We start from the raw sequence: 63,088 nt of genomic DNA, 5'->3' as shown, positions 1-63,088 counted from the left end.
ACAAAAAAATGTTTTAGTGTCTCCATAGTCTAAGAGCCATCGTTTTTTTCAGTTTTTGGGCGATTATCTTAAGTAGGGTCTCATTTTTTGCGGGATGAGATGACGGTTTGATTGGCACTATTTTGAGGTGCATATGACTTTTTGATCGCTTGCTATTACACTTTTTGTGATGTAAGATGACAAAAAAAGGCTTTTTTTACACAGTTTTTATTTTTATTTTTTTACGGTGGTCACCTGAGGGGTTAGGTCATGTGATATTTTTATAGAGCCGGTCGATACGGAGGCGTTGATACCTAATATGTATACTTTTTTTTCATTTATTTAAGTTTTACACAATGACTTCATTTTTGAAACAAAAAAAATCATGTTTTAGTGTTTCCATAGTCTAAGAGCCATAGTTTTTTTCAGTTTTTGGGCGATTATCTTCGGTAGGGTATGATTTTTGCGGGATGAGATAACGGTTTGATTGGTACTATTTTGGCGTACATGCGACATTTTTGTTTACTTTTATTACCTTTTTTGGGAAGTAAGGTGGGCAAAATTTCAATTTTCTCACAGTTTTTATTTTTTAATTTTTATGGCGTTCACCGTGCGGGGAAAGTAACATGACCGTTTTATAGATCAGGTCGTTACGGACGCGGCGATATGTAATATGTGATTTATTTATTTATTTTTTTATTCAGTGATAAATGTGTTTTTTTTATCCTAACTTTTTTCACTTTTTTTTACATTTCTTTGACCCAGACCCACTTGGTTCTTGAAGATCCAGTGGGTCTGATGTCTGTATAATACAGTACAGTACACTATATAGGGTACTGTACTGTATTTTACTTACACTTTGTCTGAACAGATCTATGCCTTTAGCATAGATCTGTTCAGCAACATGGACAGCAGGACGCCTGAGAAGGCGTCCTGTTGCCATGGGAACCTTCCCTGTCTGCTTAGTTGTAGCCATCACCGATGTCAGCCGTTTATACCAGGGTGTCAGCAATGACCCCCCCCCCCGGCGTTGTGACAGGATGCCGGCTGAATGATTTCAGCCGGCATCCCGTTCAGATTAACCCCCGGGTCACCGCAATCTTATTTTAAACTTATGACGTACCGGTACGTCATGGGTCCTTAAGGACTCGGGAGACATGCCGTACCGGTACGTCATGCATCCCTAAGGGGTTAAGTGGTGCAGGGGACTGGCTCTGGGTGACACTGGGTATGATTAAGGGGGCAGGGACTGGGTAAAGGTGACAGGGTATGATTAAGGGGGGCAGGGGCTGGCTCTGGGTGACACTGGGTATGATTGTACTTGTTTGCACTTGGACTTAAATTATCTGTAATTTAAACAAACTATTTGTTACAAAGATTGTTTTCCTCTTTGTGTAGGTTTAGGTGAACCGGGGGGGGAGACACAAGATTAGCTTGCACAGGGCGCCTGAACACCTAAGGCCAGCCCTGTTCACAGTAGGCGCCCTACAACCATGCCCCTTTTACATGTAGGCACCCACCTGGCTCTGTTCTGCCGCCTTAGTTTGTGTCTGGGCTCTGACGTTGCATATGGCACATCCCTGGTGCCACACACAATTAGGGATGCACATCTGAGAGGTGCCAGGAGGCTTCCCTGGTACCCAGAACATTTGTCAACTCCTCTGGAAGTCCAAGAGGTCTCTCCTTTTTTTCTGGGAGCTTCACAGATGTTCCAGGAGACCACACAGATACGTTTAGAAATAGTGCCAGCCAGGGTGGCATCAGCAGTGAGCCAGCCATATAAAATATATATAAAAGCCATAATGTGCCCCAGGGGCTTTGCTAGGGTCCTAAAAGATCAGGGGCACAAGCCCCAAGGCACATGAACACCTCCGGAAAACCATTATAATATACTGTAATATATACTGTATGTGCATATATAATCTTCAACACAGCATCTCCTCCGCTCACAGTATATACACAGATCCTCCGCTCACAGTATAAACACACGCTATATATAGGCTCCCCTAGCAGTATATACACAGCCTCCTCTAGCTATATATAGGCTCCCCTAGCAGTATATACACAGCCTTTACTAGCAGTATATATATAGGCTCCCCAGTAGTATATGTATATGCATATATATATATATATATATATATATATATATTTTTTTTTTTTTATACATACTATTTAACAAAGATACAGGTCCCATAAGCACACTGTTCTATACATGGATGTTGGTTAACTTTACATGAATCTGTCCTGCAGTGGTAACACACGTCTCTGCTGTTCCATATTGCCAGGTTGGTAGTGGCTGCTGCTGGGCTGGCAGAGGCCATTTTTTTTTCATAAGACATTTCCATCAGTGGTGACCTGGACAGCTGGAGCAGGACAGACTGCAGTAGCTCTGGAATCTGCTTGTTCTGTCTGAATCTTCTTTAGGGCTGGGTCTGGTCCTCTGCTGCCAGGCCTGAGTGAGGGGCGGGGCTGAGCACAAGCTCCGCTTCCTGCTCTGATACTGAGACCACCAGTGCGGGGCTGCTGGCCGGTCTCACTGCACTTCAGCCCGGCACACAATGGAGTTCCTTACAGGTTTAATGTGCGCCTGGCTGATGTCATTTGGGGCCCCACTGGAGCCCCGCACGGGTGGCTCAATATAACCATAAAAAGAAGCTGCCAGTGCAGTGAAAAATACAGCTATCGGCCAGAGATTTGGGGCAATGTGCTTGTAGTTCAGGGCCCAAGTCCCGAATCTACATGCCTAGTGATGCCGCTGCTATTCTCATAGCATATGTCTAAACAGAAGAGCTCCTGAGCTGTACAATATCATAATACTCATAATAATATCATTATACTGTACTCCCACCACTACTTATAGTAGTGTAGGGTTATTCACTGACTAATGTGAGGTCCATATCCTTCATCCCAAGAGATTAAAATCGAGTATACTGTACAAGCACTTGGAGATACCAGATAGAAAATGCATCCTTAGATACTGTGGTTGCTGTTGGTATACTGACACCAATCAGAGGAGGTATAAGTGCAGTAGTGGTAAGATACCACACCTGGACCCGAGCTGCTGTATCTAATCCTACTGTGGTACAAAAGTTGTCCTATAGATGAGTTGCCTCCAATATACATATTACAGCTTGTGCCCCTGATATTTTAAGACCCTAGGGAGAAATGTGAACTTAAGGACTGTTGAGCAGGCCATGTAGATGTCATTACAATTTAACCAGCCTGTTATGCCATACCCGATCCTTGCGAAATTGCCCCAGGCTTTCATAATTCTTTTACTGAGCATTTGTTCTTCTTCTGTGAAATTACTCCTTTTAATGAGTGTCTTTCCAAACATAAAAGGTAATATAGCAACGTGAAGGACTTCCATCCATTTGGGCCAAACTTCTTGTGAGGAGTGATGGTTAAATTCATAAAAATATATGTTCGTTTTATGTTTTGGCATCTCATCAGCAAAATTTTGGACAAATCATGTAGTAATTTCGTAAAATAAGCTCCATAGCTACCCGGTTCTTCTCCATGTTGTGTTCATCCTCCCAATCTTTATACTCAAATAGAATAAGTTCTCTTCCGATGTCACCGGCTGTTGGGAAGAACCTCATAATTCCTTGTATTAGTTGTGGTTATAAGACTGTCATGTTCTCTGTTAAAACCAGGGGTTCCCCTTATGGTAAAAGAATTTCCGTCATCCGTGGTTCCTCCCATTAAAATGTCAGTTTTCTTTAACATGTTATTTGGCATATCGCTAAGGAAGCCAAAATCAATAGTTGGTATAATACGTTTCAGAGCAAATGGGTGTATAGTCTCAACAAAAATTGCTTCTCAACTATTTTTGTAGGATCAGTATTTTGAAAACATGCCATCAGAGCATCATCATTGTCAACTGGACATCCCAAAAGCTCAGCTAGTTTCAAGGTCAATCTCTTAGCTCTTTGATGGGTATTTATTGCCCATCCTGCACTAACAGAACCACTTTGTATGATAACTCTTCTAAAATAATTTTGACTTTCAGGAGAAAGTAGATGAAAGCCAATGCATGCTGCCCCAAAACTGTGTCCAAACAAAGTAACACTGTCAGGATTTCCCTCAAAAATCTGCAATATTTTTGTGAACCCATTGAAGAGCTAACTGTTGGTCAAACATACCAGCATTTCCTAGGATGTCCTTACTTCCTGGTAATGCCAAAAAAAACAAGAGCCCCAACTCTGTAGTTCATTGACACCACAACAATGTCTTCAGAGAAAGCGAGAATACTTGGGTACTATGCCTCCAGGGATGATGTCCCAGCAAGGAAAGCTCCATCATAAATAAATACCATTACATGTGCAGACTTTGGAATAGTTGATGGAACCCAAACATTCAAGTAGAGACAGTCCTCACTCATTTCATTGTTGACTTGCCACATATTTGTACCGGGAAAACTAGCATAAGCTTCATCTCTTTTTTGATAACAGGATTTGCCAAAGGTGGAAGCATCGTAGACACCTTGCCATGGTTTTCGAGGCTCTGGCTTTTTGAACCTTTGTGTTCCTGTTGGGGTCTATCCATAAGGAATTCCTAGATAGGCAATGACTAATCCATAATTTATGGGCAGATGGAAACCTCTGACCTTCCCAAGCTTCGTTTCCACAATTGTTTCTTGCTCAGCACAGATATTTAAAGCTAAAGCCAGTATCAAAAGGGCATTGGCCACAAAAAAAATTGATTAGCTTGGATCTTTCTTGTCCCATTATTCCTGTAAGAGAAATAATTTTTCATTGCTTAAAATTATTTAATATATTTTGTGATAAACAACAAAGGCTTGAAGGCATCGGTCACTGGATAGGCAAGGTAAGAGCAGCTATGACACAACCTCAACCTTTCACTACAAATTAGAACATGATTCATTTCTGAACTGCCAAAAACTAAAAACAGTCCATATTTTCCATAGCAGCCTGTGACAAATACCACACCTCCTGCCCGCTTGACGTCAACTTTGTCAAGCTCATGAGACGCGGTATTGCCCCTAGTTACCAAAAATGCAACGTTACACCCTCCAGAGGAGCAGGTAAGATCCGCTTGGTACAGTTTACACACACACCTCCTGTCCACGTGCGCCCAGAGAGGCAACAAGCTGAGAGAAACTTTTCACTGCCGCAGTGAAAACAGCGCTGTCTCAGCCCGGGAAATCTGCCACCAGCTTCTCGTTTAATATAAGCCCGGTCCGCTAACGGGATTATATAGGGTGAGAAACCAACCCGCGGTAGCTTAGAACTAGGCCAAAACACGGACGTGGGGATTCGTGATCGAGATACAAGATAGCACAAGATTAAATTATATATTTAATCGCCGTAAGGGCACACTAGATCTTAACACAATATACACTGAGAATATTTACAGTGGTCTGAGGTTACAGATACAGATTATATAGGTACAACAGGGTTAAGCAGTGTAAAAGTCAGTTACCGGGTAGATGAAAGTTCCTTTTGGTGGTGAGGTGTTCTTTGCTGCAGTCCACATGAAGAACCGTGATCTGAGCTAGTTCCTGGGTCCCTCTAAACACATTACACGATGTGACCCTTCTTCAGAGAAAGACCCGCCCGCTTGCTGGCACAAGCCTTTTAACCTGTAGCCAGCCCCTCCCCTCCCGGCCTCAGGGAGGGGTCTACTCCCCTCTTCTGGGCTGGCAGCAAATGACCCACAAAAACCTTTAGGGTTCATAGCTCCAGACCAGAGGGTCACAGGAAGATGGTTCTGGGACCAACGGACCTGCCTGGGTTCCAGGATACAAGTAGAGTCCAAGCCTGGTACCGTTATGTGGTTTCTATGGGGAGATATGGATATCTTTCTTCCCTGACCTCGCCCCATTAAACAAAGACAATGGGCACGTACCTTATGGCCACCGGGACACAATATGTATACGGTTTGCACCTGCTATGGCCAGGTGATTCATAATTCCTTATGAAAGGTAGGTGCCAACAAATCTGGAAGGTATCATTGATTCTGGGCAAGGGCTGATCTTCCTGGGGATTTTCCTGCAGACTTTAGCTTGGTTCCAAACTGGTTGACTGAGGTGTGACCTTCTCCACCTGGGGCCTCCTTGAAGCCTGGACCCCTAAGGCTTGTTTCTTTGCCAGCTGACACTCAGATGGCTGGGGGGTGGAAACTTATTTTGCATGTACACTGATGAACAGGCCAAGAGGGGAATCAAATGACAGCCAGGGCTGGGGCTTTGAAGCAGGGCCCTCCTGTGGAGTTCAGTACCTCTGCTATCTGTCAGCAAATGGGGGTGTGAGGATATGGCTGACAGTAAATATTAATCCATATTCCTCACACAGCCAGTCACAGTGCAGCTTAGAAGCCACTAACCCCAATGGTGGTCCACCACCCAGCCACGGTACAGGAATGGTGAGGCTGGAGCAGGTGGAGTTTTTTTTTTTTTTTTTAATTGGGCACATATTAGGAGTGCTTGCAGAATTCATGAAACATACAGTTATGAGTTTGGTGTGTTCACAAGGAGAGCTCTCCTCAGACCTCTCTGCACTCTTCATGAATACACCAAACCGTCATTTGCTGGTATGGAGAATATGGACAGTGTTTGGTCACACAGCAATTCCTTTGTATCTGATGTATTCTTTTATCACTCCCGTTACATCATAATATTTTTTGTGTATTTTATATAATAGGATAGTAGGCCTGTCCCCATGCTATGCTTCCATTACAATTACGGCGGTGACAAAAGACTATAAGCTTTATTTGAACAATAAAGTATTTATTAAACAATTACAATACTACAGTTAATTATTTCTGCTATATCTATAAATATATTTATATGAATGGTTATATATATATATATATACATATATATATATATATATACATATAGACACACACAGTAATACACTAACAGCACTCTAAGGCCGAGTTCACACGAACGTGTGTGACCCGTGCTGCGGCCTGCAAATTGCGGGCCGCAATGCACGATCGCCGGCCGTAGGTCAGCCGCATCGGATCGCGGACCCATTCACTTTAATGGGTCCGCGATCCGTCCGGTCCACAAAAAGATAGGACATGTTCTATCTTTTTGCGGAACGGAATTACGGGACGTAACCCTATGGAAGCACTCCATAGTGCTTCTGAGGGGTCCCGTTCTGTGCGTCCGTTCCGCAATTCCGGATTTGCAGACCCATTGAAGAGAATGGGTCTGCATCCGTGATGTGGAGTGCACACGGAACTGTGGCCGTGTATTGCGGCCTGCACTTTGCGGGCCGCAATACGGCCACGGGTCACACACGTTCGTGTGAACTAGGCCTAATACACCTAATTACACTAACACTATACAATCTACAATTCCACCTCAAAATCTATCTAAATATACACTTGCACACCCACGTAATAGCAGCACCCACCCAACTGGTTATAAACTGTCCCAACGGGATAAAAACGGGTTAACTCAATACAGGCAATGCAGGGGTTAACAGTATGGCAGGGGCTAAAGGGATATGGTGTTGGTGGTGGAGGTATAGGATAATGCTGGGGTAGCTGTAGGATATTGTAGGAGTTAATGCAGGGATTCAAGGTAGGGGCAAATGCAGGGCAAGGTAGGGGTATTGATTGCAGTGGGAAAGTGTTAATGTAGAGGTAAATGTTGCAGGGAATGGTGGCAGTGGGAAACAGTTATTATTGCCAGGGTTAATGATACTCAGTCAGATGCTCGTCTCTAGGAGTTATTGCTTGTTCCAGGGATGGATTCTCGTTTGTATGCTCGTCATTGAGGGGATGGTTCCCGCTTCAGTGGGGCTACTTGGCTCAACTGAAGAGCGCTCTACCGCCGGACTATTTAAATCTGGCGGTGCTTGCTCCCAAGCAGCCCGCGCTGCAGGTGTGTGCGCACACTTGCAGGCAAGTACACATGGGCTGGCTCGGTGATATGACATCACCGCACCAGCCCACGCTTCCAGGCCGAGGATCAAAGTTATTTGAAGTGACCGCCTACCTCTGGCGCTGTAATTACGGCGCTGGAGGTACGTGGCATACAGGGGCAGGGGAGCCCTTTGTTACCCTGTCCTTTTTATGCAAAACTTCTCCGGCCCTGCCGGAGGTTTTTAGCAAAAGGCAGAGGATCTCTATGATCTACGAGACGCGTGCACCACAGAACTGCTAAAGTGAGTGCTGCCGGAATCTACATACTATATATATATATATATATATATATATATATATATACAGAAAAAAGATTCAGTGGCAGCACCGTCAATGGAGAGTGTGGTTGCAACTGGCCCAATGCGGATAAAAGCCAATCCAAATAGATAGAATAACAAAAAAAGGGCAGCACTCCATCAAGTAAAAAATGAAAAAATTCCTTTAATTACCCATATGGGACAAGCGACGTTTCGGCTCAATGTGTGAGCCTTTCTCAAGCGAGAAACGTCGCTTGTCCCATATGGGTAATTAAAGGAATTTTTTCATTTTTTACTTGATGGAGTGCTGCCCTTTTTTTGTTATTCTATATATATATATATATATATTTATATATATATATATATATATATATATAGCACTTCCCTCTACAACTCTCCTGTTGCTGAACCGGATTGCCTGACCTGACCTTTTGCCTGTCTGACTTCGCCTCTGCCTCATCCTTCGGTCCTGCACCTCTGTTACCTTTCTCAGGTACCTCCTGGTCCGCCTGGACCAGCTGCCTCATGTGCCTATCCTCCTCAAGAGGGAGCGACCTGGTGTTCCCCTAGGAAAGTCTATCCCCACCATCAGGGCTATTGTGAAGATCCAGAGGTTCACTAAGACAACGCCCTTAAAGGAGGTAGGACACTTGGCACAGTGGGTTCACACTCGCTGGTTCGTGACAGAGGGAAGCAAAGGGTATTCTTAGCTAGAAATGCCAACTGAACTCTGAACGGGCAGCTCCACAATCTAGCTTGTCTTGGAAATAATATGAGCAACAGCCCTTAAATACACATATTTTTTTTCCAATGGTTCACATTTGGTTGTAATAAATCTGGCAATTAGAGGAGTTATCCTGGATTTTTATATTGATGATCTATATTCAGCTGTATGAAAAGGCCTCTAAGCTTAGTGAGCGCTTGGCCTCTCCTAGGCCCTATGACATCATGTTCATTGGTCAGAGGTCCTAGGCACAGCTCACTTACATTAAAGTTACTGGGGCTGATCTACAATACCAAGTACAGCCGATATCCAATGGACAGCCATTTGCTTGGTGAGCAGTGAGGAGCTCCAATAAGCTCCACAGTTTCCTTAAACAGCTGATCGGAGGGGTTACCGATAATCATATCGATGACCTATTCTGAGGATAGACCATCAATATGAAAATCTAGGACAACACCTTTAAAATAAAGCATTTAGTTATGGTATATACAGTATAGTAGAATTGTCGGTTATTTTGAAAGCCATGTTTGAAAGAATCCATGAAGTGCCTTATTCAGTTTGCTGTTCATCTTTATAAGGACCAAGGGGATGAGTATGTTTTGGATGGTTGAGCATAAAAATGAAGCATACAGATAAATTTTATTGGTACATAAATTAAACCAGTAGAGACCAGCCACAAAATATAGAGTGTTAATGGCCAATAGAGAGAGAATGGTCCTAATAGCTCGAACATGGGCTTCAACATTGGGAGTGCTCCTGGGTACTTCGGTGTTATTTTTCATTTTTTTCATATGTTTATAAAGGAAAAAAATTGTGGTCAACGCTGAAGTATATAATATCAAAAATGAGAATAAAAATGCTATGCTATATATGTTAATGTGTGGAATATACCGTTCATACATCTTCAATGATTCTTCATGAACATAGTCAGTATAGGTGGCATTAGATGAAAGTGCTTTTGAATTGGTCCACACTGAGAGAAAACTGGATATAAAAGATGGTAGGACTGTTAAGATAAAAATCCATTTTGCCACTTTTGGAAACATTTTCTGTAGGTAAATGTAAAACCATTGGTTGATCTTCACAATTTTCAAACAGAAGTATAGGGAGAGCCAAGTGGAAAACCATATATTGCTGGGTAACATAGTTAGATACAAAACCACAAAGCATTTTTTGGCAGTGTCAGTAGATATCTTTATCGGCTGTAGTACTAAAAATACACTTTCAAAAACATTCAGAAGAAGATATGAAATATTGAGAGCGGAGATGTTACAAATTAGTTGATCACCTAAATAAAGTCTTCTTGACTTGAATACATCCAATGCAATGACCAAAAGGATGAACGTGTGTCCTGCAGAAGCAACCAGCGTCACAAACATATCAATGAAGGTGAGGACAATCTGTTCAATTGACAACATTTTGCTTGAAAGATCCAATACCACAGTCTACGAGCTTGCTGTTCGGGCAAATAGTGCCAGGTATTACTTTAGCTGCGAAGTTTACCTCACAGTGATTTGCATAAATCTAAAGCAACCTACTAATGTAGAAAGTGATATGTGCACAGAGATGACATACAATGTTCATCCAAGAAGATTTGCATTTGTTCTTTTAGAGCAAATCCTCACTGGCAAGTTTACAAAAATATGTCACATTGAACCAAAGGTGGCATTCTGAGGCTAAAATATTAAACTAGAGCAAAAACACAATGTTATCAAGACAAGAGTATAAATCAAGTGCACAGTGATTAGATGCTTGAATACAGCACAGCCGCAGTGTAGAAATCCACGGGCGCTGTAGTTGCCAAATAATTTACGCTAATGTAAATGGATAGTGATTTGATGAGACACTTTGGCCCACATTTACTAAAGTGGAGTGCACCTAGCTTCTGGCTTAAATTGCACCACAATGCGGTACAATTTTGTTCATCTAGTTTAGAGAAACTGTCTGCACCTAGCCTGAAAATGAAGTATGGCTTACTGGAAAAAGACAAGCATTGTGGAGCAGTATACACTGTCTATAAAATGTTACACTTACATTGTGCAAGTAATTCAGCTTTCGCAGGAACCTGTGGCACTATTTAGGAGTGAGGTGTGGGATTTATCTTGCCATATTTCGTATTATAGCTCCATGTGGTTGTAACCTGCTTTCCCAGGATCCTAAAAGGCAAATCTGCCCAGAATACAGCATGGAGGTCGAATTGAATTTGAAAGTAGTATCAAACTTTATATTAAAGGGAACCTGTCACCGGGATTTGGGGTATATAGCTGAGGACATGGGTTGCTAGATGGCCACTAGCACATCCGCAATACCCAGTCCCCATAGCTCTGTGTGCTTTTATTGTGTATAAAAACCGATTTAATACATATGCAAATTAACCTGAGACGAGTCAGAGCTTGAAAATATGACTCTTCTCTGGTCACACAAGTAAGATAGGACTCTTTTATGTTAATTTGCATATGTATCAAATTGTTTTTTCTACACAACAAAAGCACACAGAGCTATGGGGGATGGGCATTGCGGATGTGCTAGCGGCCGTCTAGCAACCCATGAACTCAGTTCTATACACAGAATCCAGGTGACAGGTTCCCTTTAAGTGTATTTAAAGATTGTGCAAAAGTATGAAAAACCCTTTAAAGGCGTTATCCAGTATTTTGATATTCACAACCTATCATCAGGATCGGTAACTAGTCTTTGTCACCGATCATCTGTTACTTTCTAGCTCCAATGGCAGAGATTTATGCCAGAACTACAAAGCTCTCCCCATTGTGTAGGGGATGGAGCTAGTTACTGCAGTGCTACAACCATTGAAGTCAATGGAAGGCACTGAAATTACCAGCTACACTGAAGCTAACAGCTTGAAGTGAATGGGGCTGAGCTGCAATAACAAGAACAGCCATTATACAATGCAGGGCACTGTGCTTGGTGAGTTGGGAAGAGGCTGCAGTGCTCAATGGGGTGCTGCGACCTCTTTATACAAATGATCGCCACGGGTGCCACATGCCAGACCCCCACGATCATCAGATATTTAACATATCAGATAGCCGCTTGTATTACCAGAAACGTGTGCTTCCAGTTATGCTTGGTTTTCTTCTAGTGGAGATCAGGAGAGCCGGAGCATGGTATCAGCAGCACCTGTCCTCCTGTGTGACAGGAGACTGTTGCGCAGAACTCCATAGAAATGCAGTTAAACCCTCATAGACTTCAATGCTAATACATTTGAGTATATGAGAAATGCAATCCAATGATTGCTTGTTATAGTTCCCTATGGGAACTATAAAAAAGTGTAAGAAAAAAGTTTTCATAAGTAAAAAAAAAAAAATCACCCCTTTTTTCAAAATGAAAACAGAAGACAAACAGACCTAAAAAGTAAAAAAAATATACATAATGGATATTGACGCATGCAAAAACGCCTGTCACGGATGAGGTATGGGAGGGAACACCACACCGACAACAGGAGGGAAGGGAAAAGCCACTAGGCCTCAACGCTAGGGAAAGGGAAAAGGGTCACCTCCTATAGAACCCTACTCCTTGCAATGACTTCTATCCGTATGAGCACACCTTGAAGGTAAGGAATGCCCATACACAGTAACCAGGAGACCCTAAACAGCCCTATGGGCATTGGCAGGGCTCAAGATGACCCGTTCCTTCCCAGACGAATGTACCAGCGTCTTCACGAGGCCTAGTAACAACAGACACGGGGAGGGACAACAACACACAAAGGACCAAGACACTTAACTTCTGCAGAGAGATGGACGAGCAGGAACACCAGAGAGGACAACACCAAAACTCTTCCAACACCAAATGAAGCTATCAACTGCATAGCCAGAAGGGTGAGGTCAGACTATATAGGGGAGGTGTAATGACAACTAAGCTACACCTGAAACAAGGGGTGTGGTCATTAATAACAACAACACTGAGTCAAGAAAGGCTATTAGATCCCTTCACGTGTATCCAATCTCTTCGATCTTCTGACATCTGTCACAGGAAGGACCGTGACAGTACCCCCCTTCTACGGGTGACCTCCGGGAACCCAGGACCGACCTTATCAAGATGAGCTCTGTTAAAGGCTTTCACTAGACGATTAGCATTAACATCGGCCGCTGGAACCCACATCCTCTCCTCTGGTCCGTAACCTTTCCAGTGAGCAAGATACTGGAGGGATCTACAGAGAACTCGGGAGTCCACAATCCTGTTGATTTGAAATTCTAAATTTCCATCCACCATGAAAGGAGCGGGAGGCAAGGAGGACAGCTCAACAGGTTTGACACATTTCTTCAACAATGACTTATGAAATACATTATGAACTTTCAAAGCCCGAGGAAGTTCAGGACACAAGGCTACAGGGTTAATAATGGCAGTGGTCTTATATGGACCAATAAGTCTTGGGCCCAACTTCCAAGAAGTTACCTTAAGCTTAATGTTTCTTGTGGATAGCCACAAAGAATCACCCTCTACGGTCCGGACCATTCATACGTCTCCTGTCAGCCACACGTTTATACCTGTTGCCCATCTTTATCAGGTTATTTCGAATTTTCCACCAAAGAGAAAAAAATTGTTCCTCCTCATCCAAACTGCGGATGGAACCCATATGCCCCAAAAAAACTGCGACTTATCAGTGGACTCCTGTCTACGGTTATTAATGGCAAATTCAGCTAACGACAAAAATGAAGACCACTCCTCCTGGTTCTCCGAAACAAAACATCTCAAGTAAGTCTCCAGATTCTGATTAGTGCGCTCAGTCTGTCCGTTCGACTGAGGATGAAAGGCCGAAGAGAAGGACAATTGTACCCCCAGTCGAGTACAGAACACTGTCCTGAATCTGGAACAAACTGAATCCCCCAATCAGACACCACATCAGAGGGAATGCCATGTAGTTTCACGATGTTACCGACAAACACCTGTGCAAGAGTTTTAGCATTAGGTAGAGCTGATAATGCTATAAAGTGCACCATTTCACTAAAATGATCAACTACCACCAGAATCACGTTTTTTTCGGAAGAATTCGTTAAATCCATGATAAAATCCATGGACAAATGAGTCCAAGGTCTGGACGGGATGGGTAACGGAAGAAGAGATCCGGAAGGCTGAGTATGTGTCACCTTAGCACATGCACAGGTACTACAGGCTGACACATAGTCCTCAACACACTTACGCAAACCCCGGCCACCAAAATCTACGAGAGATGAGATCGACAGTGAATCTGCTCCCAGGGTGTCCAGCAAGCACCGTACAGTGATGTTCCTCGAATACCTTGTGATGTAATTCAGAAGGAACAAACGACTTCCCCGGAGGACAAGAGCCCGGTGCATCTTCCTGGGCCTCAAACACCTTTGCCTCAAGGTCAGGATATAAGGCGGACATAACTATCACTTTAGACAAAATAGGACTAGGATCTGTAGCAGGGATGCTCAACCTGCGGCCCTTCAGCTGTTGTGCAACTACAACTCCCACAATGCCCTTCTGTAGGATGATAGCTGTAGGTTGTCAGGGAATGATGGGAGTTGTAGTTTTGCAACAGCTGGAGGGCCGCAGATTTGAGCATGTCTGATCTATAGAATAACCCCCCCAGGAAAGCTATGCGACAAAGCATCTGCCTTGACGTTCTTAACCCCAGGGTGGTAGGTGACAATGAAGTTAAATCTAGTGAAAAACAACTACCATATGGCCTGCCTTGGGTTCAGTCGTTTAGCGGACTCCAGTTAAGCCAGATTTTTGTGATCAGTACTTACCGTAATAGGATGAATTGCTCCTTCCAACCAATGATGCCATTCCTCAAAAGTCAACTTAATGGCCAGCAACTCTCTATTACCCACATCATAATTTATTTTAAGCAGCCGAGAGTTTTTTAGAGAAGAAAGTACATGGGTGCCATTTACTAGGTGAAGGACCCTGTGACAAAACTGCTTCTACCCCACCTCGGATGCATCAACTTCTACAATAAATGGCTGTGACACGTCCGGTTGCACCAGAATAGGGGCCGAAGCAAAACATTCCTTCACCGCTAAAAAAAAGGCTTGTAATGCCACATCAGACTAGACAGAGATATCAGTACCCTTCCTAGTCATGTCTGTTAAAGATTTAACCACAGTCGAATAATTCAAGATGAATTTAAGGTAGTAGTTGGTGAACCCCAAAAACTGCATAAGCGCTTTCAGATTTTCGGGTCGATCCCAGTCCAACACAGCACAGACCTTCTCGGGAGCCATATGAAAACCTGAGGATGAGAGCAGATAACCCAGGAATTGCACCTCCTGAACAGAAAATACACACTTTTCCATCTTAGCATACAACTTATTCTCTCTTAGGATCTATAACACCTGTCTCACGTGATCCTGATGAGTCTCCATGTCAGGAGAATAAATTCGTAAGTCATCCAGATATACAACAACAAACCTCTCCACCAGATGATGAAAGATGTCATTGACAAAGTGTTGAAAAACCGCAGGAGTATTGGTTAACCCAAAAGGCATGACCAGATTTTCAAAATGGCCCTCAGGGGTATTAAAAGCGGTCTTCCATTCGTTCCCCTCCTTGATCCTTACCAGAGTGTATGCCTCCCTCAGATCCAATTTAGAGAACACCTTGGCACCGACAATCTGATTAAACAAATCCGGAATTAAAGGGCGTGGGTAAGGATCACTGATAGAGTTGAGCGGACACCTGGATGTTCGGGTTCGAAGAGTTTGACCGAACTTCACAAAAAAGTTTGAGTTTGGGACCCGAACTTGACCCCGAAACCGAGCCCCATTAAAGTCAATGGGGACCCGAACTTTTGAGCACTAAAATTGGTGTAAAAATGTCATGGAAAGGGCTAGAGGGCTGCAAATGGCATCAAAATGTGGTCAAGAGCATGACAAGTGCTCTGCAAACAAATGTGGATAGGGAAATTACTTTAAATAACATAAAATACGTAAAAATAAAAATAATAATCTTGATCTAGGAGGACGAGGTCCATATGGAGTAGCAGGTTATGGAGGCGGTGGATGTTGCAGTGTAGGTGGAAGCAGCGGTGGAGGAGGAGGAGGTAGCCTACACTGCTTTTTGGTTTTAAATTTATTTACATTTTTTTAAATTAGGGTACACATCAAAACATTGGGAAATATAACCCATGATAACCCCCTCCAGTCGGGCTAAACACACGTTTAGACAATACACTGGCTGTAGGGCAGGCCAGTACCTCCATGGCGTAAAGGGCAAGCTCAGGCCATGTGCCCAATTTGGAGACCCAGAAGTTGCTGGGGGCAGACCCATCAGTCAGTTCATGTAGGCGTGTGAAAACATACTGCCCCACCATGTCGCATGTCCCTGTGATGTTCACGATCCAATTTGATATCTTCTCTATCAACTTTCGATGTTCTTTTATGCGCCTACCATGTTGATCACAGTTAGCGGCGAATCAGGGTTCCACACCGGAGAGCGAGTGTGAAAAAGAGAGACCACATACAGACAGCAATGGATGAAATTTAATTGTGATCGAGCGGAAATGTGGGAGAAGCTGTTAAAATGGAAGAATTGAAGGAAAGGAGGGGGCGTGTGGCACTTACCAACTCCCGACTCGGGGAGATTAGTGACGATAAATAACAATACAGGACTCTTAATCCTTATTGGAATGATTAATAAACAATTATAGGGAATGTCACTGGGGTATTTTGGATTTGGAAGTGCTGCCGCTTTGTTGACTCCAGATAACTTCTGCCTGATCGCACGTCCCCGTGACGTCCATGATCCATTTGGATATCTTAATCAACTTTTGATGTTCTTTTCTGAGCCTACCATGTTGATCATGGTTATCAGCGAATCAGGGTTCCACGCTGGAGAGGGAGCGTGAGAAAGGGAGACCACATCCAAGGGAGGTCAATAGCTGCAATGTGATCGAGCTGAAATGTGGGACAAATTATTAAAGCAGAAGGATCGAATGAAATGGCCAATTAAAGACGAATTTTACAAATTTTATTCCCTGTCACCTATGCAGAGCAGGGGTTTTTCATTGCCAGAAATGGGTTAATTTCACCCACCAATGGAACAGATGATTTTTATTTTGGTCCCTGTCACCTATGCAGAGCAGGGGTTTATTCACGGCAAAAATGGTAAAATATCACCCAATAATGTAACAGAAAAATGAATGAATTTTTTTTTACCTGTCTACTAGGTATAGCAGTGGTATATCACAGCTAAAAATTGGTGAATTTCACCCGAAAATGTAACAGACAAATTAGTGAAATGTTTTGGTACAGCCGGGGTATATCACACCCAAAAATTGGTGAATTTCACCCGAATATGTAACAGACAAATTAGTGAAATGTTACCTGTCTACTAGGTAGAGCAGGGGTATATCACACCCAAAAATTTGAAAATTTCACCCAAAAAGGTAACAGACAAATTAGTGAAATGCTACCTGTCTACTAGGTAGAGCAGGGGTATACCACACCCAAAAATTGGTGAATTTCAACCGAATATGTAACAGACAAATTAGTGAAATTACCGTACATAACATAAAATATGTACAAATAAAAAAAAATTTACTTGATTTATGAGGTGGAGGTCCATATGGAGTAGGAGTTTGAGGAAGCGGTGGACATAGCGGTGTAGGTGGAAGCGGCGGTGGAGGAGGATGAGGTAGTTTTTATTTTATTAGGGTACACTCCAAAAGAGTGTGAAATATCCAAAATACAACAATGAACAATTGCGCTGTAGTATAATAATGGCTGGTTAAGGCCGATATACATGTCTTTTCTGCACAAGGTACGAACAAGTCCTGTGGGATCCATGCCTGCTTCATTTTAATGAACGTGAGCTTGTCCACATTGGCTGTGGACAGGCGGCTGCGCTTGTCTGTGATAACGCCCCCTGCGCTGCTAAACACACATTCAGATAATACACTGGCTGCAGGGCAGGCCAGCACCTCCAAGGCATGAAGGGTAAGCTCAGGCCATGTGCCCAATTTGGAGACCCAGAAGTTGAAGGGGGCAGACCCGTAATTCAGTACGTGTAGGCGTGTGCACACATACTGCTCCACCATGTTGGTGAAATGCTGCTTCCTGCTAAGACGTTTCATATCAGCTGGTGGTGCTGGTTGTTGTGGCGTGCTGACAATGCTTTTCCACATTTCAGCCATGCTAACCCTGCTTTCTGAGGGGATGGCGGTGCCCCAGCTGCATTGGCGACCTCTTCCTCCATCTCTGCCTTCGCCTTGTGCTTCCACTGTGCCCCCACTGTCAGGTGGGAATGCCTCCAGCAGCGTGTCTACCAGCGTGCGCTTGTACTTGCGTATCTTGCGCTTGTACTTGCGTATCTTACGATCACGCTCCAGTGACGGAATTAAGGATCCAGCAGCGTGGCCACCCAGTAATCAGCACAAGTTATAATGTGGGCAACTCTGCGGTTGTTGTGGAGACACTGCAGCATGTAATCGCTCATGTGTGCCAGGCTGCCCAGAGGCAATGAAAAGCTGTCCTCTGTGGGAGGTGTATCATCTGTGTCCTCTGTATCCCCCCAGCCACGCACCAGTGATGGCCATGAGCTGGTTTGGGTGCTACCATGCTGTGAACACGGTTCCTACTCCTCCATCTCCTCCTCGTCATCCTCCAGAACTGTGCCTTGGCTGGACAATTGTGTACCTGGAGTTTGTGGGTGCAGGAACCCACCCTTGGAGCCACTTGTGAATGACTGGCCGGAAACCCTATGAAATGATCCCTCTTCCTCCTCCTCCTCCTGCGCCACATCCTCTTCCATCATTGCCAGCAGCGTTTTTTCAAGGAGGCCTAGAAGTGGGATAGTAACACTAAGAACGGCATTATCGGCACTGGCCATGTTGGTGGAGTACTCGAAACAGCGCAACAAGGAACACAGGTCTCGCATGGAGGCCCAGTCATTGGTGGTAAAGTGGTGCTGTTCCACAGAGCGACTCACCCGTGCGTGCTGCAGCTGAAACTCCACTATCGCCTGCTGCTGCTCGCACAGTCTGGGCAGCATGTGCAAAGTGGAGTTCCACCTTGTGGGCACGTCGCATATGAGGCGGTGAGCGGGAAGGCCGAAGTTACGCTGCAGTGCTGACAGGCGAGCAGCAGCAGGGTGAGAACGCCCGAAAGCACTCACAGTCGACCCGCACTTTATGCAGCAGCTCTGACATATCGAGGTAATTTTTAAGGAATCTCTGCACCACCAAATTCAGCACATGCGCCAGGCAAGGGATGTGCGTCAAACTGGCCAGTCCCAGAGCTGATACGAGATTACGCCCATTATCTCACACCACCAGGCCGGGCTTGAGGCTAGCTGGCACCAACCACTCATCGATCTGTTGCTCAAGGCCCATCCAAAGCTCCTGCGCGGTGTGGGGTTTGTCCCCCAAACAGATAAGTTTTAAAAATGCCAGCTGTCGTTTACCCCTGGCTGTGCTGAAGTTGGTGGTGAAGGTGTTTTACGCCAAACTGCTATCGGCCTTAGGCCCAGCCACCACTGCATTTACCCAGTGTGCTGAGATATAACGTCCCTGACCGTGCTTATTGGTCCACGTATCCGTAGTGAGGTGCACCTTGCCACAGATGGTGTTGCGCAGTGCACACCTGATTTTGTCCCCCCACTTGGTTGTGCAGGGAAGGGATGGCACACCTGTAAAAGTAGTGGCGGCTGGGCACGATGTACTGTGGGACAGCCACCGCCATAAGGCTTTTAAAACTCTCCGTCTCCACCAAACGGAACAACAGCATTTCAAAGGACAGTAATTTTGAAATGCTGGCATTCAGGGCCAGGGATCATGGGTGGGTAGGGGGGTACTTCCTCTTCAGCTCCAGTGTTTGGGAGATGGAGAGCTGAACGCTTCCGTGGGACATTGTGGAGATGCTTGGTGACCCAGGTGGTGGTGTTGCTGGCAGATCCTCTGTTTGCAGGCTGGCAGGTGGCACTGTAACTCCAGAGATGGATAAAGAGGCCAAGATTGAAGCAGAAGAGGAAGCAGGAGGATCCAGAGACCTTTCTCGGTTTTTGAGGTGTCTACTCCACTGCAGCTCGTGCTTTGCACTTAGATGCCTGGTCATGCAGGTTGTGCTCAGGTTGAGAACGTTTATGCCTCGCTTTAGGCTCTGATTGCACAGCGTGCAAATCACTCGTTGCTTGTCGTCAGCACATTTTGTGAAGAACTGCCATGCCAGGGAACTTCTTGGAGCTGGCTTTGTTTTGCTCGGTTCCTTGCTGCGGTGGGCAGTAGCAGGCGTACTGTCTCGGGGACGGCCGCTCTGCTTTTGCACCCTGCTCCCTCTTCTGCTGTGCTGGTGGCTCTGTACGACCACCGCCTCTTCCTCCGAACTACACAGGTCACTCGCATGACCTTGATTCCATGTGGGGTTGAGTACCTCATCGTCCTCCACATCATCTTCCACCCATTATTCACCCCTGCCCTCCTTATCGGTCTGCACACTTTTGAAAGCCACAGCAGTTGGCACCTGTGTTTCGTCATCATCCGAGACGTGCTGCGATGGTCCTCCCATGTACTCATCCTGAAACATAAGTGGTTGAGCATCGGTGCACTCAATCTCTTTCACTTCTGGGGCAGGGCTAGGTGGATGGCCCTGGGAAACCCTGCTAGCAGAGTCATCAAAAAGCAGAAGAGACTGCTGCATGACTTGGGGCTCAGACTGTTTGGCTGATTTGCAAGGGGGTGAGGTGAAAGACTAATGGACATCGGCTGCAAGTGCCAACTCTGATCTTTCAGCAGGCGACTGGGTGGGAGACAATGTAAAGGAACTGGAGGCACTGTCAGCAACCCAATCTACTATTGCCTGTACTTGTTCTGGCCTCACCATTCGTAGAGCTGCATTAGTTCCGACCAAATACCACTGAAGGTTCTGTTGCCTACTCGCACCTGAGGAAGGTGTTTCACTTGTTTGTTCGTCCCTTATTTGACGCTCTCCTCATATTTCTCAAATTTACGATCTTGCCCAAAATGGGTGTTTTTTTTAATAACAGAATAGAACTACAGTATCTAACGCGTGTATCTCACAATGATAGATGCAGCAAAGGCTGCAAATTTAAGATTTTTGCCCTAAATGGGTGTTTATTTAATACCAGAATAGCACAGCAGTATGTAAAGAGTGTATCTCACAATGACATATGCAACAAAGGCTGCAAAATTAAGATTTTTGCACTAAATGGGTGTTTTTTTAAATACCAGAATAGAACAACAGTATCTAAAGGGTGTATCTTATAATGACATATGCAGCAAAGGCTGCAAAATTAAGTACTTTGGCCAAAAAGGGTGTTTTTTTAATAACAGACTATGTCAGCAGTATATAACGCTTGGATTTCACACTGACAGATGCAGACAAGGCCGCAAATTAAGTATTTTTCCCAAAATGGGTGTTTTTTTATTTTATTTATAAATTCTATATTTAAATGTATACAAATAACATAAAGTACACCGGGAAAGTAGCCCGAGTACATAGCATACTTCAAAAACATGGCACTACAATGAGAGGTCAAGATAATACATTGATCTTACAGAATAGAGGGGTAATTGCAGTACGCGGTGATATACGTCTTCGAAATACAAGATATTTGTCTACGCCTGTACACTGCAAAAAAACACTGGAAAAAAGGCAGTCCTGGTGCCATTAACGAGAATGACCAAGAAGAACATGTCTTCCAAACCCGTACCCATATGGACAAATGCTAGCATCAGGTACCTATGGAAACTGAAATATATTGCTCATGCCAATTGAAAACAAACAAACAAACACATGAAACAGATCTCAACTTTTACACTTACACACAGACAAAACACTGATGAACAAGTGCCACAGGTGGGAGGGGAAGCATAGAAGAGTACAAAGTGAGTCGTCTAATTTCTCACGTCAGTAGTCTCTGAAAATCCTGAGAGTCCTGGAAAACAAACCAAGGGGCCCAAGCATCCAGAAAAGCTTTATGTTTAGATCGCAGCTGCGAAGTAAGTTCCACCATTCTCCGGATCTCATCCACCTTTTGAACAAAATGGGTGTTTTTTGATTAACAGAATATGACAGCAGTATATAACGCTTGAATTTCACACGTGCAGATGCAGCAAGGGCTGTAAAATGTAGTATTTTGCCTAAAAAGGGTGTTTTTTAAAACCCAGAAAATTATTGCTGTATTTCTAGCTTAAATTGCACACGGACTAATGCGGCATAGGCCCTAGATGGAGGGTATTGCCAAAGATTGCTGTTTTTTAAAACCCAGAAAATTATTGAAGTATTTCAAGCTTATTTTTAACAATCACAGATGCAGCAAAGGCTGCAATATTAAGTATTTTGCCCAAAATGGGTTTTTTTTTTTTTACTAACTCACAGCAGCAGCATCCTATCCCTACACTATCAGAGCAGAGTGACATGCAGCGCTACGTGACTCCAGCTTATATAGAGGCACTGGCCAATCACAGCCATGCCATTGGTAGGCATGGCTGTGATGGCTCCTAAGGGCACAAGAGTTAAACGCTTGTTGATTGGCTGCTCTGCAGCCTTTCAAAAAGTGCCAATAAATCGCCAAACACCGAACCCAAACCCGAACTTTTACTGAAATGTTCGGGTCCGGGGTCCAAAAATCCTAAAGTTGGGTACGAACCCAAACTTCACAGTTCGGGTTCGCTCAACCCTAATCACTGACAGTAATACTATTGAGCTCACGGAAGTCCAGACATGGCCTAAGAGTACCATCCTTTTTCTTTACAAAGAAAAACCCAGCAGCCACTGAGGATTTGGACAGTCTAATATGTCCCTTAGACAAACTCTTGGTGATATACTCTCCCATGGCCACTCTTTCAGGTTCCAAAAGAATATGCAATCGAGACTTGGGCAGTTTAGCTCAGCTCCGGGAATAAGATTGACGGGACAATCATACTCCCCATGCAGAGGTAACTCCTGGTTATCACTCTTAAAAAATACATCAGAAAATTCGGAAATGAAAGAGGGTTACAGCTTTAGTGGTTACAACAGACAATGGTGTATTAAGACAGTTGTCTATCCAAAAATCACTCCAATCGAGAATCTGTATCGCTTGCCAATCGATGGTAGGATTAGGTTTGCTTAACCATGGTAAGCCCAAAACCAACGGAGCAGGCAGACCTTCCAACACAAAATACGAAATGGAATCCTGATGAAAATCACCCACTCTTAAACGGATGTCCTGCACCACCTGTGACAAGCATTTCTGGGTAAGAGGTGCTGAGTTATCTGAAAACACAGAAATGTTTTTCTCTAATGCACTAGAAGTCAACCCATGAATACAAACAAACTGACCATCAACCAGGTTAACCCCTGCCCACTGTCGATAAACACCTCAATTCCCATAGTTTTGGACTCACGCGCCACCTCAGCAGACAGGAGAAATTGGGTACTACCAGTAAATGACAAAAGTAAGTTTTCTGGCTCCCCACTTAGACCACCAATAGTAAGTTGGGGATTAAACTGAGTTTTTTTTTGTTTTCACCTTGACGCTGTATGTACGGACATATATTTACAAAATGTCCCTTCTTTCCACAACAAAAACAGACTCCCTTCATATGACTAAAGCTCTTGCCAGCAGTTCCAGGAGTAGCTCCCCCTAACTGCATAGGCTCCTTACAAGGCATAACCACAGGTGTCTCTCCACCATAAGTGTCAAAGGAAGCCGCCACATTATTTGACAGTACGTCCTGAGGGTGAGGAACCCTAGATCTCTCTCTCAGGCATCTATCAAGAAGTACAGCAAGGGACATAGCTGCTTTTAATGACTCAGGATTTTCCTGAAAGGCCAACACATCCTTCCACCTCTCAGATAGACCCTGACAGAATTGGCTACAGAGAACAGGATCATTCCACTTTGTATCCATAAACCATCTCCTAAATTCAGAGCAATAGGTCTCCGCAGAGCGCTCTTCCTGCCGTAAACCATGTAACTTGGTTTCGGCCTGAGAGATCCAATCCAGGTCATCGTAAATAACTGGACGGACTGTGAACTGGTCAGCAGAGAAAAAGCCAAAGACTGGGCGCCACCTTTAAGCAATGAAATGATCATACCCACACGTTGATTCTCATCCTCAGAAGTGTAAGGACGCAGCTTAAAGTACAATTTAAATGAAATTGTCACTACTCCCGGAAAATCTGTCCGGGAGGGCAACCTTAGGTTCAGAACAGGCGTGGTTCTCACCACCGGAACCAGCCGCATGTGGTCTCTGGATCTGCAAGACGGTCGCGCAGAGGTAAACTACCTCCAAAAACAGACCCTGCAGCTGTCCGACCAGTGCAGACATAGGATCCATAGCTGCACTGACCCGAACCGGTTTTTGGCGGTTGATAATGTCACGGATGAGGTATGGGAGGGAAGACCACACCGATGATAGGAGGGAAGGGAAAAGCCACTAGGCCTCAACGCTAGGGAAAGGGAAAAGGGTCACCTCCTATAAAACCCTACTCCTTGCCCTGAATCCTATCCGTATGGGCACACCTTGAAAGTAGGAATGCCCATACACCGTAACCTGGAGGACCTGGAGACCTAAAGAGCCCTATGGGTATTAACAGGGCTCGAGACGACCAGTTACTTCCCAGATGAATGAATCAGCGTCTCCCTGAGGCCTAGTAACAACAGACACGGGGAGGGACAAAAACACACAAAGGAACGAGACACTTAACTTCTGTAGAGAGATCGACGAGCAGGAACACCAGAGAGGACAACACACCAACTCTTCCAAAACCAAATGAAGCTATCAACCGCATAGCCAGAAGGGTGAGGTCAGACTATATACAAGGGGTGTGGTCATTAACAACAACAACACTGAAGCAAGAGAGGCTGTTAGATCCCTTCATGTGTAGTCAATCTCTTCGATCTTCTGACATCTGTCACAGAGGGACCGTGACAACGTCCATACTATTAAAATATAAAATATAAATATATTATAAATAGCGCCATTTGAAAGTGCATCTTGTGCCGCCAAAAAACAAGCCAAAAAATAATAATTATGGCTTTGGGATGGCTGGGAGTAAAAAAAGGAAAATGAAAGAAACCAAAATCACTCGGTCTTGAAATGGTTAATCTAAGAAACATCTAATGTTTTGATGCATTTTAAATATGTCCCTTTGTAAATGATGTCAGTGTAACATATACCAATTTGCAAAATATTGCGGAGCTGAGATATCGTTACATGGGTGATCATTTGCATTTTCATCATTTTGATGTCAGACTGAATATATCTCATGAGGACACTGCGTAGAATATTCACTGGCTGGAAAAAGAATACGTTTAAACTAAGGAATGAAAATCCTCCACACTATGATGTGTATTGAAGGACTAAAGACATAAGATGAGCTCTGGATTTAAAGGGGTTGTCCGACTCCAAAAACAAATTTAATTAGGGTTGAAAAAATGTTTACCATAAAGAAAAGAAAAGAAGACAGTCACCAAGTGAAAGTTGGTTCCTTCCAGAGAAAAGGCTCCTCTCTCAATCCATCCGGTTCCCTGTGGATTGGAAGTGTGACATTTTGTCCGTAGTACTTCTGCAGCCAAGGGCAGATTGACCATAAACCCTAAAAGAAAATTACCCAGTGGGCCCATGCCCAGGGGAATGCCCAAGCCTTCCTCACGGTTGCAAGCTGGGTACATAACAATTTGATCCTCTCAGCATTAAAGGGCTTCTGTCACCCCCAAAACACTTTTTTTTTTTGGGGGGGGGGGGGCTTGTTAAAATCGTTATTTAATGACTATTCCCTATATAGCGATCTTACCTTTGTCTGTGGCTTTTTTTCATTAAAAAAATGATCTTTTAAAATATGCTAATGACTTCACTACCAGCAAGTAGGGCGTCTACTTGCTGGTAGCTGCCGCAAAAAAACGCCCCCTCCTCTTGTTGATTGACAGGGCCAGCAGCGATCTCCTCCTCCGGCTGACCCTGTCAGCATTTCAAAAATCCCGCGCCTGTGTTCATTCGGCGCAGGCGCTCTGAGATAAGGAGGCTCGCCTCCTCAGCACTCCCTCAGTGCGCTTGCGCCGATGACGTCTTCTCTTTCGGTGTCAATTAACAAGAAGAGGGGGTGGTTTTTTGCGGCGGCTACCAGCAAGTAGACGCCCTACTTGCTGGTAGTGAAGTGATTAGCATATTTGAAAAGATTGTTTTTTAATGAAAAGAAGCCACAGACGAAGGTAAGATCCCTATACAGGGAATAGTAATTAAATAACGATTTTAACAAGCCCCCCCCCCCCAAAAAAAAGGGTTTTGGGGGTGACAGAAGCCCTTTAAATAATGCTAAGAGTAAATTTGAGTAAACCTGTCAAGATTTGTTTGGGGTCAGGTTAGCAGAATTTTTTTTAGAAAAATTGGTTTGGACACAAACTATTTGAGAGAGCTCTTCCCATCTGCTTTGCTCTGATAAAGAACTTTTGTTCTGAAAGAGCTAGTTGCAGATGTGAGGCTGACTTAGCTATTTTCCTAGCTTTCCAGCATGCATGTTCAAAAGGCTGGAAGGCAATCCTGCCAATCAGCTTGGTGAATATAATGCAGCAATTAGGGATGCTGTGTTCTCCTTACTGTTATCTGCCTCTAGAACTGATTTTTCATCGTTGCTCATAACATAGTTATGCACCTGGCCAGCGGCCACAGGACGATAATACAGGTCAATACTCTGGGTGGAGGTGGCAGTATTTTGTGCTGCATTGTGTGCTCCGTAAGATTTTTGGAGCTTGGGATATTTTATTTTATACCCTGACCTGGCTTTACACTTCTCTACAACTTTACCCTTGACCTGTCTGATGTGTTCCTTGGTTTTCCTGATGCTGTTTGAACAATAATGTTCTATAACAATCCTCTGAGGCCTTCATAGAACAGCTGTAGTTATAATGAGAAAAAAATTACATGCAGATGGATTCTATTTACTAATTAGGTGACTTCTAAAGGCAATTGGTCACACAGGATTTTATTTTAGGGGTATCAGTACAGAGAGCTGAATACAAATGCTCGCCACATTTGGATTTCTATTTATTAAAAATTTTGAAAACCATGTATCATTTTCATTTCACTTCACTTCACTTATACTTGTTACTAGAGATGGCCTTGCGGTTCGCCCAGTCGTCGTTTCGCACTGAACAGGCAAACATATGGCGATGTTCGCCGGCGCCATATTCTTTTGCAATGTGCAGAACTTTGACCCATGACACATCCATCAGGTGGGACAGGACAGCCAATTGAGACATTTTAGCACATGGACACACCCTCTACCCTATAAATAAACCCGATCTGCCCGCTATTTTAGATTCAGTCTTTTGCCAGTGTAGGGAGAGGTTGCTGTGTGGAGCAGGGACAGACTGTTAGTGACACCAAACGCTAGCTAATAGGGCCACAAAAGTCCTTTTAAGGACTGGCATAGGTGTGCTATCGATAGGTGTGACATACCTATTTCCTGTGATATACTTAAACTTTCTAACATAGAAAGTATATTATAGAGCATTTGTATTGTGCAGCAGTTGTGTGCGGTTCTGCTACGATACTGCAGCTGTACAAAGGGACAAACGCTATTGGAATAACTAATTGCAAGTTGTGTGATATACCAATTGCCGCCCCAAAAAATTGATTGAGGAATGGGTGTGATATACCTATAATATACTTTCTATATAGAGCATTTGTATTGTGCCGCAGTTGTGTGCGGTTCTGCAGCAATACCACAGCTATACAGAGGGACAAACGCTATTGGAACAACTAATTGCAACTGGTGTGATATACCAATTGCCGCTCCAAAAAACTGATTGAGGAATGGGTGTGATATACCTATAATATACTTTCTATATAGTGCATTTGTATTGTGCAGCAGTTGTGTGCGGTTCTGCTGATATACAGTACCGCAGCTATACAAAGGGACAAACGCTATTGGAACAACTAATTGCAACTGGTGTGATATACCAGTTGCCCCCCCAAAAAAATGATTGAGGCAGGTGTGTGATATACCTATAATATACTTCCTATATAGTGCATTTGTATTGTGAAGCAGTTGTGTGCGGTTCTGCTGAGATACCGCAGCTATACAGTGGGAAAAACACTATTGGAACAACTAATTGCAACTGGATAACCCTCTTGCCCAACGGCTGTCTGCCGGCTTTTCGGAACTGGTAGCCCACCAACTTCTGCCATATAAACTGGTGGACTCGGAGGCCTTCAGAAAATTTGTGGCCATTGGCACACCGAAATGGAAAGTCCCCAGAAGGAGATATTTCTCCCAGAAGGGCATCCCAGAGCTACAGTATATGGCACCCGTGTGGATTTGGTGTTACCGCCACGGATTGTATGCAGGCCTGCCTCTTCTTCTCTTCCTCCTCTTCCATCCTCCGTCTCCTCCTAGGCTAACTCCTCCTTTTCCACTGCTACCGCCTCTTCCGCTGCACCAACGCTGCACCAACGCTGCACCAACGCTCCCCAGAACCTATTCGACATGCAAGGTGAGACGTTGCCATGCTGTGCTGCGGCTGTTTTGTCTGGAAGCCAAGAGCCACACCGGTCCTGCAATCCTTTTAGCTCTGCGGTCACAGGCTGATGAGTGGCTAACCCCGCTGAATTTGACAGTTGGTAAAGTGGTGTGCGACAACAGTGCCAATCTGCTGAGTGCGCTGAAACAGGGCAAAATGACACACGTGCCGTGGATGGCACACTTCCTGAACTTAGTCATGCAGCGATTCGTTGCCAAATACCCCAGGGTCCAGGAAGGTCTTGCGGCAGGCCAGGAAAATCTATGGCTATTTTAGAAGTTCTTAAACGGCCATGGCTCGCCTTGCTGACGTTCAGCGACGACACTACCTGCCCGTCAGACATCTTATTTGTGACTGCCCGACGCTATGGAACTCCACCTTGTATATGCTTGATAGGCTGCTTCAGCAGAAAAGTCCTGGTAACGACTTCCTGTACAAACTCTGCGACATGACAGGTTCTGGGGAGCTTGTTTAATTTTCATAGCGCCAGTGGCTGCTCATGAGCGACGCATGCATACATCTGCGGCCATTTGATGAGATCACCAAGCTAGTAAGTCACAGCCAAGGCTCCATGAGTGACATCGTTCCTTACGCCTTCTTTCTGGAGCGTGCATTGTGTCGTGTCATTGAACAAGCCGACGAGCAGCAGGAGCTGGAAGATGAGGAAGTCGCAATGCTGGATGAATTCCCAGGGGGGCTACTCCATCCGAGACAAGTCAGCAGGAGTCTGAAGAGGAGTCAGAGGAGGATGGTGCCTAGGGGGAGGAGGAGCAAGAAGAGCAGACTTTAAACTTTTTTGGGATCCCTGGTGTTGTCCGTGGCGATGAGCAGGAGTCAAGCCGCTCCACCTCTTCCAATTTTGTGCATTTGGGGGCCTTCATGCTCCAGTGTTTGAAGAGGGACCCCCGTATAAAAAGCATAAAGGTCAATGACCAGTACTGGGTGGCAACGTACTTAGACCCCTGGTACAAACACAAAATGGTGGACATGTTACCAGCATCACAGAGGGCTGTCAGAATGCAGCATTTCCATGCCTTGCATCGAGAGATGCTGCATTCTGCTGTTGCGGGCACTGTGAGAGGAATTTCCACCCACAGTGAAACAGGTGCGGGTACCAATCCTACAGTGCATGCAAGAAGAGGGCGGTTTGAAGATGTGTTGGTCACTTCGGATATGAGATCAATCTTGCAGCCAACACATGGACAGCCGCCCTCCAGATCCAGCCTCAGGGAACTCGTAGACCGACAGGTGTCCTACTAAATCGGGTTTATGGCTGATGTGGTCGCTCTGAGAAGCGAGTAAACCCTTGACTACTGGGTGTGCAGGCTTGACCTGTGGCCAGAGCTGGCACAATTTGACATGGAACTCTTGGATTGCCCCTCGTCGAGTGTCCTGTCTGAAAGGACGTTCAGAGCAGCAGGGGGGATTGTGACCGATAAGCGCACTCGCCTAGTTCACAAAAAGAATGGCTTAAACAGAAGAAAATACGCCTTCGTGAGTGGCCCAGTCAGAGTCCTGACCTCAACCCGATTGAGAAGCTGTGGCATGACTTCAAGAAAGCGATTCACACCAGACATCTCAAGAATATTACTGAACTGAAACAGTTCTGTAAAGAGGAATGGTCAAGAATTACTCCTGACCGTTGTGCACGTCTGATCTGCAACTACAGGAAACGTTTGGTTGAAGTTATTGCTGCCAAAGGAGGTTCAACCAGTTATTAAATCCAAGGGTTCACATACTTTTTCCACCTGCACTGTGAATGTTTACATGGTGTGTTCAATAACAACATGGTAACATTTAATTCTTTGTGTGTTATTAGTTTAAGCAGACTGTGATTGTCTATTGTTGTGACTTAGATGAAGATCAGATCACATTTTATGACCAATTTGTGCAGAAATCCATATCATTCCAAAGGGTTCACATACTTTTTCTTGCAACTGTATAATGTGAAAAAAATGTGGGAAAGTTCAAGGGATATAAATACTTTTTCAAGCGACTGTATACATCTACATAGTGTTGATCACGAATATTCGAATTTCGAATTTTTATCGCGAATATAGGTACTTCGAAAATTCGCGAATATTTCGAATATAGTTATATATTCGTAATTTCGAATATTCAATTTTTTTCCAGATTTTTTTTGATTTTTTTATTCCCGATTTATTTTTATTTTTTTAAACAGTACACATGATCTCTTCCTGCTTCTATCTTGTGGGCCAATAAGATGACTGCAATATACTTGACTTTAGGAGTAGTTATGAGCGGCAGGGGTCATATTCGAAAATGCGCAAATTTTTTTTCTTGAAAAAATCTGCAAGGTAATGATTGTGTAATATGCAAATTTTCGTAATTCGAATTTTCGGATTTAAATTTTTATAGCGAATTTTTCAACTTTTAGACAAAGAAGATTATAGCACTATATTAGCTAAATTGCTCTATATTCGTTTTTTTTGAATATTCGCAATATTGCTATATATTCTTGTTTTAGAATATTACAAATATTCGAAAAAACAAAGTTATAGCAATATAGCGAATATTCGAAAATAAACGAATATAGAGCAATTTAACTAATATAGTGCTATAATCTTCTTTGCCTAATAGTTGTAATTTTTTTCTCATCTGAAGTTCAGATTAAGCTAAATTATTGCTCTATATTAGTTTTTTTTAGAATATTCGCTATATTGCTATATATTACGAATATTCGAAAAAACTTATAGCAATATAGCGAATATTCAAAAAATCGAATATAGAGCAATTTAGCTAATATAGTGCTATAATCTTTGTCTAATAGTTGTAAGTTGAAAAATTCGCAATAAAAATTCGAATCCGAAAATTCGAATTACGAAAATTCGCATATTACACAATCATTACCTTGCCGATATTTTTCAAGAAAAAAATCGTGAATTTTAGAATATTCGGCGAATATTCTAAAAATATTCGCGAAATATTGCGAATTCGAATATGACCCCTGCCGCTCATCACTACATACATGTGACATAAGCTAAAAATGTGCAGCATGCTGAAGAAAAGGTACACATTGACCTCAAATGAACAGCTAAACAAAAGTGTAACAAAAGTGTACTATAAATCTGCAATACCCAATACAAGGTAACGGTAGACCTAAAGTTCATCAAACTATCAGCAATAAAGCAGTAGTGCTGAATATACAAAGCAATATTAGATACAAATAAAATAAAATTATATGGGACATCACCAAACTTGGCATCCCACATTTTTATATATATATATTTTTTTAAATCCAGTATTTTTTACATTGATTATTATTCTATTTTTCATTTGTATGGTTGCTAGAGATGAACGACGCTTTGAAAAATTAGATTCGGCTGCTTTTTAATGCTCCTTATGGCTTATTTCAGGGAATGAGACGCAAATGGACTAAAGATACATATTTTTCCCCTCGTAAAATCATGAAACAATGATGTAAAGAGAAACACCACCTTTTCACAACAGTCGAAGCCTTTCAAAGGGCATGCAGCTTAACTCAAAAAGATTGTACACAACCAAAAATACAGAAAAACAATTAAGTAAACCACGTTCCCAATTTCATCACTACATACAATCATTCCCACATCGGCATTGGCTCTTTCTTCTAACTTATCAGTTTCTGAAGAAATCCCTTCCAAATCATCGATAGAATATGTTTAGAAGGACAAAAACCATCAAAAACTTTTTAACAAATAGAAAGTTTAAGACTGTATGTCCATAGGGATTAAATAAACACAAAACTTATTTTATGAATTAAAGGGGAGTTTCAAATTTGGTCATTGCAATTGTAAATGTTGCAATTCCATAAAATATTCAAATTACAGGCAGGTTTTTCCAGTACTTAGCATTTGAACCAGATCTTAACATGCAAATGTTATCTGTCTCACAAGTACGAGCCATTGAAACCCATTGAACCTTGTGCCAATGTTACTTGTCGCCAACCCACTCCCTGCCCTAGTCTACAGTATAACACAGCCCTACCGAAAACCTTGAAAAAAAACTGCGCTACCTGTCCGGATCTAATGGATTGGCTGCACAACATAACATTACACTGCACCGAGTACCAATGTTCTCTGTCTGCAAACCAACACCTTCCTCAGTCCACAGTATATCACGGTTCTACCCAAAGAAGACACAAGAATAAATAAAAAACAGCTGCGCCTGGACTGACAGCGGGGAATGCAAACTACAAAAATCAGCAGGGCGAAACACATTCGTAAACAAGGACTACCACCATCAACATAATAAAAACATACAAACAGATAACAAAAACACATGACATGGACATACACGGGGGACAAATGGTGTAACAAATAGTACAGGGGTGTCAAATATTCTTTTCGAGCCTAGATTGGCCATTTTGACCCCTCAGTACCTGGTGAGGCGTGTGCTGCTCAGAGGTAACCCCTTTATGGCCAAGCTGACTAGGCCACACTGCATGATTTGTTACTTGGCTACTACTACTGGGCACATTGCAACTACTTGCACAAGGGCAATTCCTTGCAATGTGTCCTTTGTTCCCACACCTGAAACACCTGACTTGGCTTTTGTGTGTTTTGTACTTACCTGTTTTTGAGTGTTTCGCAATATGACCTAAGCCAGCACCTGCAAAACATCTAATGTTTTCCCTGCATGGCTTAGGACTGTCTACACTGCCGTCATGCTCCTTTCTTTTAAATTGTTCCTTCCTCGGGGATGCACTTTTCACAATATTTTTCCCCCAAAGTCATGTAACAATTTCTGTTATTCTGGATATTCTCAATTTTTGGGAGATTTGATGTATCACAGACTTATCTCCCCACTTTTTGCCCTGGACAGGGCAACATTTTTGGAGATTCTGGTCCTGACTTTAAGGAAAAAGAAAGGGCCGGCGCCATTTTGGAAAAATTGTTGATGACATGTTGCATGCCAGTCATCAGCTGGGACCTAACAGCAATGAAGACATTTCATTTGGCTACCATCATGTTAGTAGAGGCAGCCCCTTCCTTTAAGGCCTTGATCTCAGCATACGACTGAGTCAATTGAGCCTCAATTTCCTCCTTCTGCCTCTGCAGCTCTACTAACTGTGACTCTAATCTAGCCACCTGCGTGTCTCAGTCAACTGTAGATTGTACATACTCTGCCAGCTGTGCCCACAATGCCGAAAACTGTTTCGAATTACTGGCACAGCACTGGCAATGAATGTTCGAAGGAATTTTCTCTGTTAACCGAGACACCAGTGCAACACGCTCTGGCTTGCAGATGCTATCCTCAAATGTATGCACAAGTTAGGCTAGCATCTGAAGCCGTTTGGTTGCCTTATTCAATATGTCCGTTTGTTAATGACTACATGACTTGTCATGACTACAAGCCTGTGTCAACAAATCGGACCATATTATTTCTGCGGACTTTAATGTGGTGGGGAGTATAGGGCTAAATGTGCTATGTTTAGCTAAGTGCTGTAGTGTGGAGAAGTCCATACTCACTTTTTGTTGAGATGCCATCTTCTCTAGTGCTGTCTTTTTCTGTCCTTCGTTTGCTGCTTGGAGGAGGTCCTCTAGTACCCAGAACGTTTGCTGCTTGGAGGAGGTCCTCTAGTACCCAGAACGTTTGCTGCTTGGAGGAGGTCCTCTAGTACCCAGAACGTTTGCTGCTTGGAGGAGGTCCTCTAGTACCCAGAACGTTTGCTGCTTGGAGGAGGTCCTCTAGTACCCAGAACGTTTGCTGCTTGGAGGAGGTCCTCTAGTACCCGGAACGCCTTCTCCCGACCAGCCGGACTTCTTCTGATCAGCACCAACGGCGACAGTTCTCTCAAAGCGATGGTATACAACGACTTCTTCTATGGACGCTCGCACGTGTTCAGGGGACGTGTAAAGCAACAGAAAATTGTTAAAATACAAAAACTAAAGATTTAGGTTCTCTGCTGTAGATATTGCTCTGTGTTCAGCTCTGATTGAAAAACCGAGTTACCTGTCCGAACTATCAGGCTCCGGACGCACAGAATCCACTGCCCGCGTCTCTCTTGCCTGACTAGTTCACAGAGTGAGCGATTTTCTTCACCATAGCCAAACACAGAAACAAATTCCTAGCAGTGGGCTTGGCTCACCTATGTAAAAGAAATATTGTTATTATTATTACCAATACTGAATATTAATAATTATTATTGTCTCCTAGCTGTCTTGCCAATGTAAAAGGGTATATTAATTATTTATATCTCAGATTAAAATCAATAATTAATATTAATTAATAGGCATAGAATCATCTATTATTGACCCCGCCTATTTATTCTTTATTCTACCTTTTCCTGAACTGCGTGCGTTGAATTACGACGGCAACAAAAGACTATAAACTGTGCTTGAACAATAAAGTATTTATTAAACAATTACAAGTCTACAGTCAATTATTTCTGCTATATTTATATATATTTATATCAATGGTTATATAAATATATATATACATAGAGACGCACACAGTAATACACTAACAGCACTATAATAAATCTACATAAACTAACACTATACTATCCCAACTACAATTCCACTTCAAAATCTATCCAAATATACACTTTCACACATGTAATAGCAGCACCCTCCCAAACCTTACTACACGCAGTCCCTACAGGGTAAAAAGGGTTAAATACAATATACAGGGGTAGCTGTGGGATATTGTAGGGGGTTAATGATTTCTGGCAGTGGGAAAGGGTTAATATAAGGGTATGGCAAGGTAGGGGTAAATGCAGGGAATCAGGGATGGATATATTTGTGGAAGTGGGAAAGGGTTAATCAGGGTTGGTGGCAAGGTGGGGGTAAATGCAGGGATTTCAGGGATACAGGGGTTAAAAGTATTCATCTAGTCTCTCCTACTAGGGCAGTGCCGCTTTGTCACCACATTATACTGCACATTTTTGTCAGAGTAGGTCCCACTTAAAGAGGCAACCTTGGCGTGGTGAGTGGGCTTATGTCAAAATGTTCACTAATGCCTCTTGTACAGCATGCAGTATAGGGGGCTGAACACTTTAATATTGCACTGAGAAGCTAGTTTAATTAAATCTAAGCATAGCATTGTGGATGTGCAATTCAGTTCTGTTTTTCTCCCTTTGATATATACAGGGGTTAAAGATACTCAGCCAGCCTCTAAGGGGTTAATGCTCGTTCCTAGGGACTGATCCTCGCTTGGGCTCGTTTTCCAGTGGTCCAGTTATCCGGGCGGCATCTCCCCCCCTCCCCCCGGGTAACCCGTGATTGGGGGTCATATATAGAAGTATATATATATATATATATATATATATATATATATATGTGTGTGTGTGTGTGTGTGTGTGTGTGTGTATGTATATATATATATATATATATATATATAGTAGAGTTCAAGGGATAATCGTGGATGATAGATATGTGTCACCGAGGTTCCTGGCCTCCATGAAGTAAGAGCCGGTTTCATGTGTTGTGTTAGCAGCATTTGCTGTTTGACATGTTGCTATTTAGTATAGCTGTAATAACTGATCCGGGACGGCTCTTACAGGGAGTAGTCAAAGTGCTGGGTGGGTGACTACTCCCCACATTTCAGGCCGGGTCTTCGTTATGGGCTATTAAACACAAGCAGCACTGTCAGGCGGTGTGGATTACTCCTCTTTGACAGTGGAGCTCTGTCAGTCTCTGTGTTGGGACCTGAGAGTTTGGGCCTGGATTAAAGGGTTTCTACCACTTGGATTTCACATAATTTGGTGTCAGACACTAGCGCTCCGCTAGGGTCTGCTCTGCCAAACTATCCTGCTATAATAGATTTTGGGGCAGCCGTTTACCTAAAAAAAGAACTTTTATTAATATGCTAATGACCCTCTAGGTGCTATGGGGGCGTCATTAGCACCTAGAGGATCGGTCTACCTTCTCAAGATGCCGCCGCTCAGCGCCTCCCTCCAGCCCGCCCATCTGCTTCGGAATGCATCAAACGGACGACTTCACGTGCATGCGCCGTGCGCGGCTGTATTCGGCGCATGCGCAGTGAATGTCCGACCGCTTCCCTGCTCATAGATATCCAGAAAAATAAAAAACGGAGACAGCACGTCCAAAAAGGTGCAAAAAGTGCACTTTATTCCGGATGCAACGTTTCGGCTGCGTGTTAGCCTTTTTCAAGCATCGGCGCAGGCGCAGTGGAGATGTCTGAGCAGGGAAGCGGTCGGACATTCACTGCGCATGCGCCGAATACAGCCGCGCACGGCGCATGCGCGTGAAGTCGTCCGTTTGATGCATTCCGAAGCAGATGGGCGGGCTGGAGGGAGGCGCTGAGCGGCGGCATCTTGAGAAGGTAGACCGATCCTCTAGGTGCTAATGACGCCCCCATAGCACCTAGAGGGTCATTAGCATATTAATAAAAGTTCTTTTTTTAGGTAAACGGCTGCCCCAAAATCTATTATAGCAGGATAGTTTGGCAGAGCAGACCCTAGCGGATCGCTAGTGTCTGACACCTAATTATGTGAAATCCAAGTGGTAGAAACCCTTTAAGGCCTGCTACCTTGTTGGTGTGAAAGCAGGTGGATTCTGCTTTGTCCAAGGACTTCTTCTTTGCTGCATTAAGTCAACGAACACCAAAATCACAAGGTGACTGTTTTCCTTGAAACTGACTTTTTGTTTTGTCACTTACTTAGGGCTTGTTCACACGACCGTATGGCTTTTTCAGCTGTTTTGCGGGCCGTTTTTCAGTTTTTTTTTGTTTCAGTAGTGTTTCCGGTTCCATTCCATTTTTCCGTATGGCATATACAGTAATTACATAGAAAAAATTGGGCTGGGCATAACATTTTCAATAGATGGTTCCGCAAAAAACGGAACGGATACGGAGAACATTCCATATGTGTTCCGATTTTTTTTGCAGACCCATTGACTTGAATGGAGCCACGAAACGTGATTTGCGGGCAATAATAGGACATGTTCTATCTTTAAACGGAACGGAAAAACTGAATTATGGAAATGGAATGCATAAGGAGTACATTCCATTTTTTTGTGGAACCATTGAAATTAATGTTTCCGTATACGGACTGCATACGCAACAACAAAAAAAGGCCTGTATACGGAATGTAAAGACTTTGTTGTTGCCTATGTACTGCATCTGTTAACCTGCCTATCAGAGCGAACCCCAACAAAATATATATATATATATATATATATACATACATACATACACACACACAACCTTGGGGGCATAAAATATAACTACACACATATATATATATATGTTATATTGTGGGCTTTCGTGCTGGTAGACAGGATTAGAGACGCAGTATAGAGGCAACAACAAGTTCTTTGGATTAAACAGTTCAGAGTTTTATTCACACTTTAGGCAAGTGACAAAACAAGCAGTCATAATCAAGCAAAAAGTCACCTTGCGGTGTTGGTGGTAATTCACACCATGTGGCATTTCTGCCACAAAGAGTCCTTGACCATAGCAGCACCAACCTGTTTTCATGCCAAACAGGTAGCAAGCCTTCATCCAGACACAAGGCTCCCAGATCCCAACACAGGGACCTCGCTTCTGAGCCCAGCTGTCTATTTATGGATATCCAGGTTCTGCCAAAACCCGGAACGGCACTTAAAATCTGGTCGGGAATTTGACCTCACCTGGCTGTAAATCAGCCCAGCAGAACATGCTGGGAGGAAAATACCTGCCTTGCCAGACAAAACCTCTCACTGTGTCACAGTATATATACAAATACAGGGGCAAATTTACATACACCCATACATCTTGGGGGCATATATAAGTGTATATATATATATATATATATATATATATATACACACAGTATACACACACAAAACATATATGCAAATCTGCCACCTCCCTCTACAATATCTATCAAACCATGCACCATCAAGATAGAGGTTCAGGTTTCCAGATGTAGTTTTGGAAGCAAAACAATATATAATGTATACCTGTCCTTTTTGTTTTTCTTCGGTTTTTTAGAACCCACTCAGAACTTTGTCTTCCAAAAGTGCATCAAGAAACCTGAACATGTGGCCGTGCCCTTCTAGCAGTGGGAGAGAAGGAAAAGCCATAGACACATAGGCTATAGTAGTGAGGGAAGGAAAGGGCATTCTTAGCAAGAAATGCCAACTGAACTCTGAACGGGCAGCTCCACAATCTAGCTTGTCTAGGAAATAATAAGAGCAACAGCCGTTAAATACACATCTTTTTTTTTTCCAATGGTTCACATTTGGTTGTAATAAATCTGCCAATTAGAGGAGTTATCAAGGATTTTTATATTGATGCCCTATATTCAGCTGTATGTAAAGGCGTCAATGCTCAGTGAGCGCTTAGGCCTCTCCTAGGCCCTATGACATCATGTTCATTGGTCACATGTCCTAGGCACAGCTGAATTACATTAAAGCTACTGGGGCTGATCTACAATACCAAGTACAGCCGATATCCAATAAACAGCCCTTTGCTTGGTGAGCTGTGAGGAGCTCCAATAAGCTCCACAGTTTCCTTAAACAGCTAATCGGAGGGTTTACCGAGAATCAGATCCTTGCTGATCTCATGTTGATGACCTAGTCTTAGGATAGACCATCAATATGAAAATGTAGGACAACCCCTTTAAAATAAAGCATTTAGTTATGGTATATACAGTATAGTAGAATTGTCGGTTATGTTGAAAGCCATGTTTGAAACAATCCATGAAGTGCCTTATTCAGTTTGCTGTTCATCTTTATAAGAACCAAGGGGATGAGCATGTTTTTGATGGTTGAGCATAAAAATGAAGCATACAGATAAATTTTATTGGTACTTAAATTAAACCAGTAGAGACCAGCCACAAAATATAGAGTGTTAATGGCCAATAGAGAGAGAATGGTCCTAATAGCTCGAACATGGGCTTCAACATTGGAAGTTCTCCTGGGTCCTTCGATGTTATTTTTCATTTTTTCCATATGTTTATAAAGGAAAAAAATGGTGGTCAACGCTGAAGTATACAATATCAAAAATGAGAATGAAAAGGTTACACTATATATGTTATTGTGTGGAATATACCGTTCATACAGCTTCAATGATCCTTCATGAACATAGTCAGTGTAGGTGGCATTAGATGAAAGTGGTTTTGAATTGGTCCACACTGAGAGAAAACTGGAAATACAAAAGATGGTAGGACTGTTAAGATAAAAATCCATTTTGCCACTTTTGGAAACATTTTCTGTAGGTAAATGTAAAACCATTGGTCGATCTTCACAATTTTCAAACAGAAGTATAGGGAGAGCCAAGTGGAAAACCACATATTGCTGGAATTCATAGTCAGATACAAAATCACAAAGCATTTATTGGCAGTGTCAGTAGATATCTTTATCGGCTGTAGTACTAAAAATACTCTTTCAAAAACATTCAGAAGAAGATATGAAATATTGAGAGCGGAGATGTTACAAATGAAGTTGATCACCTAAATGAATCTTTTTTGACTTGCCTACATCCAATGCAATGACCAAAAGGATGAAGGTGTGTCCTGCAGAAGCAACCAGCGTAACAAACATATCAATGAAGGCGAGGACAATCTGTTCAATTGACATTTTGTTTCAAAGATCCAATACCACAGTCTACGAGCTTGCTGTTAGGGCAAATAGTGCCAGGTATTACTTTAGCTGCGAAGTATACCTCACAGTGATATGCATAAATCTAATGCAACCTACTAACGTAGAAAGTGATATGTGCACAGAGATGACATACAATGTTCATCTAAGAAGATTTGCATTTGTTCTTTTAGAGCAAATTCTCACTGGCAAGTTTACAAAAATATGTCACATTGAACCAAAGGTGGCATTCTGAGGCTAAAATATTCAACTAGAGCATAAAGACGATGTACAAATATTAAGACAAGAGTATAAATAAAGTGCATAGTGATTAGATGCTTGAATACAGCACAGCCGTGTTGTTGAAATCCACGTGTGCTATAGTTGCCAAACAATTTACGCTAGTGTAACGGATAGTCAGTTGATGAGACACTTTGGCCCACATTTACTAAGGTGGAGTGCACCTAGCTTCTGGCTTAAATTGCACAATGTGGTGCAATTTGTTGCATCTAATTTAGAGAAGCTGTCTGCACCTAGACTGAAAAGGAAGTATGGCTTACTGGAAAAAGACAAGCATTGTGGAGCAGTATACACCGTCTATAAAATGTTACACTTACATTGTGCAAGTAATTCCGCTTTCACAAGAACCCGTGGCACTATTTAGTAGTGAGGTGTGGGATTTATCTCGTCAGATTTAGTATTATAGCTCCATGTGGTTGTAACCTGCTTTCCCAGGATCCTGAAAGGCAAATCTGCCTAGATTGCAGCATGGAGGTTGAATTAAATTTGAAAGTAATATCAAGCTTTATATTAAGTGTATTTAAAGATAAGGAGTTATCCAGGTATTTTGATATTGACGCCCTATCATCAGGAAATGCAACCAGTATCTGTCACCAATCATCTGTTATTTTCTAGCTCCAATGGCAGAGATTTATGCCAGAACTACACAGCTCTCCCCATTGTGTAGGGGATGGAGCTAGTTACTGCAGTGCTACAAAAATTGAAGTGAATGGAAGGCACTGAAATTACCAGCTGCACTGAAGCTATCAGCTTGAAGTGAATGGGGCTGAGCTGCAATACCAAGCACAGTCACTATACAATGCAGAGCACTGTGCTTGGTGAGCTTGGAAGAGGCTGCAATGCTCAATGGGGTACTGAAATCTCTTCACACAGCTGATCGGCGCGGGTGCCTCATGCCAGACCCACACGACCCTCGCTACTTGTCCAAAATGGGACCTTTTTTTTACACCTGCTGAGAGGGAGGAAAAACTGCCTTTGTGCACCATCGCCCATCTTCACGCAGGTCTCTTTGCACTCACGTACCACTGCCATGGCTGCAGCGGTGGGGGGGGGGGGGGGCAGAAGCAGTACCAGCTCCAACAGCATCTACTTATGTCTAGAGTTGCTGATGAGCAGTTTTCTGCACCCGCCTTCTGAAGAAACTACTCACCAGCAGCTTTAGCTAGACAGAGCAAAACCTGAACCAGCAGGTTGTGGCATACTTGGAGTGCACCCTGCCACCCCACATCAAAGATCCCCTGGACTACTGGGCAGCCAAACTATTTGTGGCTGCAACTGGCCAAGTTTGCCTTGGAAAAGCTTTCCTGCCTGGCCAGTAATGTGGCGTCAGAGCGGCTGTTTAGTGTAGCGAGGCAATAGTTATCCCAAGGAGAACTCGCCTGTGTCACAGATCAGTGGATGTTAACCCACTGTGCCACTTACTAGCAATACTCCACAGGAGCGTGACTAAGCAACTACCCGGATTTCACTAGAGCCTCAGATGGTGAGGATAGGCTTGACCATCGGTAGTTGCCAGGGGCTACCCTGGAGAGTAAACCAGACAGTGACAGCTGGTCCAGACCAGGAGGTACCTGCGAAGGTACCGACAGTATAGACGTAGTATGCCAGTCAGGGTCATTACCAGGAGCAACAAAACAGGAACCAAAGGATGAGGCACAGGCGTAGTCAGGACAAGCAAAGGGTCAGGGCAGGCGGCACAAGGAGCAAGGACAGACAATCCAGGTTGGCAACAGGAGAGGACAAAGCAAGCAGGCAGGGATCAAAGAAAAGCAGAGTCCAGGAATGAAGTACAGGTCAGGAACACAAGTGATTATCAAGCTCTATAGCAACAGACAAGGACCTTAACACTGAGGCATCCAGGAAGAGGGATTAGCCACTTAAATACTTGCAGGAGAGCCAGGGTTGGTCAGCAAGGTCACCTGACCTAACCCACACAGCCCAGGGAGTAATGTGTTCCGCCCTTGGGGCAGTGAAACCAGACACCAGCAACAAGCATGCTGTGGCCAGTGCTGAATGGAACCCATGGGGCTGAATCCTCAGCACCATAGAATGTACAGGTGACTGAGTCCAGGACTGCAGCAGGGGACAGAGGAATAATACCTGAGCATGGTTCCCAGGTCAGCGGCGGCAAGTGGGGGGACAGCAACGCACAGCAGCTGCTGTTACAGCCTGTCCACTCAAAATGTGGAGAAACTGACCTTAGATGAATCAGGCGTGGATCAGCCAGCATTTCCACACACCAGTACTTGATGGATAAGACTAGATCATACATGGTGTCACACCTAAACTTTGTCAAAGGAGACCTGTTTCTTCTGTCTACCTGCTTCAGCTACTATTCTGATGCTGCCACCCACCTGATGCTACACCTGCTGCCAGGTGCTCCTACTGCCACCCACCATCTTTAGTTGGTACTGGTATTGCTATCTACCTTCCCACTTTATCACTGGGCCACTCTGTGGTCTCCTCATGATGCTGCCTCATCACCACATTTCAAAGGACCACTCGGTGCGGCCACTACGTTAATGGGCCATGCTGTTGCCATATCACCACTCTGTGGTCTTATTCTCCTGCCACATCACCACCCTGTGGTCTCCTCTTGCTGCTGCCACTTCAACACTCTGTCACTGGCCACTCTGTGGTCTCATTGTGCTGCTTACACCTCACACTATCACTGGGCCACTCTGGTCTCCTCATGCTGCTGCCACATCACTATGTCACTGGGCCACTCTGTGGTCTCCACATGCTGTTGCCACCACACCACTGGGCCTCTGCACAGTTCTTTATACCTGGCGCTAACATTGACCTGTAAGGCTGAGTTAACACTCAATTTATTTGGTCAGTTTTGGCCCCATAACTGCCCAAATAAGTGAAGTGTGCAGTGATTCTAAGCGCAACACCTGTCATCTGAGTGTCATACTGACTCACAGTATTGTTTCTCTACCACAGCAGACTCCATATGCTTGTCACTGCAAGGCAGTGTTCTACACCACTATACATGCTCTCTGCAGCCAAGAAATAACTTTTTAACATGATTCGCCACGAATAAATTTGGATAGAATCACATCTTTTCAGAAAATTTGGCTTACCGACCAAATCGAATGAGAAATTCACTCATCTCTAGTCATTAGTATTTTATATTCAGATAGCCCATTTAATTTCAAATACAGGTAAATGTATAAATAGGGTCACAGATGTTGTTGCAGAAAACAAGTAGTAACAAAAAGATCCGACTGACTTGATCCCAAACTAAGGAACAAAAGGGTGAGCCCTAGTAAAGCCCTATAGCTCTCCCTGACTGCTCAGCCCATGCAAAGATCTCTGTGATAGAAAGTTGCATGTCCACGTACCTAGACTGAGTGGCACCTGAAAACCCTATAATAATGAGGGGACACTACCACCGGCTCCCTGCACTTAATACGGAGGGAGTCAGGGTCACCTAGAATCAAGCCAACAGGAAAACACAAATAAAGGGATAGACTTATCTGAGAAACCAGCAGTAGAAAACTTCTAGCAGTGAGCACAATCCAGGAAGTAGTAAACCGCAAAGTGAGGCAGTATGGGAGGGGATATAAAGGGAGGCAATCACTGCTAATAGATGACAACTGGGAGAGGGAGAAGAGATGTCAAAGTGAAACCAAAACAAAAGAACATCATGCAGGAGGTACTGAAGAACGTCTGTCAGAACTTCTCAGAGATCTGGCGGTGACAAATAGTAATACAATAAAACATATGATTATTGTTCAATTATTGTATTACTTTGTGATCCCAATTAATTGGGTGCTCTTAGATCCAGAACGTAAAAATAGATTTGCGGTCGGGCATTTAAAAATGGCTCCCGCTTGAGAGTGGATCAGGAGCCATAACAGCCGGGTGTCTGCTTTTCTGAGAATGTGAATACCCGGTGGAATGCGCTTCCAGGTATGCTTTGGCTCCTCCCAGCAGAGATCAGAAGAGCTGGAGCGTGTTCACAGCAGCCCCTGTCCTCCTGTTGCATAATAATTATCTCTATGGAGCCCCTGCCTATGGCAGGGCTCCATGGAAACACAGCAAAATCCTCAGATTCCAATGCTAATGCAATGTTTTTATCAGTTAAAAAAAAAAAAAAATATATATATATATATATATATATATATATATATATATATATATATATATATATATATATTTTATATTCAAATCACCCCCTTCCCCAAAAAGAAAAAAATACAAACCTAAAATATAAAAAAAAATACACAATTGATATCAACGCATGCAGAAATGCCCATACTATTAAAAATATAATATATAGTATTATATAGTATTTATCCCATACAGAAAACTGGAACAGAAAAAAAATGTCTAAATGGCCAATTCGCCATTGTTTGGTGGGTTCTCCTCACCAAAAAAAAAAATTGATAAAAAATTACCCAAATATCAAAAGCACCCTAAATAATTTATTTATATTTTATTTTTTCAGTATAAAAACACAAGAAAAAAAATATACATATGTGGTATCGCCACATTTGTACTGACCTAGAGAATGAAAGCAACTGGTCACTTTTTCTGTATAGGGAAAGCTGTAAAAACAAAACCCCCAAACTGATGTAGGATTGCATTTCATTCCATTGACATTTTTTCCCTGCTTCCCACCACATTGTATGCAACCATAAATCATGACATTAGAAAGTGCATTTTGTGTTGTAAAAAACAAGCCCTCATATAGCTATGTGAATGAAAAAAAAATTTAAAAGTTATGGTTTTGGAAGGGATGGGAGTAAAAATGAAAAAAAAAAAATATGGAAAATCACTCAGTCTTGAAAGGGTTAATCTAACAAATGTCTAAAGTTCAGGTGTGTTTTAAATATGTCCCTTTGTAAATTATGGCAGTGTAACCTATACCAATTTGCAAAACATTGTGGAGCTGAGATATCGTTACATGGGCGATCATTTGCATTTTCATCATTTTAATGTCAGACTGAATGTTTCTCATAAGGAAACTGCATAGAATAATCACTGGCTGGAAAAAAAGATACGTGAGAAATATTTAAAGGAATGGAAATCCTGTACACTATGATGTGCATTGAAGCACTTAGGACATAAGATGAGCTCGGGATTTAAAGGGGTTGTCTGACTCCAAAAACTTATTTAATAAAGGGTCAAAAAATATTTACCATAAAGAAATGAAGACACTCACCAAAGTCAAAGCTTCTTCCTTCCAGAGAAAACAAACCATCCCTCCCATCCAAGCCGGGTACATAACAATCTGATCCTCTTTGTGCTGCATTATGAGATATTATTCATCAGGAATTGTTATAAATCAGGTATACCCAGGCCTATCTGCCTAAAAGTAACGGTGGTCTGTAATACTGATGAACAGTAACCCTACAGCTAACAGAATTGATTCGTTATGACTCGGTGCACTGCACAGTTATGTACACAGTGCTAAATTATAGCAGAGTCGTGAATCCTCCACTCTCCCTCCACTCTCCCTCCACTCTCCCTCCACTCTCCCTCCACTCTCCCTCCACTCTCCCTCCACTCTCCCTCCACTCTCCCTCCACTGTGCTATGCTTTCCCTCCACACTCTCCCACTCCAATATTGTCCTACACTCTGTTAAGAATTTGCAGCAACACTGTCCCTAGTGCATGAGTGACTTGTCATGTCTCTCCCTCTACTTAGCTCACAGGAAAATGGCAGCAACTGTGCAGGATCAGGGTTTTTATAGCTGTAAAAAGAATAGGGAGCAGAGAAAGATGACATAGCGAGAAGCAGTATGCCAGCATGCCAATGTATTTCTGTAAGCCAGGTATGCAAAGGCGTTTCAATCACTCTATAGCAGAAAAATGGTAAAGATTTTTTTTTTTTTAATAACACTTTTTAGAAAATGAGGACATTTTGCATTCAGGAAGTACAAAAACAATAAAAAAAAAAAAGCTACCTCAAAAGGTATCCAGAGCCTTTAAATTATAAGTTATTTTGAAAATGATAATTCTTTTACTAGACGGCTAAGTGAATAAAACTGTTGATCTGAATTAGGTTAATGACAAATATACAATACACAAAATAGTAAAAAAATAAATAAAAAATGTAGAAAGTTTATTAAGCAGTACATTCCATATGAAACATTAATAAAAAAAAGTTAAAAAACACATTCTAGGATATATACAATTCTCCTATATATTTTTTAATTCCAGTATAGATAAAAATCAATCATTCCAGTTATCATTGTCTTCTGAAAATAAATGTCTTCCATGATGATGTTCAAGTTGCCTTGACTGTAAAATGGATAAAACATAATCAAGATTAAAATGTTTCAGACTAGATTTTACATATGATGTGTCACTATAGTTGCAGTTCAATATTCTCTATTTTGTGACGCAGTAGACAGACCAACAGATTTTTTTTTATATATTTGGAGTTTTGGTGTTATTAATGGAAATTAGTTAATCACAGAGTGTGTTACTGTGTTAGCCTCCCTCAGGCCATAAATGTCCACTCATGGAGCAGAGCAGTCTTTTCAAACAGTTGATCAGTAGGGTTCCTGGGAGTCCATCCCCCACCAATCGCATACTGATTACCTATTTGGAAAACCCTTTAACTCCTTTCAAAAAGAGCACATGCACACATACATACATTTCCTGTCAGATATCAGATGGGTTCAATAAAAAGTCTAAGGGCCCAGCTCAATTCTATCTCCTGCAGTGAGGAAGGAGAATAAACTATGTGAGCACTTTTGTCTCCTTGTTCTAGTGAATGGTGGGGGTCCGAGTGCTGACTTCCCCACCGATTGCTAGAACTAGGAGAGCATATCAGCTCCTCAGGAGATAGGCTCAATAAAAAGTCTAAGGGCTCGATTCTACCTCTTGGAGAGAGGAGAGAGAATGGACTTCTATCTTCTCGTTCTAGTAATTGGTAGGGGTCTCAGCCTTCAGGTTGCCACCAATAAACCCTTCCATTTTTAAAAAGCTCAGTGACCCTTTGGCACATCCTCTGGCTATCTATGTGCCAGAAAACCGAATCTGCTATAGATATCAGCTATAATTTATGCCAGTTTCCATTATAAAATATAGTAAATCCCATTAGTTCTGCTCAGCCTCACCCTTGTCTGATCACTTTTGTGAAGTGGCAAGAAATGCAAAATGATGGTACAAATATGGTGCGAGTCATTTGCAACTTTTTAAAAAACAGTTTAGTGTATATTTTTTAATGCCTTCCACTTGATGGGGTAGATCATGTGATATTTTTATATTGCGGGCATGGCAGTACCAAATATGCCTATTTTTTTTTATAGTTTTACACAATAGGAGCCTTTTTGGGAAAAAAAAATAATTAGATTTTCTTAGAGCCATATTTTTTTCATTTTTCTGGCTATGGTTTTGTGTGAGGGCGTATTTTTTTGTGAGATGAGGTGAAGTTTTTAACGCTACCATTTTGGTATACCATTTTGGTATAGATACTACTTTTTGATAAATTTATATGTTTTTTGGGAGGTGAAGGAACTGAAAAAAAAGTAGTAATTTTTATTAGGTTTTTATGATGTTCACCCAATGGGGTAGGTTTTATAGAGCAGGTCTTTATGGACGTGGCGATACCAAATTTGTCTATTTATTTAAAATATAATTAGGTGACTTATTTGAGAATATTTCTTTTTATGTGCAACTTTTATTTTTGCAAAACACTTTATTTTATACTTTGTGTCCTCAATAGTTGTCATGCAAGACCTCTGGGGGACATTTAACTTCCTTTTTTTTACCATTTATTTCTCCTGTAGCTGTGGCTGACATAGTAGCCCCAGTTACAGGGGAAATACAGCCACCAGAGAGTCGTACAGCATTATACAGAACTGTAGCGCCTCACTGCAGGGCTGATCGAGGTCTGTGGAAGACCCAACAACTCCTGCACTCCCCTGGCCATAGCAGGAAGTGGCACATCGCTTCCTTGCTATATTCACAGCGTTCATTTAGTGCTTTGTATACAGCAATCTAAAATGTCCATTCAGATAAACCCCATCGCCAAGGACCTTTATAGTAAATTTGCAGTCGGAAAGTGGTTAATGATCACATCCTGGAGATAGGTCACTAATATCAAAATCTTGGAAAACTGCTGTAAGATAATGAAGCTTAGACTTTAGAGATATGATAATTAATCACCTTGCATCTGGTAGGTGCATATATAGTAAAATAACAGTTCAGGTTGGAAAAGTAGGACTCTGAGGCGTAACCTGGAGATGTGATGTAATATGTTGCCGTGAAGAAAGTTCCTCCACATGGCACTAAAATAAAGCAATGTAAATGTTAGGTACAGTAATGACCAGAAGACATAAAATATATAAAAATACTAAAAATCAAAAAACGCTAAAATCAGCATATGGCTTTGTACAATGGCTTTATAGAGCACAGTTAAAAAGTGAAGATCATAAGTAGAAATGAGTGAATCGACTTTGGATGAAACATCCGAAGCCGATTCGCATAAAACTTTGTTCCAATACTGTACAGAGCAGGAGCTCCGTACAGTATTAGAACGTGTTGGCTCCGTTTAGCCGAAGTTATTGCTTCGAGAAGTATCGCAAGACTTTGCGTAGTAACTTCATCAATTAATTTGTGTTGTAAAAAAACACTTCCTAAACTCGGGTTCGGTTCCAAGGTACCACTTCGTGAAGCAATAACTTCGGCTTATCGGAGCCAACACATCTAATACTGCATAGAGCTCCAGCTCCGTACTGTAGTGGAATGAAGTTTTATGCTAATTGGCTTCGGATGTTTCATCAGAAGTCAATTTGCTCATCCCTAATCATAAGACACGATCAAAAAGCTAAAAATAAAGAATGAAATTCTTTTTTTCTTTTGTAGTACCTATATATCTTTATAAATCAGTTATATAGTATTGTAATGTATAACTAGTACATATATTTTACCTCCATTTCCTTGTTCCGCACCTGTGTTATATGAAGCACTGAATCCCCTTGATGATATTGCGGCATCACTAACAAATTCCATCAGCATCTGGTTCATGGAACCAATTACTGTAGGAATTTGTGAGGTGCCACAAGTGTTGTTCAGCAGGATCGGAGCTCAACTACTAGGTACATCATAAATCCTAATATAGTCTGAGGTACACTTAGGAGAGCTCTGAAGATCAAAAAGTCATCGAATGTCAAGGCAACCTGAAATGAAAGCCAAGAAATATAGAATTGTCATTTTGTTTAAAAATCATTTATCCAGATAATATGGTTATGAGATAGAACAAAGCTGTATTTTTCTTCCAAAACCAGCATCTCTCCTGCACACAGGATACATCTAGTAAACTAGCTTGAGCTACAATACCAGGCCCAGAATTTACACAAGAACGAGGTTGTATGCAGCAAAAACAGCAACATAACATCAAGATGCCCAACAACCACCAATTTTAAACCATGGTTTGGCTTGTACATGATAATTTTAACTAGAATTTGAATTTAAGATGTTGATCATCAACATGAATGGATCTGATCCATCATCACCTAACTTATATAAAAATTCACTATTCATCTGTCCATGAACAATTATAATCTATAAAGTTGTAAGTTTCTGGGCCCCAATGCAAAATATATAAGTGGGTCCTGAACCTACCAGCTGCCATTTGTACTTCTGTTGTGCAATTATGATGCTGAAGGACCTTAGCACACCCTGAGGAACCTATAGTCTCTATTTCTATATGCTATATAGCAGAATGCTATGGGAAGGGGGGGGGGGGGGTCAGAGGTACCAGTCACACGAGAGCCTTGGTTTTTAAGAAAGCCCAAGTGTCCTACCAAGTAAGCAGACAACAGTATTTTTAATGAGGCTCTGTTACAGATTTGACATTGAGGCCCAGGAGCTTCTAATTACACATTGATGGGAATCTACATTCAGGTATTGTATTAAAAATACATAGTTCCTAGGCAGGGTTTCCCAAGGGCATCCATCTAGCCCTTCCCCAGCGGTGGAAGACATAAAATGCACTGACGCACAACCACTTATGTTTCCTGATGAGGACATGGGAATACCACCTCAGCACGTCTCTGATGATGACGAAACACAGGTGCCAACTGCTGCGTCTTTCTGCAGTGTGCAGACTGAACAGGAGGTCAGGGATGAAGACGATGCAGGGGACGATGAGGTCCTAGACCCCACATCGAATGAAGGTCGTGCCACTGACTTTCACAGTTCAGAGGAAGAGGCAATGCTGAGACCGAGCCAACAGCATAGCAAAAGAGGGAGCAGTGGGCAAAAGCAGAACACCCGCCGCCAAGAGACTCCGCCTGCTACTGACCGCCGCCATCTGGGACCGAGCACCCCAAAGGCAGCTTCAAGGAGTTCCCTGGCATGGCACTTCTTCAAACATGTGCTGATGACAAGATCTGAGTGGTTTGCACGCTGTGCCATCAGAGCCTGAAGCGAGGCATTAACGTTCTGAACCTTAGCACAACCTGCATGACCAGGCACCTACATGCAAAGCATGAACTGCAGTAGAGTAAACACCTTAAAACCAAGGAAGTCACTCAGGCTCCCCCTGCTACCTCTTCTGCTGCTGCCGCCGCCTTGGCCTCTTCCTCCGCCTCTGGAGGAACGTTGGCATCTGCTGCCCAGCAAACAGGGGATGTACCACCAACACCACCACCTCAGTCACCAAGCATCTCAACCATGTCACACGGCAGCGTTCAGCTCTCCATCTCACAAACATTTGAGAGAAAGCGTAAATTCCCACCTAGCCACCCTCGATCCCTGGCCCTGAATGCCAGCATTTCTAAACTACTGGCCTATGAAATGATGTCATTTAGGCTGGTGGACACAGACAGCTTCAAACAGCTCATGTCGCTTGCTGTCCCACAGTATGTTGTTCCCAGCAGCCACTACGTCTCCAAGAGAGCCGTGCCTTCCCTGCACAACCAAGTATCCGATAAAATCAAGTGTGCACTGCGCAACGCCATCTGTGGCAAGGTCCACCTTACCACAGATACGTGGACCAGTAAGCACGGCCAGGGACGCTATATCTCCCTAACTGCACACTGGGTAAATGTAGTGGCGGCTGGGCCCCAGCCGGAGAGCTGTTTGGCGCACAGTCCTTCTGCCGCCAAGGATCGCAGGGCAATATTCTTTGCCTTCTGTTGCCTCCTCCTCCTACTCGGCTTCCTCCTCCTCTTCTTCCACCTGCTCATCCAGTCAGCCACACCCCTTCACCACCAACTTCAGCACAGCCCGGGGTAAACATCAGCAGGCCATTCTGAAACTCATATGTTTGGGGGGAAAGGCCCCACACCGCACAGGAGTTGTGGCGGGGTATAGAACAGACCGACGAGTGGTTGCTGCCGGTGAGCCTCAAGCCCGGCCTGGTGGTGTGCGATAATGGGCGAAATCTCGTTGCAGCTCTGGGACTAGCTGGTTTGACGCACATCCCTTGCCTGGCACATGTGCTGAATTTGGTGGTGCAGAAGTTCATTCACAACTACCCCAACATGTCAGAGCTGCTGCATAAAGTGCGGGCCGTCTGTTCGCGCTTCCGGCGTTCACATCCTGCCGCTGCTCGCCTGTCTGCGCTACAGCGTAACTTCGGCCTTCCCGCTCACCGCCTCATATGCGACGTGCCCACCAGGTGGAACTCCACCTTGCACATGCTGGACAGACTGTGCGAGCAGCAGCAGGCCATAGTGGAGTTTCAGCTGCAGCACACATGGGTCAGTCGCACTGCGGAACAGCACCACTTCACCAATCATTGGGCCTCCATGCGAGACCTGTGTGCCCTGTTTTGAGTACTCCACCAACATGGCCAGTGGCGATGACGCAGTTATCAGGAGGGAGAAGGGGGAGGAGGGAGGAGGAAGGAGGGAGGAGGGAGGAATGTTCACAGCGGGGTGGCACCCAAAGCAGCTCGGGCCCATCACTGGTGCGTTGCTGGGGGGAAACGCAGGACGATGACGATACGCCTCCCACAGAGGACAGCTTGTCCTTACCTCTGGGCATCCTGGCACACATGAGCGACTACATGCTGCAGTGCCTGCGCAACAACAGCAGAGTTGCCCACATTTTAATGTGTGCGGACTACTGGGTTGCCACCCTGCTGGATCCACGGTACAAAGACAATGTGCCCACCTTACTTCCTGCACTGGAGCGTGATAGGAAGCTGCGCGAGTACAAGCGCACATTGGTAGACGCGCTACTGAGAGCATTCCCAAATGTCACAGGAAAACAAGTGGAAGCCCAACGGCGAAGGCAGAGGAGTAGCAAGAGGTCGCCAACGCAGCTGTGTCACGGCCAGCTCCTCTGAGGGCAGGGTTAGCATGGCAGAGATGTGAAAAAGTTGTCAACACGCCACAGCTAACTGCACCACCACCTGATCGTGAAATGTTGCCTCCTGCTAACACGTTCCGTAACATGGTGGAACAGTACGTGTGCACACCCCTCCACGTACTGACTGATGGTTCGGCCCCATTCAACTTCTGGGTCTCCAAATTGTCCACGTGACCAGAGCTAGCCTTTTATGCCTTGGAGGTGCTGGCCTGCCCGGCAGCCAGCGTTTTGTCTGAACGTTTATTCAGCACGGCAGGGGGCGTCATTACAGACAAACTCAGCCGCCTGTCTACAGCCAATGTGGACAAGCTGACGTTCATAAATGAACCAGGCATGGATACCACAGGACCTGTCCATCCCTTGTGCAGATTAGACATTAACTACCTCCCCTTAACCATATATTATTGTACTCCAGGGCACTTCCTCATTCAATCCTATTTTTATTTTACCATTATATGGTGGGGCAACCCAAAGTTGAATGAACCTCTCCTCTGTCTGGTGCCAGGGCCTAAAAATATCTGACAGTGGCCTGTTCCAGTGGTGGGTGACATGAAGCCTGATTCTCTGCTATGGGACCTCTCTCCTCTGTGTGGGTGCTGGGGCCTAAAAATATCTGACAATGGCCTGTTCCAGTGGTGGGTGACATGAAGCCCGATTCTCTGCCGGGGCCTAAAAATATCTGACAGTGGCCTGTTCCAGTGTTGGGTGACGTGAAGCCTGATTCTCTGCTACGACATGAAGCCTGATTCTCTGCTATGGGACCTCTCTCCTGTCTGGGTGCCAGGGCCAAAATATCTGACAATGGCCTGTTCCAGTGGTGGGTGACGTGAAGCCCGATTCTCTGCTATGCCGCGAAGCCCGATTCTCTGCTATGCCGCGAAGCCCGATTCTCTGCTATGCCGCGAAGCCCGATTCTCTGCTATGCCGCGAAGCCCGATTCTCTGCTATGCCGCGAAGCCCGATTCTCTGCTATGCCGCGAAGCCCGATTCTCTGCTATGCCGCGAAGCCCGATTCTCTGCTATGCCGCGAAGCCCGATTCTCTGCTATGCCGCGAAGCCCGATTCTCTGCTATGCCGCGAAGCCCGATTCTCTGCTATGCCGCGAAGCCCGATTCTCTGCTATGCCATCTCTCTCCAATTGATATTGGTTAATTTTTATTTATTTTATTTTAATTCATTTCCCTATCCACATTTGTTTGCAGGGGATTTAACTAAATTTTGCTGCCTTTTGCAGCCCTCTAGCCCTTTCCTGGGCTGTTTTACAGCCTTTTTAGTGCCGAAAAGTTCGGGTCCCCATTGACTTCAATGGGGTTCGGGACGAAGGTCGGGTCGGGTTCGGGATCCCGAACATTTCCGGGAAGTTTGGCCAAACTTCTCGAACATCCAGGTGTTCGCTCAACTCTACCCATGTACTCTTAAGATTATGGCTATGGAGTGGCCAGTCAAAGATCACCAGATTATTATGGTCAGCCATACCATGGCTCTTCATATATGCCCCTCCCGCAGAGTTTCCAGATTAAGATTTTAAAAAGGTAGTTGAAGGTTTGTCATTACCAGATCATATGGTAAATGATAGTAATGTCAGGCCAAAACATGTTTAAATTATACTTTTATTCACCCTAGTCTTTATAAAAATTGAGGTGCAATGTCCTCGTCAACCATTTGTCCAATTTCCCCACACAGGTAATGTCTACAAACCAGACATCCAAAACTAATTTTCAGCATTAAATACCGCAATCTGTTAAGTACTGTGGACAACAATCATTTTTGTGAATTTTTGGGTTTAGGATAAATTAATTGTGTAGGGTTTAAATATTCTGTACCTGCCCAAAATACATCGCTGCTCCCTACTCCCTAGGCAACACAATCCTTGTGTATGTTTATTTGAAATGTGGATTACCTTGAATGAACGGCTTCCAGGTGTTTTCTGGGCCATAATTTGGATAACCTATCCTCTGGATGGGTAATCAATATAAAAATCTGTGGAGGTCAAACATGATATTGAGGAACTATCCTAAGGACAGGTCATCCAAATTCTGGGCCAGAAAACCCCTTTAAACCTTTTTGGGCAAATTCCTATACCACACGACACTTGCTTTGTTCCCCATAGCAAATCCGAAACTGCAACCTTGAGTATGCAAAAAGGAGCCAGGTACAATAATTCAGTTAGAATATGATGGTTTTTGCTAAAGGCAGCTATAGGCCGGGTTTTACAAACACAATGTTTGTCTAAGTATCCACACTGTATCCAGATATTTGTTTGACTAGACCCAAAACTTATGTCCTGAATGGTTCATTAGAAAAATGAGGTATTGGTTTGTACTTTGCACAAAATTAACACACTGATTAATGACATGTATTTTGTGCAAAATACTTAAGCCCGCAACCCACGTCAAGGGTCCTCATCAACTTGCGGGTCCCTAACTAAAAAACACAAATTAAATGTTTAAATTTAGACAAACTTAAAAAGTGAACAAAAAAAAAAAAAAAAAACACTGCTCTGCTAGGAAGACTGCTTTTCTCCCAAGGTAAAGCACCATGTGAGGAAACAAAATAATGGGCAAACTGCTCCCAGACTCGAAGACCAGAATACCTGGACCTCCCTACTGGCATCCTATCACTGACAGAGTCCAAAAATTATGTGCGCTCCTCCAGGAGATCCATTGTGGCATCATAGATCCAAACAAAATTGTGGAGGACAACACACGCCTTTATGACTGACAACTGAATGATTGCCAAAAAATGTGGTAAAAGGGATTAGGATCACGATCAATGCTGATAAAACAGTGGCTTACTATTAATAGTTTGCACTGGAACAGATGGCATAGAGGAGGATTTGGGTGAATCATTCTGATTTCCAACAGAATTGTAACAAGGAGGCGTCCAAGTGATCCTGTGCCTCTTATTGTAGGTTGCACTGAAGGAAAAGGGCCCAGAGTCATTGCTCCAAATAACTAATCTACATACTTTCGCTGGAAAGGAGTATATTAAGGGTAGCACTTTAAATGTCTCTGCAAGCACATGACTATGTTTAGCTTAATAAGGTGACCGACTCACTTTAAAAGGAAAGGTCTCTCAACTTAACAAAAATATACTAAAATTATTCAATAAAATTTATAAAATAATTAAGTACAGTACAATAATTTTTAATGTATTTTTTATCACTGCACATACAACTCCTACAATGAATTCATATCTGTTTACATGATATCCAAGTGTTGGGGGGGGGGGGGGGGGGGGAGTTGGAGTAGTTTTTATGCATTTTGCATTAAAAATATTCATAAAATTATGGCCATACCCATTAAAGTTATTTAAAAAAAATTATAATTTTAGCTAAATAAATAAAAAATGATTGGGTGAAACTTAAATGATCATTTTAGGCTAGTTTTACACTAGCGGCAGAGGACTCCGGCAGGCTGTTCCGGCGGGTGAGCATGTGAACTAGCGGCAGTATGGAACAGCCTGCCGGAGTCCCCTGCTGCTTAGCTAACAGATGCCTGTTGACAATTTTTTTTTTATTTGTCTGTAGTGCTCCAGTTCATGTGTGAAAGAATATTCCCAGAAAGCTCACTGATCTTTTTATCAGAGTCAATGAACATGTATGACTAGTCTGAACCTCTTTAATAGACAGTATGGTCTAAAATGTGTATGGCTGTGTCTGCGCAACTATTGTTTACCAGATATTTATTCAAAGGTTCTCCAACTATCACTGTACTTTAATAAAATGAGTATGCCCATCGTTCGAGGCAAGACTAGGATCAAATCCTTCCCTGTGAGATCTTATAAGCATTTTCAAAAATGAAAATGGCAAAAGTTTTCCTGACCTTGAAGAACGCAACACGAACGCTTGGTTCAAAATATACATCTCATGTACTGAAGATCCTACATGGACCAAATATTCCTTTTGAATGAAGCTTAAGGACTATCACATGGGAAGATGTTCAGGACCATGATTGAGAGCATTTCATTCAACAGCTTTGCCTGATCATTTAGCTGCAGTTCATCTGTATGCAGCAATTATGTCCTCTGCATAGGGATGAACAATCACCACTGATCATTTGTTCCCATATAGATAGCTTGCCGGCAGCACCCTGCCCAGATTAAATAGGCATGGTTTGCCAAGAAACTTTAGCTGGCACATTAAAAGATTTGATTAGTGTTGTGCGATTTAAAACCAAAATTGACTTCAAAATCAGAATTTCCCCAAAAATTTGGTTGGCCTTAAAGCCAAATAAGCACACGCTTAGTGGCAAAAAAAAAATTCCCCCCGGGAGAAAAAAATAAATGATTTTTAAAAAAATAAATAAAAAACACGTCATACTCTCCTCATTTGCTTGCCGAGAGGCTGTTGTGGCCATCTTGATTGAAGGTACCATGCAAAAATCTCACAGGGGGCGATTTATGATTTAGCTATGCCACCATACTGGCCAGTGTGTTATTATTTTGCGCGGTGTCTTCAAGTTGGCCGTGACTGCCTCTCCGCCAGTGAATGGATAAGGTGTGTATGTTTCTTTGTTTATATTTTTTTGCGGATTAAACTCTGAAAGCCCACAGTTGTATAAATCAGATGCCGTGATTAACGAGGCATTTGAGGGGTTCAATGATGGAAGGGCAGCTTGATCGCCTTTCACCATCATTGCGCCAGCTACATACACAGAAATTATACAATTATGACTAAATTCCTGAGTAATTCTTCGCAAAATTCAGCGAAGCAGACAAATGACATTTTTGATAACCTCATCACTAGATGCCATCACTTAAAAGAATGAGCCATTTCTCATTTGTGATAGTGCACTTAACTTGGGAAAATATACAAAATTAGTGTTCATACGGATGTTGGCTCAATGGTTAGCAACCTTGCAGAACTAGGTTTTTATGTTGGAACCCAGCCAAGGAAAACATCTGCATGGAGTTTAGGTGCTTAATTGTGAGCCCAACTAGGTACAGCAAAAAATGACACTGTCTGTAAGTTGATGCAGAATGTCAGCACTATGTGAGTAAAATAAATAATATTTTGCCCCATTGTAAAAAGACCCTAAGGTAAGATGTTCTGGAAACCCAGGGAACCCATATAACCAGAATGACTGCTAAATCACTTGACTTCAGAGTGCAGTTTCCTAACTGAAGGGAAAGAACTGCCCCTTAACATCTGAAAAGGCCTGGTCACTGGTGAAACTGCACACACTGGGCAAGAAAACTCCTTATTAGGGGGATCTTCAAATGACAATGGACTAAGACTTATGTAATGAGGTAAATATCTTTATCAGTAAGGGATGGTAACTTGTTAATGGGTATGCTACTGAAAATACGTCCTGTTCTCAATTAAATGATTGACAATCTGACTAATGACTCATTTAGATGAGTAGCTAATTACTCAGATGATTGGTGACATGAGGGACCAACCGACACCGCCAATAATAACGGCAAGCATTTACATAGGGAGTATTGTGAACAGCTTTGTTCACATTTGGTCATATACTTGCTAAAATGATGCTCTTTAGCGGTGTTCAGACAGGTCTAGTCATCGTGCCCATCAAAGAAAGGTCACACAATGTAAATTTACATTACCACAACTCATTATCGACTAACGATAATTTACTTGTTCACATCAAGAGTTGAAAGAGCCACTACATACATTGATATTACACGATTATCGTCCATCATGAGCATTCAAATTATAACGATCATCTACTCATCCAAGTTGTCCGTTAGGCCCGTTTCACACATGTCTGGTGATTTGGCCCAGTTATCCTTCAGCATGGTGCAGAATAGACTCGTGGGGGACTTAAGATAGAACTGCTCCCATAGCCAATATTGTTCATATTCATCTGACGCATTATTCGGGTGTAAAATATCGCCAGACAGGAAAAAACATATCCATGCTGAAGGATAGTTAAGACTAGGTGATAACAGGGGAACAGATTGGGGACAAGCAAATCTGAAATTACCAATTCTAAACAAATTGGCTTTGAACTCAAATTTATAAATGACATAGGCCAAATTTATGGCATTCCGATTTTGGTTAATCTCGGGGAGATACAAAGGTAAAGAGCAAGGTTAGCAAAAAAATAAATAAAATTTGAAATTAATGAGAGACTAGATAAAAATAGAATGAGACCTTTGAGACCTGTGTGTCATACACCAGTTTTCAGGCCAATTAGAGCAAAATCAAAATTATTTGTGTTAGCTCATCTTAAGTAAAAGGATAGTGTTAAGAGCGAATATTCGAAAAGCGAATTTGTATCTTAAATATCGCAATTTCGAGAATTTGTGAATATTTCAAATATAGTGCTATATATGCGTTATTGAATATTCTTCATTTCTTCCCATCTGAACACATGATTCCTCCCTGCTTCTTGCTTGTGGGCCAATGAGTCATTGGCCTACAAGCAACTTCAGCAGGGAGGAATCATGACTTTAGATGGGAAAAATGACGAGTATTCTAAAAACCAAATATATAGTACTATATGCTATAGTGCTATATATTTGTTCTTGACCCATGCCTGTATTGATCACGTAATATTCGCATATTAGGCGACTCCCGTGCAGATTCAGTAAAAATTTAAAAAATAAAGTAGAATATATTGAATATTCAAATTGGCTAATATTCGAGAAATATCACAAATTCGAATATGACCCCTGCCGCTCATCACAAGTAAAGGTAGTTTATAAAGGATCTTTAGAAAACAGAAAATGGGGGAGAAGGTTTGCCTCTAAAGTAATGTTCACAGACCATTAAAATCCTCTTTCCACATCCACACTGCTGCTCCTTATAAAAAAAAGGGAGATTTTTTTTTGGCTCATTCACAACGAGATACATAATTTTTGATTGTCAGAAGAAAAAGTGTCGTATGGACAGGCATTCCTACCCTGTGAAAGCATTTTGGGATGCTTGGTCCCCTAACAAGCAATTTTTGTTTTATCCTATAGCACTGTTTAATCATCTGCCCCAATCAGAGGCATTTTTTTGAATTTTTGGAAAGTGAAAAAGCACGAGACGCGCGCCGGCATGATGTGCTATTAAGCACGCAGTATATTAACTCCTTCAAACATGCATTTACCCATAGCTATGTGTGTTAGTGTCCCTCAGACATTTGCTGTCATTGCAGTCTAAAACTTCGGGAGGGGGGGAGAAAAAGCCCAATTTTTTATTTATTTTTATAATTTTTTTAAAATAAAATCATGAAAAAAAAAATACATGTTTTCCTAAACAGTCCTATGAGGCTAGAGGGGATTATATACCAATTTCTAGGGCAAGTGGAGCTAATTTGGTCCTGCCCAAACTGATTTGGGCTTGAATCGAACTCAACCTGTTCACTCATCTCTACTCAAGATTATAGACTTTTCATCCTTCTTAGCAAGCAAACACAAAAGACAAAAAAAATAATCTAACTAATCCACAAATAAGGCTGTAGGATAATTTTGCTATATTATAAATATGGTCTCCTGAATGTTTCATTTTATTATACATAAGCAATGTTTTTATTATAATGTATTAGAATTACAATGTATTTTGGCACATGAATATTCATATTTTATATATTGACTAAAATCCTTAAAACCTAGTTTCTGCCCCATGTATTTTATTCAACCCACCCAAGTTTTTTTTTAAAGGATATAAAGAGCAAAAATACAGTTTCACATGTTTTTTTTCTTCAAGGGAACACAGAACAATTAACAAATCAGTGGTCTTCAGCTAAATCACAATTGCATTACAAATCTAAATGTCTTCTCGTGTAATTTGCAAGTTAATTTGCATATTGCCCTGATATTGTCCAGGTTTGATATCTGTAGGATTGCCCAATTGTTAAAGAATTAAATCTATTAAGCGTCTTTTGTGATGCAAAAGGCCAGAAGGAAACTGTCCTGGGGCAAACTAATCCCTTGAATCTGTTCTGAGAGTTGTTTGGCCAAGAAAGTCGTCTGTTCCCAGATATAAGGGAGGTGTCTGAGAAAGATATAACAAAGCTATAGAGAAAGAAGGAGAAAGAACAAAGATTCTCCCATCAACCGCCTCCAGAACCATACCAAGATGAATCCAAGCATCATTCTTCTGATCTGCCTGGTCGCTTCTACTACAGGTTTATCCATCAAGTTGAGACAAATAACATCCAATAGGACTAATCTCTGTACTAATCATATAATGGTCATCTACCTCATATCTATCTCACATAACTCATTTACAAATTAATTTTTATGATGGCCATACTCCTTTGAAAGGTTAAAGGCTTTTCAGGGGAGATTTTTTTTTTTTCTTTAAACAAAAAAAATTCTCCCACCTTCATCAATTCCTCGCTTCTCTCAGTTTGATGCTGTTCTGATCCTTGTCGCTTTCCACGTCCCATCCCGAATATGCCAGGAAAATCCTCCTCATCCATTTACTGGTCTTAGTGGTAACTTCCCCCGGCTAATGTTTGGTTGAGTGAGCATTTACTAGAATATCAGTGTGTGGAATCGGGGCTGGATGTGTGGATCGGAGAAGAGTCAGAACAGTGGCGGGGGATTGGAGGAGAGGTCTCTTTTCTAACCCTTCCTGACATTTCTTAAACTGCGAGTAAATCGCAACATTAAAAAGCAATACGAGAATAAATTGTACTTAAGCAAGTAATTCTGTGTCTTACTAAATTTCTATATAAAAGATGTACTCAGAGGGCTTCCAGACCCTCTCTGGAACATCTATATCATGGAACCAGTGTTTATAAGTGAAGTAGACCTTATCTTTCAAATGTGACCAAGTCTACCATTGTTCTTCTCACTTAGAGGTGTATAAAAGTCAACCAAAGTCAGGAGAAAAAAAAAAAAACAAAAAAAAAAAAACACACACATGGCAAGTTTTGAAAAATTCCATCACTGTCATTGTTGAGGAAGGGTTGAGACGCATGCATATATAGCAAACACGTGCACGCATGTATAATATATATGCAAGCGTTAATCACTTTATAGGAGGATGTGCGCAGATGTGCCCAGCATCTGCGCACATCTGCCCTTAGTGGCCCACAGGGGCTCATGGTGGCCCCTGTGGAATATATGTGCTATACCCCTTTTAATATATGTAGGGGCTTGTGCCCCCTTATATAATCTGTGCCCTCTTATAGTATAGGGGCTGTGCCCCCTTACATCCCCCTTCATAACATATATGCCCCCTGATGTATTAATGTATACATGTGTATGGATGGATACATACTGTATTTGAGTCGGTGGCCTGCATACACCCCTGCAGTGCCATCGTTAACCCTCGTTGTACCTTAGGGATAGAATTAGTCAGGCGGGGTGGGCTGTTAATACTTGTATGTGTGAACTGTATAGTTAGTTTATGGGTGGATTTGGGAATGTGTAGTGTAGTTGAGTACTGTATATTTAGTGCTGTATTGTTAGTGTATTGCGTGCTTAGTGTATTAGATTTTAATAAATACTGTGTTTTATGTACAACTATCTGTGTAACGTGTTATTAACGATAGTTTAGTAAGGCGCATGCAGCTAGCGTAGTGATTAGTGTAAGGCAAAGTATAGTCAAAGCATTGTATTGTTATATAAAGGTATAAATAGGCGGAGTCATTAATAGATGGCTCCTCCTGTTTATTATTAATTTATCGATATTTGCATAAGTGTTGGCGATTAATATTCCCCCTTTACATTGGCGAGCCAGGCCCACTGCGTGGATTTTGCGTTTATTTTTGGTCTTGAGGCTGAGGGTCACTGGTACTGTGAATTAGCGGGCAGGAGAGACGCGGTCCACGGAGTGTCTGAGCGTCTAGGACCCGATAATTCGGACAGGAGAAGCAATACTTCCCTTAGAGTTTCAGAAATGAAACAAAATCTTTTGCAGAGAATCTATAATCTGTATACTAATATTTTTGTATTTGCTTTACACGGTCACAGTCGCTGGGGTAAGAGAAGGATACGTCATGGAAAGAGATCCATCTTCGTTGGAGGTACATACAAGTCCGGCTGGTCGGGAAGAAGTGATCCGGAAGAAAAGGACTTCTTTCAAGCAGCTGCAAGGGATGGAAAAGTACAGCACCAACAAGAAGATGGAGGCTCAGAAAAATGTGAGTATGAACTTCTCCACACTCCAACACTTAGCCAAAAACAGAACATTTAACCCCATCCTCACCACCACATACAAGACCGCAGAAATGCTGTGGTCCGATTTGTTAGCACAGGCTTGTAGTTATGACAAGCTTTGTGTTAACAAACGGATGGTGTTGAACAAGGCCACCAAACGGCTTCAAATGCTAGCCAAACTCGTTCATACGTTTGAGGCTAGCATCTGTAAGCCAAAGGAAGTGGCGCTGGTGTCTCAGTCAACGGAGAGAATATTACTTCGGCCGTTCACTGCCAGTGCTGTGCTAGTAATTCAGACCAGGTTTTGGCATTACGGGGGTTTTGGCATTACGGGCACAGCTGGTGGAGAATATGCAGTCTACTGTTGACCGAGATGCGCAGGTGGCTAGGATACAGTCACAGTAGAGCTGCAGAGGCAGAAGGAGGAAATTGAGGCCAAGTTGACTCAGTCTTATACTGAGGTCAAGGCCTTCAAGGAGCAGACTGCCTCTACTAATGTGACGGTAGCCAAATTGAAGGCTGTTTGCTGTTAGCTCCCAGATAATGACTGGCATGCAACAGGTCATCACCAAGTTGGTGCCGGCCCTTTTTCCCGTAAAGTC

General features: G+C 42.8%; 1 pseudogene; it reads right to left on the bottom strand.

Moving 5' to 3' along the window:
- Positions 1–3,103: 3,103 nt before the first annotated feature.
- LOC122921307 lies at positions 3,104–39,836 on the bottom strand (annotated as a pseudogene).
- Between the last annotated feature and the right edge of the window lie 23,252 nt (positions 39,837–63,088).

Source organism: Bufo gargarizans, chromosome 11 (assembly GCF_014858855.1).
Source record: "Bufo gargarizans isolate SCDJY-AF-19 chromosome 11, ASM1485885v1, whole genome shotgun sequence".
In the NCBI taxonomy this organism is placed as follows: domain Eukaryota; kingdom Metazoa; phylum Chordata; class Amphibia; order Anura; family Bufonidae; genus Bufo; species Bufo gargarizans.
This window is presented reverse-complemented; position numbering and strand designations above follow the sequence as displayed.